Raw genomic sequence first — 72,089 nt, forward strand, 5'->3', positions numbered from 1 at the left:
TTACTCCCCACACCCTCTTTCCCTGCCCTCAGATCCACTCTTCTTCTCCATTAGTTGATTAATTTTTAATATATTAATGACTCACTTTATCAGGCATTTACTAGGTGCTTCTATTTTTGTCTTGGTATGACAAATATTCTAGTAGTTACCACTGGAAAATCTGGATATACTCAGCCAATCGATGGTAAAGAGAGACTATAGTTTGGAAAATGCTACTAACTTGTTCACTAAAACGCACATTAAATAAGGAACTACAGTTTCCCAGAGAACTTTTGTTACTTTGGCTTTGAAAAAGACCATAAATTCTTAATTCCGTGAACATAAGAGTGTATAAAAAAAAGAAATTTTGACCCTTGGTGTTCTTGTCTGAAATCATGAGGGAAGGCAATATTAAATCTGAGTTAGCACAATAACAAATTCAGCCTGACAATGTATATGGTGACTAAAAATTTTTTCAAATCAAGATGGAATAGTGGAGCTTTTCAATGTCTCATTCTCATGAGCAAATGATCATGCAAGTGGGTACACACACAAACCCACCCACAGACACTCATCACCAACATACACAAATCAATCCACTCCTTTAAGAGCTCACTATCATAAACCAGCAAGAGAGGAAAGGAAGAAGGAAGGAAGGGCATATACCCAAAGGAAATTAACTTACTATGTTGAAGCGACACCTGCATTCCCGCGTTTTTTGAGGTGCTCTACAACAACCAAGATGCAGGATCATTCAAGGTGTCCACTGACGGATAAGTAAAGAAAAATGTGTTAATGTGGGGTATATACACAATGGAATATGATTCAGCCATAAAAAAAAATGAAACCTTGCCATTTGATGCAATAAGGATGATGAACTAGAGTACATTTTGGTAAGTGAAATAAACCAGGCACAGAAAGACAAATATGGCATGTTGTCACTCATGTGTGGGAGCTAAAAATGTTGATCTCATAAAGTAGAGTAGAAAGTGGCCACTAGCAACCAGAAAGGGTAGGAGGGAGGGTAGGTAAAGAGAAGTTGGATTACAGTTACCAAAATACAATCAGATACAAGGAATCAGTTTGAGTGATCTATAGCACAGCAGGATGACTATAGTCACAATAGCTTATTGTATGACTTAGAGTAACTGGAAGAGAGAAGTTCAAAGTTTCCCAACACAGAGAAGTGCTAATCACATTGATGTGATCATTAAACACCATATATGTGTTATCATACTGTACCCCATAAATATGTACAATTATTTTTAAAATTTTCCAAAGAACCAGATAACTATGTTTAATCAATACAGCATCAGCTTTTGCAAAAAGCTGAAAACCTAACACTAGACCATTGCTCAACCTTTTGTCTATAGCATATTATAAATTCAACCACTATTGTCCACATACAGGACGATATTGAAAGGCTCAAGGCATTGCCAAAAACAGGGACAACATAATCATAACTATGTCTGGAAAATGTCTCACAGGATTTATAAAACTCAGTTATCCAATCATGTCCTCAGTCTTACAGTAAGGGTCATGGTTCTGGAAGGATTCTTTATTGCTCTTAATTTGTTCCCTTATAAACCCATGATACAAAGTTCTCACACATTCCAGTAAGCATTTAATGGATGTTCAATACCATTTACCTCTTAGTAACGGCAAATTATTCCCACCTCCATATGCATCATATGACCCTTTCAGCTCTAGGTTCTGCCTGGTGTCTTCAAGATGATGAGTCAACTCAGTTATGGTAAAAGGAGACATTATTCACAGATTACATTAGTCAAGTGTTTCTATAATAATGCAATATTGCAATACTTTCCCAAACTCAGTAGTTCACAATTACAAGCATTTATCTCTTGCTTTTGGGATGGTGAGGCAGCTACTGTTTGGCTAAAGGAGCCTGTGTGTGTTCTGCTGAGCAACTTTACTTCCTGTTACAGGGCTGTGGGACATGGCCTCCAGGCTGTGAATAGATCTACACCACAAGTCACAATTTGGGGCCCAAGCAAAAGGAACATGAGCTCTCAGAATGCAAAAGAAGCAAGCCCAATCACACAAGGATATTTCCAGCATCTGCTCATCTCACATCTGACTACATTTACATCTCCATGATCAAAGGAAGGCACACTAGCCAACCTGAGAAATCCAGGGAGTGGGGAAGAAGAAGCATGTATCACTCATGCTGAAGCCACAGCAAGTAAATGCATATATAATTCTGTTAGTGAGAAGTTAAGCATTCAATTTACCACACTTAGAAAAATAAAGTAGCACACAAATTGAAAACTCCTGCCAAAGGACAGAGTACAGCAAGCAACACTGATTCCTATATGATGACTGAATAGGTGGCTACCTATCCAACTGCTTTTCTAAAACATCCAATGGCCCTCTGCCTGCCACAGTTAAAACTTTTATTATAAATTCAATTCATTAAACCATGCTTAGAGGATCTGTTCTAGAAGATTCCAGCAAAACTTAAATTTCCTGAGAGGAGAGTAATGGAATGAGTGTCCAGAACCAGGCACCACTAGACTTGAGTCCTGGTTTCTACACTGACCAACAGGGTGACCATAAGTTGCTTAACTCTCTCAATCCTCCAGGTTTTATTTGCTAGATTGATTTTTGGTTATTTATTTCATTTATGTCTATACATTGGCAGTAGTATTGACCTCATGAAAAGGTAGTGAAGATCAAATGAGCTAATCTTAAGAACATTTGGTGCTTAATTTGTTAGTTTCTTTTCACCTCTGAGAATAGGACCCACTTACGAGATTGGCTGTTTTCTTAACAGCAGAGAAGAGAGAAGAGAGATGGTGACTATATATCCTGAATGTCCTGGCACTTTATGTATGTATGTTTATGCCTGTCATACCACGAAGCTTTATTTCTTATTTAGAAAACACCATCATTCTTAAATGGATGACCTGGTGGTTTCATATGAGAAAAAATGATGTGTTCATCACCCTCTCCATTAACACCCCCTAATCCGATTGTAACATATACTTTACTGACACGTCCTTTGCTCTGTGAAGAGGTGCCTGACCCTACTCTGCTCTTCCCTGGACCGGGTGCCCCTCCTACGTGCTTTGTAGCATGAGGTGGCTCTCCATCTTAACATTTATCATGCCTTCTTGCAATCGCACATTTATGTGGATCCCTACTACACAAACAGCTGTCTGTTGTGTTCATTCAGCAGCATATAGGAGACCCTGGTGGGCCTCTATGATTTTGTCCTGGCTGGTATCCAACCCTTCTTGTGATATCTCTTACTGACACTATTTTCATCCCTGGCTTTACCCTTAACTGAAAGCTTCACCAAGGCCCTATGCTCAAGAAAAAAAAAAAAAAATCCCCCTTTTGCTTGCAACACTTTGAGTTGGGGTTGAAACTTCCAATGGAAATAATTCTGACATGGAAACACTCGATCCTGACCAATGGCGTATCACCAGTTTGGGTGCTAAAATATGGAATTAGGTGAGTGAGTCCATGTAGGGTGGACTCTTTCTCTTCTGTCTCTAAGTGGGAAGCAAGATTGAGGTCACTAAGCTGAGGGTTACTGGCACAGGCAGGGCACTGGACCTGTTGCTCTGAGAAGCCTGGAACAGAGACCCAGGGAAGAGGGGCTTGAGGAACACTGACAAACAGTTAGTGGGGAACTTGAAGGCTGCTACCAGGAAACTTCCCCAGCCTGGTCACTTGGTCCGGGAATGGCCACACGCTTCCCTCAGGATAAAAGGCAATGATGGGAGGAGAGGATCAAATAGCTCAGCTTCTTCCTGAAGCTGATGTGTATTTTTAGGAGTGAGTGGAACTCATTAGTACCGTGACACTCCCGGTGTAGCCGAGTCATGGAGCTGTCTGTTGGCCTTTGATGCCGGCATGATACAGCTGCTCCTGCATGTTTGCTCTGAAAGTAAGATCAGACACCTAATCCTCTCCCACAAGCCATTACATGTTAGAAATGCCTGATTCTCCCCAGGCTGCCCAGAATCTTCAGACCTGTCATTTTTTTTTTTCTACTCATATCAGAGGGGATTTTCTTTCCTCTGCCTTACATTTCCACAGCTTCAGAAAACTCTACGTGATTAAGGGATTTCAAATACCAGGGATGTATTACAAAACTTATTAAGTAATTTGAGTCTATGCCTCATTTTATATTCAAAGAAGTAGGATGAGCACAAAAGAAAATGGACCTTCCCAGACCCTCTTCTAGCTATGTGGTTGCTGACAGTCTTCCAGGTGAACACCTGTGACAAAGTGGCAATGCATGATGATTAGTCACAATTGTGATAGGAAGAAGTCCCCAGACATTTGGACTTGGCACATACAAAAGTACCCTCTTTCCAACTGATTTCTGTATAAAGACAGAGGTATGAGCAAAGACGGGACAGAACTAAGTCACTGGAATCAAGAGCTGCCGACTTCTGATCTGGACCAAAGCCAGGTACCATGGCTTTCAAACCATATTCTTCAACCTCTCCCTGTCAAGTGCATGTCTGACAGGAGTTTGCTGAAGGCTTTCTGATGATCAGCTAGTTATTCTTACCACCATCAAGATTTGCTGTAAGGGTAGTGATAATTCCTTCTTGCTCTTTTTCTCATTTTTTTTTTTTTAACGAACCCAGATTTTGGATAAGGGTTTCAGCAAACAATTAAATTTTAATGAGAGTTGAGTTATGTATGACTGAATAGTCTCTCCAAGAGTTTTGTGTTTTTTTCGGAGTTTGATTGGGGTTGTAACAAGATATTTCTCAGTCCCGTAACTTGTATACGGGTGATACTATGGGCTACAACAAATTCAGTCTATATGGAATGGTCCCAATTCACTTCATCATTGGCTACCTCTTTATTCTTTTACTTTCCCACATTCCTATTGAAAACTATACTGGAGAAACTTTTTTTGGGGGGAGGGCATGGTAACTGTGGACTGAACTCAGCACACACACACACACACACACACACACACACACACTTTTTCTGAATGTTTAACTACTCTCCAGTTAGTATCACTTTTAAAATCAGCAGAGCAATGTTGTTATTTTAAGGAAGTTTTATGACAAAATGTGTATTCTCTATTTTAATGGAAAGAAAACCAAAGTGTTATCAAGTTCCCTTAATGGCCACCAGCAGCTTAGCCTGAGATGGAGAATTGGGGGGTCTGCTTCCTCAAGCCCAAGGCATCCCCCAAACCCCCAGGGAGTGCAGGCTGTCCCAGGAAGTAAACGTTTGTTCACAGCTGTTCTGTCCCTGCACTTAGGGGGGGGCGTGGTTTGGGAGGTGGCAGGGGCCCTCCACCTTCAGGTACCTGTGGTTGAACACCTAGTTAATTCAGAGTCTCCCAATTCAGCTCCTGTGGTGGCAGTTACCAGAAAGGCAAGGAAGGGGAAAGCACAGGGCCTAGCTGCTCCTCTTACCTGTGTAGAAAGAACTCAATATGTTCTCCCTCAGAGAATTTGGGAGCCCAACAGAAACAGAGATCACCTAGTCCAGTCCCCATTTCACAGGGAGAAAACAGATGGTTTAAGTAACTTTGCAGAAGTCATTTCATTCTATCTTGAACCTCAGTTTTCTCATCTGTCTAGACCCTGAATAAGATTGTTTTTTTTCTTTTTTAAGACCAATCTTCATGTACACAACATGAGGTTCATCAGCGTCCTAAGAGACACAAATGCAAAGGCCTTAAAGAACAATGTAGATCCTGGGAGATAAGCAAAGGGAAAAAAGGCATTGCTCTGGCAGAGCACAACCAAAACCTTCCTCACAATCTCTTTTGCATCCCTCTTTGAAGGCCCTGGCCTGAGTGCCATTTGTTGCAATGTTCCTTTTGCCCACCTCAAAATCCCAACTTTAGGACTGAGGGTGTGACTCAGTGGTAAAGTGCCTGCCTAGCATGCATGAGGCCCAGGTTCCATCCCTAGCACCAAATACACACACACACACACACACACACACACACACCCTAACCAGCTTTTCTCTACTCAGGCAAGTTTTTCTTCTCCACCCCAAGCTATATTTCCCGAGTCTTCTGCATTCCTAATCACATAAATTAATGTAGCCAACTCTCCCTCCACTTTTTACCCCATCAGAACAATCGTCAGTTGCTGACCAAGAAATGAAAACAAAACAAAAGATTCTTAAATATGTAAAATTCATTGTTTTTTTTTTCTTATTGTTTTGTTTGTTTTCTAACTCTTCAATCATGCAGTAGGCAGTAATGGCAGGAACTTCACAAATCTGTGTGTGAGAAACAGATAAGGTAATCTAAGTGCAGGCACAACACACCATGAATATCAGCCTCTGCATTCTACTCCACCACCCTGTCTTGTTATATATTCAACTGCCTCCGCCATTATTTTTTTCCTAGTGATGCATAGCTCTTTACAGATGTATATATGTCAGAGGCAGAGGTCATTATAACAAAAGAATTTAGATTCACCTCCAGGCATCCTGCATTTCCTACTCTGGATGCACTGCCATCTCCTCTCCAAGTTCCGCCTACCTCTCTGGCCCCTCCCTTTCAGAATCCCTATATAGCTGGGGTGCAGAAGGAAAACTTGCAAAGCTGGTTAGGGTAGCAGTGGCACATCCTTCAAAATGTCCATCTCTTTGTTTATACACAGAAATTCCCCTCTTTTCAGTCTGAGGTTAAGTTTTTATTGGAGGAGGAAAGAGACTCATATCTATAAGTACACCAGAGTTTTGAAACCACAGCTTGCAAGGGCTCAATTCAGGTGTTAGCCATGAATTTTGCTCCCAGGTACCTCTCTTAGGAGGGCAGAGAGCTTCTGTTTCCAGTCTCAGTGATAATCATTCTTCTCTTTGCTTACCCATACCTTCCTTTAGTTCTATTTATTGTGTGAATATCTTTCTCTCACGAGTCAAATCTCTTTTTTTTAAAATAGTTTTCTTTTTACATATACACAAATATGACTTTTCAAAGTGGCATAGATGTGATGATCACAACTAGGGTGGCTTCTAGTGCCATTTTTTTTTTAACACTGTAAAATTCCCTATTTTGCTTGGTTTTATTTCTCTCCCTTCTCCCTTCATGGTCATCCATGACATTCATTTTTCTGTATTTCTCTTCATGCTTACATGATTGTATGTGACCATCTGTATACATACAGACATAGAAGAAATTGCAGTTTTATTTTATAAAAATTAGTTCATATTTTACAGATTTTTCTGTATCTTGCTTTACTCATACGATATTTCATGAAAATCCCTTTCAGTTACTTGGTGTGAGACTAATTCCTTTTCATTCACTGAATGCATAATATCACATGGGATGAATATTTCCTAAATTGCTCACCATTCCTCAGTTGACAGGCATTCATTTCTGTCCCAGTGTTTGCTCAGGTAATGCCATAAAAAACACTCTTAAACATACATTCTTAAGCCTGGTGCTTTTCTTTTGAACAGTCTCTCAGAAGTGAGATTTTTCTGGATCTAGGGATATATATCTTTATTTTAATAACTATTCCTAGTTTCTTTTCCAAAAGACTATAGCAATTCCCATTTCCATCAGCAGAGTATAAGAATATTCTCTGCATGCCCACCATGAAGAGATTGTGCTCTCAGGGCTGTGGCCGTCTGGCAGGGTTTAGGCTATCTCCTTTTCTTCAATTTGTATTTCCTGGGTCTTAGTAAATTCCAGCATCTTTATTCTCTCCCGAATTGCCTCTGAATCCCCTTTGCCCATTTTTCCATTTAGTACTCATCTTCTCCCTAGAAGAGCTCTTTTCTCAGTAGCCCTCTATTCATCCCCTACGTAAGAAATAGATTTGGAAAAATATTTATAAACTATTAAAGGTTTATACAGCCTTTTTCCCAAAACAAGGGGTTTTGTTGTAGTTAACTTTATATAGTCATTGCTTCTGGATATTAAATCTTGTTTAAAAATCTCTTAACTCCCAGAACATGTATATCTATCTCTCTTAGATTTTCTTGTGGGCATTTAAAATTTGTTTTGTTATCTACATTTAATTCTTTAATCTGACATTAAGAAAAATGATCTAAGACTTGGGAATACAGGAAAAGAATGATTCTATGTCCTTTCAGTTATCCTAGGACATTATCTAGGAGGGCCATGAAAGGATTATGTCCATCTCTTTGCCCTTAGAACTAAGAAATGTTCTCTTTTTGATTTGCTATTTACTATTAATTAGAACCCATACTCTGTGATTTTTTCATTAATTTCTATGTTTTTCTCCAGTCAAGAGGCAAATTATGTCTGATAAAGAAAAGAGTTCACATTGTAGTTTTATTTCCCTGTGAGCCATTAACCAGTTTGTCTTAGTAAGCTTGTTCTAGTCTGCCCTTCCTGACCAACTAGCTGAACTTTTGCTCTTCAAATTCTTTCTAAACCAGCTTTCCCATCTGCTGGAGCCCTCATAAATGCATCTTTGATTTCTGCTCAATGCATATTCATATGAGAATCATGTTTTGAATTTTTTAAAAATCATACTTTGACACTGAAATGCATTTGCGTGTATAACACCAGGGAGGTTTAATTTGATTTTCCTCCACATGAACACTCAGTGGTGCCAGCTCCCTTCATTAATTTATCCTTTCCTTCTCTCAATAACAATGCTTACTTTTTCCATGCCTCAAAAAAAACTTGGTATATATAGTAAGCATGCACCAAATATATTTTGGGTGAATATTGCATATTCACATGTAATGTAAAAAAATAAAAACAGCATCACTCTGAGGGGAAAGTTCTATGTATCAGGATTAACTGATGATATCACATCGAAAAAGATTAGTAATGAAGACAGATGGTCTGAATAGGTTGGGAAACAAGAAACAAGTGAGCTCAGAGATTTTTCAGGACTGTCATCTTTGCAAGGCAAACCAAGACCTAACTTTATGCAGTCAGTCCTATCTCTTGATTCTACTCAATCCTATCTCTTGATTCTTCCATTTTTCTAAGCTATGAATCTGTTATTTTACCAATACTATTAGCTTGCTTGCTGGAACTTTAATTTTCTTGTTCAAAAATTTTTCCTCTATTTATGTTTGTATGCTTCCAGTTAAATCTTAAGATTTTTTTCCAATTCTAAAAAGAAAATTTGGAATTTCATTAAGAATTTGTACAGTCATCTATTAATTTTTATAAAGTTGGTATTTTGTGATTGTAAGCCTTTCTATCCTAGAACATGGTGTGTCTCTCCATTTGTTCAACTCTTGCTTCATGTGATTCAATAACGTTTTCATGATTTTCTTTATACAGATCTTGTATCTTGTTATCTTTATTACTAAGGATTTCATAGATATTGAACATGGAACATTTTTTCCATTTCCATTTTAAGGATTTTTTTTGCCAGAACAGAAAAAGACTATTGATTTTTACAGAGATTTGATATTGTTATCTTGTATACAAATTCCTTACACAATTCCCATCATTTTTAATAGTTCATTTGATTTCACACTGGTTTGATCTTTCTCTGGCCCTGGAGTGCTTTCAGAGGGAGGAGGAAAAAAAAAAAACACAAATCAACCCCTAGTTCACATGGCTTCTTTTCTCTGTAAGTATTTACTTCTATTAGCAACCTACCCTTTAACACATTTTATTTTTTCTTCTTAACGCCTTAAAACTTGCTATAAATGTGTTTATTTTTATCGATGTTTAAGTTCTACTTGAGAGAGAAAGAAGAGCCCTCCAGGAATGTCATCCACAAGGAGGCTGTCTAAATATAAAAGTCTCTAAAGATACACCAGATCTTGAAAAAATGTGATGGAGAGGGACACAAAGCAGTGGAAAAATACAAACAGCATCATACTGAGGGGAAAGGGCTATGTATCAGGATTAACTGATGATGTTGCATCAAAAAGGTTAGTAATGAAGAAAGAAGACAGAGTCTGAATAGGTTGGGAAGCAAGAAATAAGTCAGGTCAGAGAGAGATTTTCAGGACTGCCATCTTTGCAAGGCAAATCAAGACCTAACTTTATGTAGCCCAGGAGACAGTATTGGAAACCTAAGCAAAACTAAAAATCCAAGCACTCTATAGCATTGTGCCCATTTTTTAAAAAGTGGCTTGATGTAATCATGTTCAGAAGAGAACTCAGATTAGTAAATACCTTTTTTAGTCTTCTGCTTCATCTAGACAGCTCCTTTGTAATATTCCTGACTGTTAATTCTGTATTTTATTTTGTAGTCCTTTCCCCCACCCTGACTTTTAAAATAAAGTGAAAAAGGAAATATGGTTATCATCTTTTTAAAGAAATAATATACCAGTACTTGACTTTATGTAATTTAATCATAGTATTTTCTAGTCTTTAAAATCAATCACCTTCTGAATTCAAATACATGGAAAAAAGATTCACCAAGAGCACACATGCTTTTCGAATCCATTTGTTCTTCATGTTAGCAGTGTTAAAAGAGGCATTTCCAGCTAGCCTATACTTGTTTTAAATGTCATGAGTGACAGGCTTTTTCCTTAGAGGAAATATCTTCATCTGCCATCATCTGAGTCAATATTGTTGCAAGGGACATTTGATCAGACTAATAAAACACCGAATTTTTCAACTTGGAAAAACAAAAGACTAGTGAAGTATCCTGATATCATTTTTCATGAGGCCACGAGAAAAATTCTGCAGACAGAACAGCTGTATTCTCTTTTGGCTTTAGAAAAAACACATACAAAAGGATCAGCAAGTCGTTTTTACCAGGAATCCATCGGGAAGCCCAAGGTGGTCGGATTCAACTTCCCTCACCTCCCACCACCTCACTTTGCTTCTTTTTCTTGTCAGAGGACTGCACAGTCATTGCCCTGGAAGGCCAGGGCCTCTGTGGTATGGATCTAGCCTTCCCTTTACTTCCCCCACCTTCCATTATCAACCCGACTAGCAGGAGTGTTGTCTGCTCTGATCATCCCACCCCTGAGCAATTATTCCACAGGAAAGTGACTTTCAAACTTCTCTTAGAAGGGTTCACAATAAAATATTTTTTTTAATCTTAACTCAGAATATAAGCAAACTCAAAATAACTAAAAAAAAAAATTTCAAGAGATCATACTTGGACAATCTGTGACACACTTTTTCTTCTGTCTGCTTTACCTATTTCTGTTTTTAAAAGACTCACCAAATCAATCTGGATCACCCAGAATTTAATAATCGGTCTGAGACCTCAGTTTGAACAAAGCTGCTTTCATCCATGCAAGAGGAGCCATGTGAAGGGGGAGAGTCAGGTCACAGGGAAAGAGGCTCAGAGCTGCAGCAGGTGAGGATCCCTGAGGCACGGCCCAGAGCCACAGCTGAGATTCAGTGAGCATCACCCCCCACAGCCCCCACACATTCCTCAGAGTAAGAAGTGACAGTCCTGACTTGAAGAACCATTGAATTATAGTAATGACCAAGTCTCAAGATCTAAAGTCCCAGATTAAAAAAAAAAAAATCATTCAATTGTTCATTCATCATGCAGTCATTGAAAACAAGTTAATTGAGCACCTACCACGTATCTGGAAAATGGAGGCTGACAGGTCATTTTCACATGATACACCACATTCTGACCTCTTTGTACTTAGGTGTATAACTACATACTGAATCTTACCAGGTACCAGGAGGTAGACATAAATTAGGGAACAAGAAGTGTCCCCCCACTTTTGCAGGAGATTTATGTGTTCCATAGAATCATGGATTTTATTTTTAGTCAATGGTTCTTGACCAAGTTTTAATTTTTGAGCCCCAGGGACATTTGGCAGTATAAAGAAACATTTGGGGGGCATACCTGAGGCTTATTACCAGCATCTAGTAGGTAGAGGTACGGGATGCTACTAATCACCTACAGTGTACAGGACAGCAAAGAATTATCTCACCCAAAATATCAATAGTGCTGAGGCTAAGAAACCTCTGTTTAGCCCTTTTCTTTATGATCAGTGCACATTTTGTGAGATCATGAGATGAGATTCAGGTGGTTCAGTGACTATGAATAGTATTTTCTTCCTGGGGATGCTAAGTGACTTACTCCTGGTTATAAACAAATTTTTTAAATTGCAGCAGTAGGAGGTAATGGGGAGGAAAGCAAAAATTAACTGAGCACCTCTGTGCATGGAGGACAGTACCCAGGGGTGTGTGGGTCAGAGTGTGAGTACTGGTGGGCGCAGGAGAAACAGCAGGGCAGGATGTACAGGGCTTGGTTCGCCAGAAACATTTCTTACTCTGACACTGTGAACCTTATTTACAATCAAATCCACAAACTGATTAACCAAAAAAGATTTAATGGAAATCTAGTCACATTCACCATTTTCAAAAAGCAACTGAATCCTTAAATACACATTAAACTTTAAAAATTAGTCAAAGAAAATGAGTTCAAGCAGATCTAAAAGCATTTCAAGACAATAAAAGCAAGATATCAACATTCACGATACCCAACACACTTCAGTAGGTAAAAAAGTTACCTTAAATGGTAATATACAGCATTAGGTGCTGCTTTAGTCAGCTTTTCCACTGCTGTGACTGACAGAACCAACCAGAACAGTTGTAGAGGAGGAAAGTTTGTTTAGGGACTCACGGTCTCAGAGGTCTCAATCCATAGACAGTAGGCTCCACTCCTCAGGGCTGAACATCATGGCGGAAGAGCGTGGTGGAGAGAAGCAGCTCATATGATGATCAGAAGCAGAGAGAGAGACTCCACTCGCCAGATACAAAATATATACCCTATAGCCACACCCCCAATGAACCACTTCCTCGAGCCACACCCCACCTGCCTCCAGTTACCACTCAATTAATCCCACCAGGGATTAATTCACTGATTAGATTAAGGCTATAACCCCATCATTTCTCCTCCAAACCTTCTTCATTGTCTCACACGTGAGCTTTTGGGGGACCCCTCATTTAAATCAGAACAGGTGCAATGTATTAATCTCTGAACCAGGACCTTATAAGTAACTGAACTTTACATTCCTCAAGTTTTTCACATTGTGGGAAAAAATAGAGACTCCATCACTTAGTATCCCTGAATTGTCAGCAAGAAAAGGATGCTATGTTCAAAAATTGCACCCAGGGGCTGGGGCTGTAGCTCAGCAGCAGAGCGCTTGCCAAGCATGCGTGAGGCACTGGGTTCAATCCCCAGCACCACATAAAAATAAACAAATAAAATAAAGGAATTCTGTCCATCTACTATTACAAAAATTTTTTAAAAAAAACAGTTGCATTCAGAATCTATCTAGAACAACTCTTATGATCAGTCTTTCAAGGAAATTAGATTTTCAGTTTCATTTAGAAAAATAAAGTGACTTCTGATTTTTAGGCATAGCATTTTTTCTTTTTTTAATCCTTTGGGATCTAAGGAGTATTCTTGCTCTTTTAGAAGCAGTGGCTGGAGAACAGCTCTCTGGGTGGCCTTGGATTGACTCAGGTTTCCCTCTTTGCTTGTTTTCAGTCCTCAACAATGACTGTAAAATGTGCAACATTTTGTGATAATGAAGAACCAGCTGGAACAGCTTGGGCTCTGTCTCTGACCCTCCTGAAACAGGATGTCCTGTAACACATCAGCCTAGAGATTCCTATTACTCTGGAATATAAACCCCAGGGCAGGCTACTTTTCAGGGACCCTCACCTGCATGCAGTTGGGTCACACACAGAGAGACAAGATCCCATCTGGCTAGGGTAGCTTCTATGCACCTATTAGGGCCAGAGCACCATGAATCCTAAGCATCTGTTGACCCTTGCTGCCTATTTGCATGATATTAAAGCTGCTTCAGCTTCATCAAATGTGTATGTGTTCTGTTGCTCCAGATTAGTGCAAGTGATAGAAATTGGCATAACCCACAGCATAGTGGGAGAGGTGACTGGAGTTCCTTACTAGGATTGATATCAGGAATTGATATTGCACAGGAAGCCTTCTTCACAGGGGCTCAAACATTGAGTGGGAGTACAGAGGTGTTCTCAAAAGTATTCTTTCAACCTTGGATTCTACAATTCTTGAGTAGAAAGTGACATTTCTACTAAAGTAAATAATTTTCCCCTGCATTTCTTCCCTGGAAACATCTGCCTCACCCCTGAAAAATGACCCAACATTTCAACTGCATGTGTCCTTATTGAATACATCAAACTCTCCCTTAAATCCCACTATTTGGGAAGGCAAGTGTTATATTTAAATCCTGAGTACATTTCTTGGCATTAGAAATACATAATACAGTATTGTGAATATGAGGCCTGTTTATGGCATTGCTTCTCTGAGGACAAGTTTCGAGATCAGTTGACAATTACTATTCCTCATCTGGCCTCAGGGTCTCTGACAAAGCAGCACAGAGCAGAAAGCAATTATAAGAAGCAGGCAGAATGTCAGCAAAGTGGCATAATGTGGCACCTTGAGAATCACCAAGGAGAAGGATTAAGGAAAATCATCCAAAGTAATTATCCCAAAGACCAGTGGGGATGAGACAAATCTCCTACTAGTTCTCAAGATGCATCCTAATGTTACTCAACCCAGGAGGACTAAAGGAATGTTTTGCCTGAATAATTTGACAGAATAAAGAATACAGTTCAGAAAGTCTGCAATTAAATGTGCACCTGCAAGTTCGTTCCAGCCTGTTATGCTTCTATCTCACTTCCTTTCTAATGTGCCATCTCCCTCCCTCTCTCCCCTCATTCTCCCTATATGTACATATAGAAATGAATTTGTTTTCAAGTTTGTGTTCCAAAACTAATTCCATTGAATGGTATTGAGTTCTGAAGTCATTAAAAACTAAAGTCATTTAAAAAAATGTTAGACCGGGATGTAGCTCAGTGGTAAAGCATTTGCCTAACATGTGCAAGGACTTGGGTTTGATCCCCAGCACCATGAAAAAAAAATATGAAAAGATGGTATTTTAGAATGAAGTCAAGAGTCTTTCACTCGAGAGACTTCAGAGTGATGACTCCTGGTTAGGAAACACACTCCATTGCTTGCTTGCTCTTCTCTCTTAACTCCTTAGCTATACAGTATTTGAAACTTTGAGGACAGAGCCTGAATGCTCTGTCTCTTCCACACTCAATTGCTTAGCCAATCCCCAACAGATTTCCTCTGTTTTTTTCCTATCTAGTGGGTCTTGGAATTAACATATGCCCAGCTGCTAAAAATCATTGCTAGGCTTTCATGGAACTCCATAGTTAAAGATTCCACTCCAGACCATAGCACTAGAAATGTGTCTACAGAATAATCTTGCTTAGGAATTTCAAGACGGAATTAACTATCTTTCATTTTCATTGATGACTGAGACCTTGAAAATGATTGGACCTCAGTCTGAACATACCTAACTATCAGTCAGTTCCTGGTTCTTGAGATGAAGTCACCTCTCTGCATGTTCTGTAGCCCTGTTCTGCAGCATGTTTGGTGAGATTAGTCTACCCACTGCCAGTTGGATCTCCTGACTGGGTTTTTCTGGTGGTAGAACCTCGACAGCAAAATTTAAACTTTGGCCAAAATTGGCTCCTTTCCATCACCCAATGGGCTTCCTTTCTCACAATCCAAATATGTATGCTTTGACAAAGCAAGTTCGTTTTTATATTAGGCTAATAGAAACATAATTACAAAGCTAAGTGTGCAAGTGAGAAAATCATGGTGCCTATCAAAGTCAAGAAAAAAAATTGAGATTTTCAGTTCTCCCACTTCTAAGGACAACTCTATAATACTTGAGAAGTCAGCATTTCCCATTTGAGTAGACAAGACAGGGTCAAGTTGACGGATGCACAGCCCTGCAGCATTGCTCCCCAGCAATTTTTTAAGAATAGGATAGCTTCTCTGAAGAATGATTCCCAATGAAAAGCCAGAAGCTTGTCATGAGTGTTAGGGTCATTTCTTCCCATAGCCCCACTGATATCCTGAGTGAGTTTCTCACTTCACAGGCCATTTTTTTATGGCCATAATTCTTGCAGCTAGGTGAATGGCAGCCTCCCCGGAAGGCATTAATACACTGTTACTCTGTTGCACTGTGCACAGCTTGAAACACAACTAATAAATTTCCTGTAAATTTTTCTCATCCCCTTTAAGCTTTAACTTTCTCAAGATGTGTGTGGTGCTGCTGAGCTGTCAAAGAAGCTGTCCCTGGAAAGCCTCTCATTTTTCTTTTAGTGCCAGTTCTTAAAAAGTCACAAAGCAAAACAAATTACCCCCATAAAATTATAATGGTGAACAGCAAAATTCATAGCAGCCCTCCTCCGGGAACGCAGCTGCCACAATTCATGCCTGCCCACACCCGTTAAGCACCCATCTCCTCTGCACTCAAGGAGGGGTGGGCTCCAGGGAGTAGCCTCCACGACTTTGAAGGGTGGTGTGCCCACTTGGCCACTTACCCATTCCACCCCAGACCGCTTCTGCCCTCACCATACCACCAATACTGCTCCTGCCCAGGTCATCAGTGTCAACCTAGAGGTTGTATAATCCTACAGGCAAATTTTCAACTATTATTTTTTCTGACCCCTAGAGAGAATTTGCCACTCTTCATTATTCCTTTTCTCCTGTGAGAAAAATATCTTCATCACTTGGGTTCCAAAATCTCTCCCCCTGGATCCGGTTTTCCTTTCTGGCTGTTTCTATTTCTCCAGCCTCTTAGACTGTTAACCCTTCTCTCTTTTACGCTCTTTACTGTCTTTATTCAACATCCCCTCTCTCTATACACAGGTTCCACACTTCAAAATGTGCCTCTGTCTCTGTATCCCTTTCTCCTTTCCATCTGGAGAGTTCCACTTATCTTTAAATCTCAATGGAAGTAGCCTTGCTTCCAAGAGGTCCTCCCAGATCCTTGAGACCAGGATCATTATCTTTGCTCTACATGCCCAGAGCCCACTGGATGTGCCTAGGTATTAGCTAGAGATGACAGGGGTGGGAGAAGAGGGAGGGGGAAAGCGTTGGCTGTAAAGGAGCCCTTGCCCGGCAATTGGTCCAGAGGAGTCAAAACACACCATGGGATGCTGTGAGAACATAAATTCCCTCCTCCACTGTGTGAATGGGACTATGGAAGAAATCCACCTTACAAAGGTGGGCAGACTACTCAGAGACACCGAATGACACTGCCAGTCTTCTTCCACCTTCCAGAAGGAGGCCGAGCACTCTCTCTCATAGACTTACAGACACACATTACGTCCCTAAAGTCACCCCTGTGCCCACAAGCTACTCTGAGGGTCAGCTGAGCATTGTATGACCTTCAGCCAGTGGCACTGGGCCAGAAAGGGCAAAGTGATCTGGATGCACAGGTGCATGCCCTCAGTTTTTACATAACACAGGCAAACAGGCGACAGCTGCTCAAGCACCCAAGTGTCAGGTCCAAAGAGGATGGCTACCTGCCACTCCAAGGTTTTATGCCTCTTCAAATGCCCACCCCCTTTCCTAACCAAAGCCTAATCACTTGGAGCATCTTGGCCCCCGCCAATCCACTGACCCTCTCTCCGGGGTGTATCTCACTTGCTCTTGCCCTTCCCTCCTCTTGCAATAAACCTGATCTAAATGTTACCTTTGCCATGTTGTGCTTTTTGTTTCTGCACTGGAGAAATTGTCCTAATCTTAAACATTACACCCAAAGAGGAAGAAATGATCACAGTGCACCAGAGTTGACTCCCAACCTCTGGTAACTTGCCCTTTTCTAATATTCTCTAGAGTTGTAGTATTTGTACCTTTAATGCTCTCTTTTCCACTACTCTAAACTTTCTGAGGTCGGGACACTGGTCTCTCTCACTCACAGCAACGTCCCCAGTGCCTAGTACAGTGCCTGACACATAAAGGATGGCCTGTAAACAGTTCATAAATTAATTGAATTGGCTTTTATAGCCTCCTGGTGGTGAGCAGGAGTTAAATTTTTGTATTCTCTCTTTGTATTAAACACCTTACTTTTTTGTCTGTCCACATCCAGAAGTCTATCTAGGATGACTGGAGCATGACTCATCCACCTTTACCTCCCCCATCCCACATATTCCCTCAGACATTAGGTGCTTGGTAAGTTGTTGGGAGCTGCCACATAGGAGTGAGCATGGACCCTTAGCCTTGAGCCATGGAGGTGTGAGACTGGTTTCCGCTGTGCACAGAGGTAGGTGGATCTCACCTCCACTCAGCAGAGGAGTGAAGCTCTGGGAGTGGGCGTCACCCTATGTGACTGGGCTACACCCCCTGAAACCCAATCCCTTGCCTCATTTGGGTGGAACATTTATTTATTTACTTATTTTTTTTAGTTTTATTGATTTATTTTTTTAAATACATGACAGCGGAATGCATTACAATTCTTATTACACATATAGAGTACAAATTTTCATATTTTTGTACATAGAGTATGTTCATGCTGATTCATGCATTTATACATGTACTTTGTTGTTTTATTGGGGTTTTTTGCATTACAATTCTTATTACACATATATACCACAATTTTTCATATCTCTGTTTATATATAAAGTATGTTGACACCCAGTTCGAGTCTTCATACATGTACTTTGGATGATGGTGCCTATCACATTCCACCTTCCTGCTAATCCCCTGCCCCTTCCCTTTCCCTCCCTCCCCTCTTCCCTATCTAGAATTCATCTATTCCTCCCATGCTCCCTCTCCCTACCCCACTATGAGTCAGCCTCCTTAAATCAGAGAAAACATTCGGCATTTTTTTTTTTAATTTGGCTAACTTCACTTAGCATTATCTTCTCCAACACTATCCATTTATCTGCAAACGCCATGATTTTATTCTCTTTTAATGCTGAGTAAAATTCCATTGTGTATATATGCCACATTTTTTTTATCCATTCATCCACTGAAGGGCATCTAAGTTGGCCCCACAGTTTAGCTATTGTGAATTGTACTGCTATAAACAATGATGTGGATGTGTCCCTGTAGTATCCTGTTTTTAAGTCCTTTGGGTATAGTCCAAGGAGAGGGATAGCTGGGTCAAACGGTGGTTTCATTCTCAGATTTCCAAGGAATCTGCTTTCCATATTGGCTGTACCAATTTGCAGTCCCACCAGAAATGTATGAGTGTACCTTTTTCCCCACATCCTCTCCAACACTTATTGTTGTCAAAAAGATTATGCAACATGATAAAGTGGGATTCATCCCGGGATGCAAGGTTGGTTCAACATATGGAAATCAATAAATGTAATTCATCATACCAATAGACTTAAAGATAAGAATCATATGATCATCTCAATAGATGCAGAAAAAGCATTTGACAAAATACAGCATCCCTTTATGTTCAAAACACTAGAAAAACTAGGAATAACAGGAACATATCTCAACATCGTAAAGGCTATCTACAATAAGCCTCAGGCCAACATCATTCTAAACGGAGAAAAATTGAAGGCATTCCCTCTAAAAACTGGAACAAGACAGGGAAATCCTCTTTCATCACTTCTATTCAACATAGTTCTTGAAACACTGGCCAGAACAATTAGATGAAAGAAATCAAAGGGATATGTATAAGAAAAGAAGAACTCAAATTGGCACTATTTGCTGATGATATGATTCCATACCTAGAAGACCCAAAAAATTCCACCAGAAAACTTCTAGAACTAGTAAATGAATTCAGCAAAGTAGCAGGATACAAAATCAACACCCATAAATCAAAGGCATTTCTGTCCATCAGTGACAAAGCCTCTGAGAAGGAAATGGGGAAAACTACCCCATTCACAATAACCTCAAAAAAAAATAAGATACTTGGTAATCAACTTAATTAAAGAGGTGAAAGATCTATACAATAAAAACTACACAACCCTAAAGAAAGAAACCAAAGAAGACCTTAGAAAATGGAAAGATCTCCCTTATTCTTGGATAGGCAGAATTAATATTATCAAAATGACCATACTATCAAAAGCACTATACATATTTAATGCAATTCTGATCAAAATCCCAATGGCATTCTTCATACAAATAGAAAAAGCAATTATGAAATTCATCTGGAAAATAAGAGACCCAGAATAGCTAAAGCAATCCTTAGCAGGAAGAGTAAAACAGGTGGCATCGCTATACCAGACCTTAAACTACACTACAGAGCAATAGTAACAAAAACAGCATGGTATTGGCACCAAAACATACTGGTAGACCAATGAATGGTACAGAATAGAGGACACAGAGACTAACCTACACAATTTCAGTTATCTTATATTAGACAAAGGCGCCAAAAACATGCACTGGAGAAAAGATAGCCTCTTTAACAAATGGTGCTGGGAAAACTGGAAATCCATATGCAACAAAATGAAATTAAATGCCTATCTCTCACCATGCACAAAACTCAACTCAAAATGGATCAAGGACCTAGGAATTAGACCAGAGACTCTGCGTCTAATAGAAGAAAAAGTAGGGCCCTAATCTTCATCGTGAAGGATTAGGCCCCAACTTCCTTAATAAGACTCCTGTGGCACAGAATTAAAACCAAGAATCAACAAATGGGATGGAATCAAACTAAAAAGTTTCTTCTCAGCAAAAGAAACAATCTTTGAAGTGAACAGAGATCCCACATCCTAGGAGCAAATTTTTACCACTCACACATCAGATAGAGCACTAATCTCTAGAGTATATAAAGAACTCAAAAAGCTAAGCATGAAAAAACAAATAACCCAATCAACAAATGGGCCAAGGACCTGAACAGACCCTCTCAGAAGAGGATATACAATCAATCAACAGATATATGAAAAAATGCTCATCATCTCTAGCAATCAGACAAATGCAAGTCAAAACTACTCTAAGATATCATCTCACTCCAGTCAGAATGGCAGCTATTTATTTGTTTATTGAGGGTTGTCTTTCCCTCAATAAATAGAGCTTCGGGCATTCTCTCTCTCTCTCTCTCTCTCTCTCTCTCTCTCTCTCTCTCTCTCTCTCTCTCTCTCTCTCTCTCATCTGCCTCTCTTGCCTCCCTTGTGGGATCTGGGGCCAAGGAGTGGGCACTGAACCCCAAGGAAAAGGTATTTTCTCTGTCTCTATGTCATTCTTCAGTGCCAACCCAATGCACCTGGAGTGACCCTGACTGATTTAGTCGTGTGACACAGCTGTAAGTGTCATTAATTCAATGAAGGAGGCCAGCTTCCACTCCAAGGCAGCGCAGAAGAAACAGAGCACAGGCCTGACTCTGGGACCCCAATAGACCACAGTCAGCCACCTGCCACCTCAAGAGTTCAATGAGAGAGATGAGGGTGGTGATGGAATTTATTCAGTGTAGGAATAAACATTAGGGAAAACAGGGAGGTCAGAGTCCTGAGTCCTGTCTTTGAGGTACAGATAACAGCTTCAGGATTATATAGGGGAAGGACAAAGGGAGCGGGCAAGACTTCTGCATAGTCAAGCAGTCTTGGTCAAACTGTGGTCTTGATCATTATCTCAAGTCTGGTTCAACGAGGTGCTGTTGGGACTTGAGCACATCATTGCTTAAGGGAAGAAATTTGGTTCCCACCATGAGATTATTGCTCCTGTGGATGTGGGGCAATTTTGATTCCAGTCATAGCAAGTAAGCTTACAGAGCTCACTGTTCCTGGAATTTAAAATAAACTGGAAGGACTCAAAGAATAGGCCAAAAAAAGAAAATGGAGTCAGTCAGGACACTTCCTGGGTCCTCTTTCAAAGGGAGCAAAGGACAATTTCAAAGGAGCCCCTGTTAAACAGACCTGGGATTGGGTCCAATTATGCCATCCATTATCTTTATGAGTTTAGACAGGTTACCAAAACTCTCTGAGCTTCATTTTCTGCACCTGTAAAATGGGAAGAAGAAGTAGAAGAATATTTAACTAATTGGGATTATAGAATTTTTACATTTACTCTTCCCTTGGATGTTTCAATAATATTAGTTTGTGAGATAAATTGATAATAGATGACAGGAAAAAAAAGAACAAAAAGTTTTATTACATGCCTAAGGCATGGGAGTATTAGACACAGGCAAGATGACTGACCCTTACATAGAGCTAATCAAGGATATGTAGGCGTGGACTTCTCAGGAAAGGAAGGTAGCCAAGGCTGTGGGAGTTGGGGGAAGATGTGCCCTGTAAGCAAGGGTCTTCATTTACGCAGATGAATTTTCCCAGGTAACAGCCAACTGTATTCATCTCTCTCTGGGCCAACTGCCAGATCCCCCATCTCTTTTTCCTGTGGAGGGTCCCTGCTAGGCAGAAAGAAGGGAAGGCTATCAGATAGAAAAGGGTCTGCCTTCATGTGCTGTTTACTAATGCAGGTAGGTGTAAATTCTTTTTACCAAAGGACATTTTTTCAGAGCCATTCCCGTGTCTGCAGAGGTCTGCGGTTTTTCTGAATAACCAACTTGAAATACAACAAAGAAATATATTTGGAGTGAGATATTTTACACTCACACAGAATGTTGGGAAGATAAAAATAAAACATCACATGTGAAAACACAGTAATGAATTCTTTTAAACAGTGAGCATTTAATAAACAACAGCCCTCATTACTATAATGTGATTAGATCAACTGTAAAAATTCTAATTATGCCTCTGACAAACCAGGAGTTATTTAATAAAAGATAGTATGTAGATTCTAAGAAAGACTATGAGGTCATTAAAAATATCTTTAAGTAATAATAAATGCCTTTAGACAACATTGATTACATGGAAAAATGCTCACACGATAATATTAACAAAAATCAATTTATTAGATATATGTGAAGCATTTAGCATATGAAGTCACATTGTTTTTTTTTTTAATTTTTTAATATTTATTTTTTAGTTTTTGGCGGACACAACATCTTTGTTTGTATGTGGTGCTGAGGATCGAACCCGGGCCTCACACATGCCAGGCGAGCACATCTCCAGCCCCATGAAGTCACATTGTTAGAACTAAGAATATAATGACAAATAAGACAGCCTCATCCCTGGCCTCATGGAGCCACATTCTGGTGTGCATAAAGTAACAAGTGAAGTAATATCACCAACAAGATGTTTACATGGAGTTCCACATAGTAGTGTCTCAATTCTGTGAAAAGTATATGAATAAATACCTTATGGGAAGGAAATCCAACAAGATATTAGTAAGGAACGATAGGATTGTGAGTGATTTTATATCCTTTATTATATTTTTTATGATATTTACTAAAAGTAAATACTAATAGTGTTCATTGATAACCATGGTGTAGTCCTATGAATTGCCTATTTATGGGGACAGCAGACAGCACTTCTGAATTCTGTACCTGGAACCTGTTTTCTTTTCTATTTTGTCCTCATCAGTTTTCATAATAAAGTAGGAGGCAAATCAGACACACACTGCCTCGGCTTCCTGCTGTCACCACCTGTCCCCTGCCTACAGTGCCAACAATGAGCTGTCAGGCAACCAGGTCAAGGGCTGCCCTCATTTTATCTCCTCAGCTGTCCTCTGGGTCCAAGCCTTTCTTTGTCATCTCTGTCTGTGGTCATCTCTGCCTGGCCCTCTTCCTCGCTGGTCCCTCATTCTGCCAAGATCACCCTCCCCCTTGACGCACCTGGCCCCAGGGTCGACCTGTTACTCCTACCTTTCCTCCATCCTTTCGCTCAACAGCCACCACTTTTGAGAATGCTGCAGATACCTCCCTCTGCTTTCTCCCATTCACTCTTCAATGTCAGCAAATTTACTTCCACCCACACACTCACACTCACTGGCTCCTACAGCCATCATCAGGAATTTGCATGTTGTTCCAAACAATGGACACCTTGCACCTTTATTTTTGAATGCCTCTTTGCTTACTCTTCTTGCACATGTGGATCCTTTTGCCTGGAATGTTCTCCCCCAGGCTGTTTGCCCAGCTGACTTTGTTTTGCTTGACTGAATCTTCTTTTTAAAAATCCCAACTCAAATGATGGTAGGCCAAAGTCTTCCCTAATTCTCCTCTTCATACTCCCCATAAAGAGAAGCTCCCTGTTATGTACCATATGAGTCTCTTACATGGCTGATGAAAATAAGGCATTCTTTAAAAATATAAATTTATTACATGACCTGGCAGTCTCATCCCTAGGTATTTGTCCAAGAGAAATGAAGGTATATGCCACACAAAGGCCTGGACCTAAATATTTATAATCCCACCAAACTGAAAACAGCCAGTTAATCTTGATAAATACATACTAACTTGAGTACGTGCCTTCAATGGAATACTATTCAGCAACAAAAAGGAACTAATTATTGGCCCAAAGAGCAACATGGACAAATCTCCAAAGCATTATGTTGAATGAAAGAGGCCAGACACAAAAGGCTACATATTCCATGATTCCTTTTATAGGCCCAGAAAAGACAGCACTATAGGAAGATAAACAGATCAGGGTGGCCAGGACTAGGGATGAAGGAAAGTCATTGACCACAAAGGGGATAAGGGGAACATTTTAGGATGATGAAAATATTCTATATCTTGATTATGGTGGTAATTATCTGACTGTGTGCATTTGTTCCAATTCACAAAATTATACACCTAAAAAGATGAATATTACACAATGAAATCTTCCTCCATAAACCTGGCTTTTAAAAATGAACAAAAACTCAGGTCAGGTTCATCTCTATAGCAAGCCTTCCATGACATCATCCTACCCCCGACTGGGTGAAGTCATCTCCTCTTAGTTCCCATAGCCCTTGATGTCTATGTGTTCCCCTATATGTACCACATTGTATTGAAACTATCTGTTATAATGGTTCAGCTTTGCATTAATGACAATGAAATACTGAAGCAGCTAACTTTATAAAAAGAAAAGGTCCTTTGGGTATAAACTGAGGAGTGGCATAACTGGGTCAAATGGTGGTTCCATTCCACATTTTCTGAGGAATCTCCATACTGCTCTCCATAGTGGTTAACACCAATTTGCAGTCCCACCAGCAATGTATGAGTGTACATTTTTCTCAAAGGACTTAAAACCAGCATACTATAGTGACACAGCCATATGGATGTTTATAGCAGCTCAATTCACAATAACTAAACTAGGGAACCAACCTAGATGCCCTTCAACAGATGAATGGGTAAAGAAACTGTGGTATATATACACAATGGAATATTACTCAGCCTTAAAGAAGAATGAAATTATGGCATTTGCTAGTAAATAGATGGAGCTGGAGACTATCATGCTAAGTGAAATAAGCCAATCCCAAAGAAACCAAAGGCCAAAAATGTTTTCTCTGATGTGTCAATGCTAATTCACAATAAGGAGGGGGTGGCTAGGGAAGAATGGAAGTACTTTGGACTAGACAGAAGGGAGTGAAGGGAGGGGAGGGTGCATAGGGGTAGGAATAATAACAAAATGAATCAGACACTATTACCCTGTGTGCATATATGATTACAGGACTGGTGTAACTGTACATCATGCCCAACCAGAAGAGTGAGAAGTTATATTCCGTCTATGTATGATATGTCAAAATGCATTCTACTGTCTCCCATGCATAAGTAATTTGAACAAATAAAAAATAATTTTCCAGGAAGAAAAAAAGAAACAGTCTTTTAAATTCACAACTTTGGAGGTTCAAGGACCTGGTACTGACATGAACTCAGGTCTCAGCTGTGTCACATCATGTTAGAGAGCAATGGCAGGAGCACTTGCAGGAACAAGCATCAGGGAAACAGACTGCAGTCCCACAATCCCTGCTGAGGACACACCCCAGTAACCCAAGGACCTCTCACTAGACCCTACCTACCAAAGGTTTTACCACTTTGGGCATCACCCTTTGAGCCAAACCTTGATCACCATAGATCTTTGGAGGACAATTCATATCAGAAACACATCATAGCACTGCTTAAAATAAATTTTTAAATTTCTATTTTATATGTCTTGCCTTTCTGCTAAAAGTTGAGGTTATTAAAGTGAGAAACCGCATTATATTTGTCTTAATACCCTTGCACCTCATTCTCTCACCATCAACCTCCCAACACTCCCCATGACTAGCATATTGATCAGCCAATGATCAATGAAGTCTCTCCTCTGATTTACTTAGTAGGAGACCCAGTGAAGTTCCCTGATAAGTTCAGAACATTTCCTCACACATAGGCCTCATCAATATTCTCTCAGAGTTTTCTTTTCTCTCTTCCAAGCTAATATGACTACATAATTCTTAATAAAGTATTAATGGCTAGTGGTAAGTTGCATTTGTAGAAAGTACACAAAATTTTAGCATATATTTTCAATATTTTATTTTAAAGATAGAACCCTAATGATAGAAAGGTTTGAGGTGAACCAACCTCCAATCTCTGTGAGCAGATGTTTTGGGTGAAGACTAATTAATGTCTCTTGAATTTATGTAAGAAATGCTAAAAATTATATGGGAACACATTAAATTTTTAAAGTCAGGAGCAGGGAACCTGGCTACCAATCTTTTCTTAGTTAGAATCCAGACATGTAAGTGAAAGCAATTAGGAAGAATGAATCCATTTTTCTGTAAACATCTCCCTTACTCTACACTGAGGGAAGACAACCTTTCCAATTAATTCTGCCTCTTTTTTTTTTGCCCCAAACTCACCTGAGAATGTACATTTCACTTAGTTTTCAAGGAGGTATAAAAGCTGCTGAATCCTAGCAGTCAAAGCCTAGGGGTTTTTTGCCATGCCAAGTCAACAACTGGACAAAAGAACTGGACTCTCAGCTTTCAAGATGGACTGTAAGGGTCCTGCATCAGAGAGAGGGGCTAGAACTCTCTCCTGGATCCCTGTCCCCTGGTACCTAACTGGTGGCCTTGGAAGGTGTGTTGATTTTCCATCACTCTGACAAAATACCTGAGAAAAATGACTCAAAGGGGGAAAGATTTATTTTGGCTCATAGCTTAAAAGGTGAAAGTTCATGGTTTCTTTGAACCTATTGCTTTGGGACTCTTTCCAGGTGGAACACCATGGCAGTGAGCAGGTGGCAAGGCAAAGCTGCTCACACCATGGTGGACAGAGGCAGAGAGAAGGGGGATGAGAAGGGAATCAGGGACAAAAGGAGAAAAATCAACCTTCCAAGGGCATGCCCCAATGACCTATTTCCTCGAATTAGGACCCACCTCCCAATAGCCCATTGAATTTTGAATCCTCAAAATCCATTTATGAGGTCACATCCTTAAAGATCCAGTCACGTGCCAAAGGCCCCACCTCTGAACACTGCTAATCTAGGAACCAAGCCATCAACATATGAGCTTTTAAGATCCAAACATTTTGCCCCCAGACCCCAAAGACTGACCCCCATCAAACAATGCAAACAGCATTTGGCCCATTTCTAAGAATTTCCAAGTTCAATAGCTTTAACAGTGCTCAAGTATCCAAGTTCAAAGTTTCCTCTGAGATTCAAGGCAAAATCTCAGCTGTGATCCCCTGTTAAAAAAAAAAAAAAAAAAAACAAGTTACATACTTCCAAGATACAGTGACACAAGGTGAATACTCCCCTTCCAAAAAGAAAGAATAGGAAAATAGTAAAGAGGTAAGGAGGAATAGGTTCAAATCAAGACCAGAACCTAACAGGGCAAACATTAAATCCTATGGTTTCATGTTCAGCATTCCTTTCACCCAGCGGAATGATGTGAGCCCCAAGGTGGCTTAGGCAGCCCCCCCACTATTACCTCGCAAGGCCACTCTCTTGGGTGGGCTCTGCTTGCTGCCTGCAGCTTTCCTCGGTGGACATTCCACATTCTTGGCATCTCTAATTTCCTGCAGTCTCCAATGGGCTTCTACTTCACTCACAGCTTCTCACAGCACCCTATTAGGGCTGCAACCATGGTTGTGACCCTGCCACACACCTCCTGGCATCCTACATTTTCCTTTGACATCTAGTGAAAACCTGCATGATCCTGGATTCTTTTTAATGGTGCTAATCTCTTCAGCAGCCACACATGTCCTCCTTGGTGCCAACTTTATATTTTCTATTTTTCTGAACGAACTGTAAGTTTTTAAAAAATTTTTTCTGCTCTACTTTTTAGTAGAGCAAAATCAAAGCAAAATCTCAGCTGTGATCCCCTATTTATACCCACACCAGAGCCTGAACACCACCAGATGACCCTGTCCCCTTCAAACTCAGCCTCACACAAAGTATCACTATGGACAAAATATAGACAAGGGTTTTGTTTTATTTTGATTTTTTCCTCAGAATGCAACATGAATGCCCTCTAATCTGATTCCCAAGGAAGTCCCCATTTCCATCAAACATTTTATCAGCATAGTCTTGCATTCCTATCAACAAGGTATTGGGAACAAATATATCCGTCAAGGTCATGCCCCCAATGATCTATTTCCTCCCAACAGGCCCCACCTCCTAATGTTTCCACCACCTTCCAATAGTTGATTGAGCTATGAATCCATTGATGCACTAATTCATTGATGAGGTCACAGCCCTCATGATCCAATCACCTACCAAAGGATACATCTCTGAATACTGATGTATCAGGCGCCAAGTCTTTTGAGGGACAGTTAAGATTCAAATCATAATAGGAAACAGATATTTCTTAGCATTGTGGAATCAGTATGGGCACTTGGTGAAAACGATTCTAAATTCAGATCCATTCTCTTCCTCTTACCCTCTCTATCACTGTGGATCTGACATGAACTCTACAAGCCTCAGAGTTCATGTTCATTCAACATTCTTTATTTAGCAGCTAGTGTGTGTGTGTGTGTGTCTTTTAACCACCAAGGGCACAGAAACCAATGAGATAGAGTAAGTCTCTGCTCCATGACAAAATGGGGGCCAAGATTTCAATCTCAAGATTAATGGACTGATAAGTGAGGCAGATCATGGGATAGCTGTGACCCATAGTGGCATTCAATTAACATCCACTTCCTTTTCTTTTCCTTTATTCTACCCCACCACTGTTGCTGGAGACTCTGCTCCTTAAATGATGGGAGAGTCTGGAAGCCTTTGTTGGCTTGAACAAGAAATGTTAGTCCTGGCTTGGTGAGTGCTCCATTTTGATTCTCTTACATGCTTCCTTCTCATCCCTTAGATTCTGGTTGGTACATTCTTGATTTCAGAACCTGTCTTCTGCTTTTCTGTCTTCCTTTTTTCTCTGTGGTGCATACTGAGCAATTTCCTCAGGAGAATTTTCCAGTTAAATATTGTGTCCTTCAGATTCATCCGGTCTGCTGTGTAGTCAAAGCATTATGAGTCCCTTATGCTCTTGGATGGGCTCTGTGTGTGTTAAGTCTGATTCGGGAAGACCTTGGGTCCTTTCCTCACACAGGAAATAAAAAGATCTTTATAGGAGTCTGACTCAAGTTAAGTTCAGCATAAGCAAAACTCATCTGACTAGATGCTTTAGAAAAATCTTTCAGGAGTGGTTAGGTCATGAGACTCTATATTCTTGGATGAGATGTGTGGTTTCAGAAAATAGCCCTTGTCTAGCATGCATAAGGTCCTGATTCTGTCCCCAGCAACATACACATGAGTATCTTTGTTGTGCTGGGCATGGTGGTACATACCAACGATTATTGCTACTCAGGAGGCTGAGACTGAAGGATTTTAAGTTTGAGGCTAGTCTAAGCAAATTTTTCTTTTGCCTTTTATTATAACTAAAGTAGATATAATGAAGGCTGTGGAACACCCCAATGTAATCCAACTGTTTCATATTGTAGAAACCATTGGAAATGTCTACCTTGTGATGGAGCACACAGGTGGGGACAGCTACTGAACCACATCCCAGAGGCCACTGGCATGCAGGAGGAGGAGACCCAGAGAATATTCAGGCAAATCATATGTGCCATGCATTACTGCCACAAGAAAAGCATCATTCACAGAGATCTGAAGTCAGAGAACATCCTGGTAGCTGCTGGAGGAATCATCCAACTCTAAGACTTTGGCCTGGGTGGCAGGTTCATGGCTGGATGGAAGCTAGAAATGATCTGTGGCACTCTCCCATACTGTGCCCCAGAATTATACCAGTGGGAAGGATACAACAGTCCCGTGATGGGCATCTGGTCCTTCTGTACTTTACAGTCATGAGATACCTCCTATTTAATGGGACCACTTTGTGAAGCCGAAAGAACAGGTCCTACTCACAAGGTATGACATCCCTCCACACACACATTTCCGCCAAAATATGAAGCATCATCAGTCAGTTCCTGACTGTCAACTCCATCTAGACCAGGTTACTGGGCACCTGTGGATGAGCCAGGATGAGGAATATTCTAACAAGTCACTGCATAACCACCTGGACCCCTCAATAATCAGGGTCATATTTGATATGGGTTAAAGCCCACGTAATACTTGGGTGGTTTTGGTAACAGAAAATTGAATGAGGCAATGAGTACATATCTGATCCTCCAGTTCCAGAAATCCCAGGGGGCAGGCTGCACAGTACAACTTAAGCCTCTGCTTCTAGAGGGTGGGCCTGGCCCCAGCCCTTCAGATCCTTCCAGCTTCCCTCTCTGCCCTTCACTCCTTCTTTTTCTTGCCCTGTGAACACCAGCTGCCTAAAAGAGAAAAGCAGTCTGGACAGAAGAACAAGGCTGCCTGACATTCCCCTCTGTACCCTGCAAGCCAGGACCCCCACTCCCAATATAGCCCTCTAGCGTGTCCTCAAGAACACCCCTACCCAGGCCCGGGACAAGCAACAGTGGGTGGGAGGCAGACAGCAGCAAATCCTCCCAGGGTACATTGTCAGGAGACAGTTCCTTCTCCACCAAGCAACCTTATGGTGGAACCCCAACCTATATCCCTGACTACAGCAAGGGTTGTAGGGGGTAACTAGGAGGATTGTATCCTCCAAATGTGTTGCTGTATGCTGTCCAAAAAAAAAAGAAAGAGAGTGGCTGGAGTGAAAAGAGGGTCGACAAACCCTGGATTCCAAAACCCTGGATTCCAAAAAGTGGCTCCAAAGAAAGTGGAGAACTGATACACAGGCAAAACCAAGTAGAAACCATCGTACGGGATCTCACTTACTTGGAGCAGGTGCTGAAGAGCGGTGTGCGACTGTGGGGGCTTCTCCATATGGATTCCAGTCCCAAGAGCATGAAAGCCAGTCGGAGATGAGGGGACTCACTCCCACCTGGAAGAGACATCAGAGACTGTTTTACCTGGGACACTGCCCCTCGCCTTGATCTTCCCTGCCCCTTCTCTCCTGTTTCTGGGATAGCAGAGACTGTTCTTAATACATGTCTATATCTAACAAATCTTATAATAAAATTGATGCTTCAAATAAAATAAAAGTCAGGAGTTATGAGGTATTTAATTTTTTTTTATCCCTAACAACCAACTTCTAGAAAGCCCACTATTGAATAAGGAGGTGTAGTAGAACTTGGGAAGGGTAAGCACAACACAGTCACTTACATGGCCCTTCTGGTATCATTAGATTCCTTTTGTACCTGAATTAGAAACCTAAACTGAACCTTCTATCTTTATGTTTTTTTCTGAGAACACTTCAATAAAGGGGGTGGGGAAATATTTCAAGGAAGTCATGAAAGAATGGCATGCTGCTATTATTTCCATTCAGCCCATTGAAGAAAACCGACTTCCACATAGAAGTGACCTTTTTCAAAGAGCTACCCATTATTCAAGGCCCTGTGACTTAATGCCAAGGTTGCCACCTAGTAATCAGGCCTTCTATGAGAAGCCAAGAAAAGAAGTGGGGGTTTTACAACAATTCCTGAGACTCCACTTGTTTTCCATCGCACTCCTCCTCCTTAAGGATGATATGCTGGAGCCAATCAACCAACCAACCTGGAGGCTCTGGAGGGCTCACCTTTTCGTCTGCTTGTCATGCACCATGCTCAGGGCAGCCAGAGAGAAACACAACCAGATGGGATTGTGAAAAGGATGCCAATTGCCTAGTTTTGCCCCATGTGAGCATCAGAATTATGGGTGTGACAGTGAACCAGGGACTACTCTGTCCAAGTACGTCCGCGGGGAAAAGGCCAAGTATTTTTATACAATTCTAAAGTCTATATTCCTGAAAAGTTATTTTTTAAAACTTTTTAGTAGGATATTTATGAAGAAAAAATAATATACATAAGCAAAGATGGGACATATTAGCAGATAGCATCTGCTATGATTAGAACAACAGAGTTGCCAATAAACATCCTCTATCATCTAGTCTGAAGAGGAGTCTTTCCACTCACAAATAAGGTATTTCCCTTTTCCCTTTTCCCCCCTCTTTCCTTCTTCTTCTTCTTTTTTTTTTTTTTTAGTACTGACGATTGAAACTAGGGCTTCTTCATACATACTAGGTAAGAGCTCTACCACTGAGTTACATCTCCAGTCCCCTTTTTAAAAAGAATTTTGTTCTTCATTTTGAAACAGGATCTTGCTAAATTGCTGAGGCTGGCTTTGAACTTGCAATCCTCCTGCCTCAGCCTCCCAAGTAGCTAGGGTTATAGTTATGCACCAGTGAACCTCTTAGAACACACCAAACTTCCTGTCTTATGATTTATAAAACATCTTCTGTATGTTCCCATTTGATTTTCATTCCCATAATTAGATGTAGGAAGAATTTGCATCTATATTTTACATAAGAGAAACTAAAACTCAAAGAAATTGGACCAATATCACAGCTACTTTCCACTTGCCTTCCATAAAAAAAAAAAAATTGACTTAAATCAGAAATCCAACTGCCCTGTACGTAGCAAAGGCCATGCCAGGGCCATCCCAGCCTTGCCTCAGTGACTTCAGGTTCCTGACTTCTCAACATTTAGTTCCTGGGTCCTTTTTATGTGTTTCCATCTGAACTCCAATTCCTTGAACTCCTCAAAACCTTGTCAATCACCCACACCCCCAATGTATTTTTTTTTCTATTCTGACACAGTGATCCTGTCCCTTTAACCTCAGCCTCAGAATAAATAATCACAAAGTTTAGGGCATCCCTGAGGGATAGGTTCGTTTGTAGAGAAATGGACTGGGTTCTGGACCCCTTAGAGTGTGAACCACATTCTTCTCTAAATGCCAACTCTTTCCACACCATAGCCCCTTTTCTACACACCACCATCTATATCTTCTACTACTCAGGTATGGAGCAATGTTGATCAACTCAATATTAGCTATGATCTGCCTTGAATATAAGTTATTGGACCCCTAGTAATCTCTTCTATCCCCATAGTGCTTATGAAAAAACTGTACTCTCCAGTAAGAGATGAAGCAGGTGAATTCTGAATATTTTTCCTTTAGCAACCAGTTTAAATTCACTTAATACTGTGAAAGCAAGAATAGAAAAAAAAGCAGGCTAAGAATAAAACTTGCCTAGAATTAATGTTTGCAGATTTGATGCTATTTTTGTCACGGAATTAGCATATATTCTGTCCCATCCAAAATACTTTCTCTTTCTCCTTTCTGTCCTTTTCCAAAACTCCCCGAATTGGCTAGAATATAGGACAGAATTTCCTGCAACACATAGACCTCATCCATCTGTCTCTAATTTCACAAAATGACAAACTGAAATGGCCTTGAGAGCCAAAAATTCTATTTCATTCTTCTTTCTGATATTCTAGTTAGGCCAGTGGATTTTCTTTTCTTTCAGTATAAGTTCAGCATTTGAGACAGAGTGGAATAAAGAACAAGCAGTTCATTGCTAAGCTGCTGATGAGAATTTGCAAGAGGCTGGACCACTAAGACCCAGGCAAACAGCAATCAGCCCAGGAATGAGGTTAGCATATTTATAACATCATGAAAACTACTACATCCCCCCCCCCGACAAAATATAAATTGAAAGATTTCACCTGATACCTCAAGAATCCCTCTAACCAGGGGAAGAATATCTTAAATGGGCCTCTCCCCTGCTGAGTTTATTCTGCAATGGTACTCAATTAGTTAGTGTCTCAGGACATGGACTTTTTGATGGAATCCAGTCTCTTGAATGAGATGATTTCTGTATTCTTTTTGTTCAAAAAAGAACAAAAAGAATGAACAATGGATTTTGTTCAAAGTCCGTTGAAATATACTAAGGTGGTATGAGTAGTGTGTGTGTGTGCATGTGTGTGTGTGTAATTCCAAAATATGAATGAGCACCAAATAGCATTTTCAATTGCTTTGCATTTGACCAAATTATTCCTTTGAAGAGATGAGTTCTGACAAAAGATAATAGTAGAATGATACTCAGGGAATAGGTATACAGAATTAGTAATACCCTTAAGAAGTAGTCATGCCCCCCAAAAAAACAGCCGAATATATTTAATTTGAAGGCAGAAATTCTGAACGTCAATCTGCGACTTAAATTGAGGTGAGCTGAACCTTAGCTTCACCCACTTGCAGACATGGCAAGCCATCAGCAGTACCTTCTTTAGAGAAGGTACAATCATAAGTACTTGAGGAATAACTGAGCTACAGCACTCAATAAAAAGAACATATTTAAAAGTTAGGCAAAGTTCACTTGGCTATAGGTGGCCAGTTGTCTAAGTTTGGGCTCCCTCAAGGGCACAAGTGGGACTTGAGTACTGGTGGTTCATTTGGAATGTGACTCTGGAAAACATGAGTGAGAGATTTGGGTGATTCACAAAAGGAGGGAAGGCCAAAGCACAGATTCATTATCAAGGTCATCAATGTGCACTCCTGCCTCAGTTCTTTCATGTTTCCTGAGAAAGGTACAGAATGCTTCCAGAATGGGCAGCCTGACAAATATCAGAGTGTCCATCTACCTTCTGTAGCCCCCATTTGCTAAATTTGGCCCCAGTGGCTTAACACTCTTGCTCTGGCTACAGCCAGCTAGTGCTGAACTTATAGAAGGATTTGAAGCAATAAGAGGAAAATACAATAAAGCTTGAGGTGGGTTCCATCAGTCCATAGCAATCAAAAGCTTATATGGGGATGCCCACCATAGCCAAGGCTAAAACCAGGAGTTGTCTCAGGGGCTCTGGTGTGGGCACTAGTGTTTCCTACATCAATCTAATACTCTGACGCCATATTCCTTTGCTTATGGTATCCTCAGAAGTGATAAACAATACCTGAACATCACTCTCCTTATAAACTATTCAGCCTTGGGCTATCTCTCCTTGAGGGGTCAAATCCCTTCCCTTCCTGGCATTGGCACGCACTGCTGCTGTTTTTAGAATGTCCCTCTGCCACTTTTCCCTAACTTCTATTTTGCTATCTGGTCTCAGCTTCAAAGTCATTTGCCCCAGAAAGCTTTCCCTGACCCCTGAGATAGGTCAGTTGCCCAAGCTATGAGCTTCCAATAAACATCATGAAGCTCCTTTGTGCTATTTACATTTTATAATAATTGTTTTTAAAACTATCTGTTCCTCTAAGCCCACATACACTCTTGCACAACCAGACATATACAATTCAATCTACCAATTCTGTGAAGTCAAGAAATTAGCTCTTTTGTGGACAGATATATCCCCCAAACCTTGCATAATGCCTGGCACAAAAATTAATCAATAAATTTTTGTTCAGAGGACTGAATCAATGAATTAACAAATAGGTGAAGAGGGTGAACACACTCAAATCTGCCTGAAAGTCTGCTTTGGTTATGGGGTCCCAGTTCCTTGGTACCGTTATGTTGCCTTGGGAGTAATTATTCTAGTACTTTCTCCTCAAGGTCTCACACCAGGGTCTTTCTTAGAAGGAAAAAGTGTAAGTCAGTTGCTACAGAGTTATTCTTGGGATTTCTCTCTTTTCTGCATCTCCATGCTATTCCCAGCTGACCATGTTCCAAGGGTCATTTTGTTTGTTTTATTGTGTGGATAACATACATAGGGATAAGCAATACTATTAGTTTTAATCTTGGTCTTTCAGACCCGGTTTTATATCTTAGCCTCTAATGAGAGCACTTTCTTGCTCCTAAAGCCTGGGATGACTGCTGTCATTTTCAAACTGCCATGTTCTCCTCACTTCTCATTCTCTTGACCTTTCCACTCTCAAAGGATGGCAACCCTACACAAGAGTGGAGAGAAGAGGACAATGGAAATCTATCAACAAGTAGTGTGTTCCTGCCACAAACAGTCAAGACAATGGTCCTCGGGGGAACAATCAGGGTCAGAGCTCCTCTAACTCAACTCCCATATGACCTAATAAGTAACAAGAAGAGGAAAAAGCATCTCAGGAATGAAGAAGTCCCCCTATATATACATGCAGAGAGGAAGCACAGTGTCCTAGCGGAAGAGAATGCCCCAGATTACAGATTCCCCCAAATTAACATAAGGCTACGAGAGCCCTAAAAAATGGTCAAGATACTGCAATGGGGGAACCCAGAGCCGTTTCAAAAAGCCAGCAAGTCTGAATGAGGTAAGAGGATCCAAGTTCACAACTGATGCCTGGGAGGAACAAATCCCAATCCAATCCAAGTCCTGGAGTTCACTCAGACCATACTATCCCACACTTCTCCCTACCACCTTTTCTCCCCGAAGACTCTTCCCACTCTCCACCCTCTTCCTCCCTTCTTACCACCTGTGTGTGGCCAAGTTTACTTATCTGCCTTTCTTCTAGGAAGCCCTCCCTGAACCCCACAGACAAGATGAGGTCCACCTTCCCTATTGTCACTGACCCTACAGGTACCACATCACCCACCTCACCTGCCACCCTAGAGGTAGGAAACATTATTTATCTTTATATCCTCAAGGTCTCAGACAGTTCCTCTCCTATAATAGGTCCCCCAATCAAACTAAACAAATGAGCTGAATGAATGGATGAGCTTACAAGAATTATTTAGGATCAGATCATCAAGAGATGGTAGAAGCCATTTATCAGAACAGATGCAAAACCAGAGCCAGACCATCAGTGGATATAATATGAGACTGGATCCCAAATGCCTGGACAATTATCCACACTCAAACTCTGCTACTGGAAGTCAAGATTGGTATAAGGTTTTGAGAATAAACTGAATTCTTAGATAAAAGTCCCACAGCTTCAACCCTGGGTCACAGACAGAAGCCAAGCAGACTAATGGTATATTTTCCGTGGGAAATTTCTGGGCCTTTCTGGGAATAAATTATTCTTTCATTTCTCTGGTTTTGCAATGATTGAGAAAATTAGGAAGTGACAAATGAATAGAAAAAAAAGTAAAGTGGCATTTGGAGGAATCAAATCCGTAAAATATCACTGACTTGATGAACTCTCTCAACCTGATTTTTCCCTCCTCCCTCAATTTTTCCCTCATCTCCTCAGCCTTCTCTCACTTTGCCAAATGAGGCAAAATCTTCCCTGCCTCAGGGCCTTTGAGCATGCTATTTTCTCTGCCCTGAATTAACTTCTACCTGTCCTTGAGTTTAAATTCTTTATCCTCTGTGGGTTTCTGTCTAAATGTTTACCTTTGGTAAAGCCTTTGTTGCCTACCCTGTTCCCCATCATAACCCGTTAGTCTCAATGTCTTTTTTTTTTCTTTCATCATAATATTTATACAGCTTGTAAATGTTTCATTTATTTGTCTATTTACTAGTGGTGATTAGCAGGATGATCTCCCTTCCTGAAGATTTCACAGGACCTAGACACCATGCCTGAAAAGAGGTCATCATTGTTGGTTCTATTGTTTGTGTCACTATTATTTTCAAAAGAATTTCTTCAGCATTCAAAAAAAAATGAATCCATATACCAAAGTCTGGGCTCTGGCATGAGTTTCTCCATTTTCTACATATTTTGTGTATCTTATGTCAGAAGCACCTGTTCATACTTGCAGGACGATCTCAGCATTCAGTCACATGTATTAAAGGATGCCAGGCAGGTCTGCATTAGCCTTGTGAATAAATCCCTCCTAATAAAAGAAAATGAGATTTAATGATTAAAGGGTTTAGAAATAATCAAGAGAGGGTTAAAAATAAAACTAGCAGAGGCCAAGTAGACCAAAGAATAGCTACTGACATAACTTTCAAAATAATGTCCCAGATTATAACTTCACATGAAAAAAAAATAAAATAATTGCTTTCCAGGTCACATTAAAAAGCATGAGTTCTGGGAGAACTTAAGCAGAAACTAAACTTTGATAGACCTGTAGAGTCTAGAGCTTTCCCAGAAACCACTTTTCCTAATCATACTGAGTGTTCCCTAGTCTGACTTTTCATCCTTCTGGTGACAGGTACTATCTGTTCTTTATTTTCCAAACCAGGCCTATTAAGTTAATTAAAAACAAAAAACATGCCCCAAGGAAAGTTTTAAAATGAGTTTTTGTGGTTTGCAAAGAGTTGATAAAGTCCCTGCTCAGGTTCTAGGCAATTTAAACCTTAGCCTTTTTATTTGTTGTTTTTTTTTTTTCATGTTTGTCTCATCACAGCAGTCAAGTTACATCCCAACTCCTTTAAGCTGGATTTCAAAACTAATGAGTTATAAACTAAATTTCCCCTTCCTATATAGAATGCTAGCAGCTTTGTCTTCAAGTCATCTTCAGAAGGCTTTAAAATGAATGCTACTTTCAAAGAACAAAACTTTTCTATCCATTCCCATTATTCAACCCACTCCCTACAATCTTTAAGGTTGGATTCAAGCCCTGCCATCCCATAGAAGTCTACAGTTTTTCCAGACCACCACAAACATCCTGAGCTTTATGAAGCTGAGCCCACAGCTCAAGTTTTTATTGTTCTCTAATTGTATAAGATAAAGAAGAACAAAGTGGTGGGTCAAAAGAGAAGCAGAAGAGAAGAGATATTACATAATGCCAAGTACTATGTTTTGCAAAGTATTGCATAGGCAACCTCACCTAATCTTCACCAAAACCCTGTAAATAAGAAGTATTCTTCACCATTTTCCAGATGAGGAAACTGAGATTCATGAGAGGTTATCACACTTTCCAGTTTGCTAGTCCAGAAGCAGTAAAAACAGAATTTGAACAAAGGTCTCTGATAACACAAATTATGCTCTTTCCTCTATACTGCAGAATCAGTTCTATCACCTTTACAACTTTACTGCCAGGCACAGGTCATATAAAAAAATTGACCAGGAATATGGAGGATATGAAAACCATAGCATGTTTCAAGAATATAAGTTGATATCAGGAATCTATCAGATGCAAAGCAAGCCCACGGAGCTTAAAAACAGGAAATGGAAGTTTACATCAAGGTGAAAAGGAGAGCTATTTAAACTGCATTCATCATTGTGGCAGAGATGCTTCTGATAATGTGAATGCAATAATCAGGTGAAATTTCCAAAACAGAAAAGACCATTAAGCCTCCCTTTGCAAGATCTCTACTTACCAAACCACATCTGTAATGTTTATGGCAGTTTGTCACTAAGAGAAGAGTCCTGTAGAAGATTCTTCTACAGGAAGAGCACAAAGATATTCATATGCAAGGGATTATAGTTAAGTCTTCAAATAATGTAAAGAGTAACTTTTGTGGACAAGATATTTGGAAATTTTCTGTACAACACTAGAAAACAACCAGAATTAAAGAAGGAATGGTGTTAGTGAGGTTCAGATTCATATTTGTCTCCTGCAGGAAGATAGTGCAAATCACCCAACAATGGAAAAAGCACTCTGGACATTGGCGATTCCACTCTTGACATGTTCATCAAGCCTAGAAGAATATTTTTCAAATATGTGATAGAGAATTAATACCAGGAATTAAAATTGGGCTGATCACTCTCACCACTTCTATTCAATATAGTTCTTGAAACTCTAGCCAGAGCAATCAGGAAAAAGAAGAAAATTAAAGGGAAAAGAAGTCAAATTATTACTGTTTGCAGATGAGATGATTCTATACTTAGAAGATCTAAAAAAATTCCACAAAAAAACTACTAGAACAAATAACTACAGCAAAGTTGCATGGTACTACACAAACATACAAGAATCGATAGTACCAACAATGAGTCTGCTGAGAAAGAAATAAGGAAAACAATCCCATTCACAATAGCCTCAAAATAAAATAAAATACCTAGGAATAAATCTAACAAATGAGATTAAAGACTTCTAAAATGAAAACTATAGAACATTGAAGAAATAAATTGAGAAAGATCTCAGTAGATGGAATGACCTCCCATGTTCATGGATATGCAGAATTCATGTTCTTAAAATAACCATAATACCCAAAACAATATACAGAATCAAAGCAATCCCCATAAAAATACCAGTGAAATTGTTCACAGAAATAGAAAAAAATTCTAAAATTCCTTTGGAAGAATAAAAGAATAGCCAAAGGAATTCTAATTCCCACCAAAAAAAAAAAAAAGTGCTGGAGGCATCCAATACATCACTTTAAATTATACTGCAGAGAGCTTTAGTAATGAAAACTGCTTGGTACTACAATAAACATAAACACATAAGGCAGCCGGCAAGGGTACATAATAGAAGACAGAGATAAATTCAATCATCTGATCCTTGACAAAGGTGAGAAAACAAACATTGGAGAAAAGGGGGTCCTTTTTAACAAATGGTACTGAGACAACTGGTTTTCTTTCTGTAGGAGAATGAGACTAGACCCTTATCTCACACTCTGAACAAAAATCAACAAAATGGATCAAAGACTTAGAAATTGGACCAAAAACTATGCGCTTCCTAGAAAAAAATGTAGATTACCACTCCAGCATATAGGCAACAACTTTCTTAACAGGACCCTTAAAGCTCAAGAGATAACACTAGAAGTTAATATATGGGACAGCATCAAGTTTAAAAGCTTCTGCACAGTAAAGGAAACAATTAGAAATGTGAAGAGAGAGCCTACAGAATAGGAGAAAGTCTTTCTAGCTACTCTTCTGACAGAGGGTTAATATCTAATATATAAAAAACTCCAAAAACTTGACACCAAAATTTTTTTAAAAACCCAATTAATAAACAGGCAAATGAATTAAACACTTCTCAAAAGAATAAATACAAATGTATTTTTAAAATTTCCAACATCATTAGCAATTGGTGAAATGCAAAACAAAACTACAGTGAGATTTTATCTTATACCAGTCAGAATGGCAGTCACCAAGAATACAAATAATAATAAATGCTGGAAAGGATGTGAAGGAAAAGGAACACTTTTTACACTGTGGGTGGGAATATAAATTAGTACAACCACTATTGAAATCAGTATGGAGTTCCTCAAAAGACTAGGTATGGAACCACCATTAGACTGAGCTAAAGCACTCCTCAGTATTTATGCTAAAGAATTAAAGTCATCATACTATACTGATACATGCACATCCATGTTTATTGCAGCACAGTTCACAATACCCAAACTATGGAACCAGGTGTTCATCAATGAATGAATGGATAAAGAAAATATTGTATACATACACAGTGGAGTTATATTCAGCCATAAAGAAAATGGGATTGTGGCATTTACAGAAAAATGGATGGAACTTGAGAACATTATGTTAAGCAAAATAAGCCAAACTCAGATGGTAAAGGATTGCATGTTTTCTCTCATATGTGGAAGCTAGTGAGGAGAAAGGAAAAGCAAGGTGGGGACGTCTCATGAAAATTGAAAGGAAATCATAGAATACAGGAAAGGAACCAGGGGAAAAGAGGGTTGAAGAGAAAAGGGTAATACTGTGGAATGATATTGGTCAAATTACATTGTAATATTGTGGGCATGTACAAATATGTGAAAAATCACACCACTATGTACAATTATAATTCAATAAAAATATGGACAGAAAGACAAAAACTTTAGAACACTGAGGAAAGAAATTGAAGATGAAAAGACTGCCCATGTTCATGGATAGGCAGAACTAATATTATCAAAATGATCATATTACCAAAATATTATACAGATTCAATGAAATCTCTATCAAAATACCAATAACATTCTTCACAGACTGGGAAAAAAATAGTCTAAAATTCATGTGAAAGAATAAAAGAACCAGCCAAAGCAATCCTGAGCAAGAAGAGTGATGCAGGAGATACCACAATACCTGATCTAAAATTATACTACAGAACTGTAGTAACAAACACAACATGATTCTGGCACCAAAACAGACATGAAGACCAATGGACTAGAATAGAAAACCAAGAGAAAAACCCATGTAGTTACAGTCATCTGATACTTGGCAAAGATATCAAAAATATATATTAAAGAAAAGATATCTTTTTTAAAATATGGTGCAGAGAAAACTAGTTATCCATATGCAAAAGAATGAAACTAGATCCCTATCTCTCACCTTAAATAAAAGTAAAATCAAAGTGGATCAAAGACCTAGAAATTAGATGAGAAACTTTGCAACTGCTAGAAGAAAACATGGGGTCAATGCTCCAAAATATTGGCACAGATACTGACTTCCTTAACAAAACCCCCATTGTTAGAGAAATAAAACCAAGAATCAATAAGTGAGATAGCATCAAATTAAAAAGCTTTTGCACAACAAAGGAAATGATAAAGAGTGTGAAAAGGGAGCCTACAGAATGGGAGAAAATCTTTGCCAGCTTCTCTTCTGACAGGGGATTAATACCCAGAATATATAAAGAACTTTAAAAAAAAAATAATAACCCAATTAGTAAATCAGTAAAAGAACTAAACAGAAATCTCTCAAAAGAAGAAATACAAAGAGCCAACAAATATATGAAAAGTGTTCAACATCCTTGGCAATCAGGGAAATGCAAGTCAAAACTACAGTGAGTTTTTCTCACACCAGTTAGAATGGCAATTATCAAAAATACAAATAATAATAATTTATGGCAAGAATGTGGAGAGAAAGGTACTCATACATTGTTGGTGGGACTGAAAAATTAGTACAACTACTTTGAAAAGCAGTATGGAGTTTCCTCAAAAGACTAGGATGAAACAACCATACTACCCAGCTATCCCACACCTTAGTCTTTGTCCAAAAGAACTAAAATCAGCATATTGTAGTGATAAAGGCATGTCAATGTTTAGAGCAGCACCATTCACAATAGCCAAGATATGACCAGCCAGGTGCCTTTCAACAAATAAATGGATAAAGAAAATGTGGTGTGTATATATACAATGGGACTTTACTCAGTCATAAACAAGAATGAAATTATGTCATTTGCTGATAGATTGATAGAATTAGAGGACATCACGCTAAGTGAAATAAGTCAGACTCAGAAAGTCAAGGGTCAAATATTCTGTCTCGAATATGGAATATCAAACAAAGTAATGGAAAAATAAGAGTACATATCTCATGAAAATAGAAGAAATATCAGTAGAATCGAGAAAGGAGATTGAAGAAGAGGGAGAAGGGATGAGAAAAGAAAGGAAATTATCAAATTTAATTTAACAAAATTACACTATGTACATGTATGAAGATAGCACAGTGAATTTCACCTTTAGGTATATCTACAATGCACAAATTAAAAAAAAAACAATAATAAATAAGGAGAAGGAAGACTGGAAGATAAAGAAAGGGAAACAGGGGGAGAGAAGGGGAAAGGGAAATAGGAAGCACTGGGGGCTGAAATGGAGCAAATTATATTCCATGCTCATATGACTATGTCAAAATGAAACCCACTATCATGTATAACTATAAAGCACTAATAAAAGCATTTTTTTAAAATTGGGCTGAAACATTTTAAGATCCTGTTCAACTGTGATTTTATGAGTCAACTTGCATTTAATACAGCCTTCTTTCATTACAAGGAAATCTGTATTAGTGTTCACTTGCTGCCATAATGAATTCCCACAAACTTAAAACATTGCCAATTTGTTATCCTATAATCCTGTAGAAGTCTGGTTACCGGTGTCAACAGGACGATGCTCCTTTCTGGAGCTTTGCAGGAGAAGCCATTCCTTGCCTTTTCCAGCTTCTTGACTCATGGATCCCTCCTCCATCTTCAAAGCTACCAATGGTGGGTCAAGACCTTTTCATCTCACATGACTCCTCATCTACTTATCTTTCACTTTAAAGGACCACTGTGTTTATAATGGGCCTGCCCACAATGTCCAGGAGAGTCTGCCAGTGTAAAAATCAACTGGTTAGCAATCTTAATTCCACTTGCAACCTTAATTACCCTTTCCCACATAATATAATGTATTCACAATTCGGGAATTAGGATGTGGATTTCTTTATTCTAAAACACCACCAGAACTTTACCCCAGTTCAGTATGGTAAGCAAGTAGGCAGTACATGCTGTGACTCTTTGCCTTCCATAAAGATCAAAAGAAGTTGATAGAAGTATACCAGGCCTCCATGGGTTACTTGAGATTCAATATTTACCTAATACAAGCCAACCAAATAAAAAATGGCTGAAATTTTTTTCTGTTACACACACACACACACACACACACACACAGGATATGAGATCAGACAACCTGATTGTGAGTCCCACCACTTATCAGTGAGTGGTATAGTTATGGGAAGGTCATTCATTCTCTCAAAGTCTTAGTACTATCTTCTGTAAAGTAGAATTATTAATAAATTCCTACTTCAAAAAAATTAAATATAGTCATATGTATGAGGATCACCATTTCTAAAGATACTATAAGAAATCCTCCCATCTACATGCTATTGCTATGAAACTTTACGGCTCCTCTCATTTGTTTACTTTCCCTTTGAATCTGGGCTGATCCTGTGGGTTGCTTTGTCCAATGAAATGAGGCAGAAGAAAAGTATAGCTTCTAAGGTTAATCTATAAGAATCCATGTAACTTCCATTTTTGCTCTTTTGGAAAATTCCTTCTTAGAAGCCAATCCATCAAGATGTAAAGAAGCTCCAACCAGAGTACAGAATAAGAAGGTGCATACAGACAGGCCATGGATATTAAACCAACCTTAGTGGAGCACCCAGCTGCATGCAGCTGAGCCTCTGTCCTCAGCTACATTACATCATAGAACAGAAGATCAGCCCAGCTAAGCCCAGTTTACAGGCAAACATGAAAAATAATAAAACACTGTTGTTTTGTTGGGTTTTAAAAGTATTTTAATTAGTACATAATAATTTTACATATTTATGGAGTAGAGTGTGATATTTTAATCCTTATATACAATGTGTAATGATCAACTCAGGGTAATTAGCATTTTCCCACCTCAAACAGTTACTATTTCCTTACGTTGAGAGTAAGGATTCTCTCATCTAGCTATTTTGAAATATAAAGAAAATTATTGGGAGGAGGGAAGATGGCGGCGAGGGGAGTGCATTACCCCCGTGTGCTGCTTCACTGTGTGGGAGTGTGACAAGTCAGGACGGCTGAAGGATATCTTGTTGGGAATTTCCAGCAATAGTGGGGTGCGCCGGAACCTGGAGGAAGGATTTCCATCGCATGAGGATCGGCTACGGGGACTCAAACGCGAGAGGTTTGTCGCACGGAGGGTAAAACTGCTTATTCAGCGAATCGCCCCGCGGCTGGAGTCTGCAAGGCGCGCTGGGATAGAGACGCAGGGTTACAGCGCTGCAGTTTCTGCCAGACGCGCAAGCACCGCACTCAGGGCTGAATTCTGGGTTCGAGACGGGGAAGGAAGCGGTCCATCTCGGTTCTCCACACCGGTCAGACCACAGAGGAGGCCAGCAGCCACCATGTTGGTAAACTGACGTCACCACACCTGTTTTTGACTGACCGCAGCTCATTCAGCCATAGAACAGGTAATTTCAGGCTGCAATTCGCCTGCGGCTTGCAGACAGATTGCTAGGGTTCAGCGCCTGGGGGCTTCTTAAAATCTGATCTTATCGGAGTGAACACGGAGCGCGGGGCAGCCGAGTCCCGGCTCCCGGAGCCGTCCCGGAACCGCCCTGGCTCCGGGCTGCGGAGCCTGCGGAGGCTGCTTCTTGGACCCTGCTAATATCAGAGCAAACACGAAACACCAAGAGGCCGAGTTCCGGCTCCCGGAACTGAGCCCGCGGGGACTGCTTCTTGGAGCTTACACTTATAGGAGCTTACACCGAGCACAGAGCGGCCGAGTTCCGGCTCCCGGAACCGTCCCGGAACCGCCCTGGCTCAGGGCTGCGGAGCCCGCGGAGGCTGCTTCTTGGACCCTGCTACTATCAGAGCATACACCAAACACTAGGCGGCCGAATTCCGGCTCCCGGAACTGAGCCCGCGGGGGCTGCTTCTTGGAGCCTACACTTATAGGAGCTTACACCGAGCACGGAGCGGCCGAGTTCCGGCTCCCGGAACTTCCCTGGACCGGGGCTGGGAGCCCGCGGAAACTGTGTCTCGGTCCGGGTCCTGCTGAGGGCAGGTCAGGACTCACCCATTGCTTGGGTTGCCTGGCAAGGGGAACGAAATGCTGCCATTCGCATAGGATACCAACATGGCAGAGATCTGATGTCAGCAGAAAGCGGTGGAGGAGAGATCTTCATCAATACCAGCGGTGACATAAGCAGTTGGTCTCCTGGTAAGGGGGGTGAGGCTCAGTCACCCGAGTCTCCTCAATTTGTCCTCGAGCCAGAGGGAAGGAGCCGGGCCGCCGCCAGCCCCCGGAGCAGGCCCAGCGGCTCGCCAGCGTGGTGACCGCGTGACCCCAATTGGAGAGGGGGCGGAGCGGAGCCGCCACCCAAACCCGCCAGGTGGGCAGACCCACGACCCAGTAGTACATGGGCGTGGTAGGAGGGGCAGGGCAGAGCCGCCCTTCGCGCTTGCAAGGTAAACAGACCTGTGACAGCCTGGCGGGTCAGGCCCAGTGGCCTGCCAGTGTGGTACACACGTCACCCCAACTCGAGTAGGGGCAGAGCAGATCCTTATCCCACGCCCGGATCAGGCCCTGCCGGTGTGGTGGTCACGTGACCCCAATTGGAGTGGGGGTGGAGCGGAACCGCCACCCGTGCCCGCAGGGTGAGCAGACCAGTGATCAACCTGCAGATCAGGCCCAGGGGTCCGCAGGCGTGGTAGGAGGGGCAGGGCAGATCCGCCGCCCGCGCCTTCAAGGTAGGCAGACCTACAACAGACCTGCGGATCAGGCCCAGGAGCCTGCCGGCGGGGTACAAATACCACCCTAATTGGAGTAGTGACAGAGCAGAGTCGCCTCCCTTGCCAGGAACAGACCCAGCATCCTGCAGGCGGGGTAGTCACGACACCCCAATTGGAGTAGGGGCAAAGCAGAGCCTCCACTCGTGCCCGAAAGGTGGGCAGATCTGCGACCGACCAGCAGGACAGGCCCAGTGGCCTGCTGGTACGACAGACACGTCACCCCAATTGGAGTAGGGGCAGAACAGAGCCGCCACCAGCTCCCAGAACAGGCCCAGTGACCTGCCGGCGTGGTAGCCACGACACCCCAATTGGAATAAGGAGAGAGCAGAGCCGCCGCCCGCACCTGCAGGAAAGATACGCAAGCAGTATGAAAAGACAAGGAAAGAAAGGACCACAAGCAATGCAGGTCAACGCAACTTTAGAAGAGGTAACAGCTGCAGCAGATGGAATGTCAGATAAAGAATTCAGGATATACATGCTTCAGATGATCTGGAGTATCAAGGAAGACATTAAACAGCAAAATCAGACAATGAAAGATCACTTCGACAACGAATTACGCAAACAAATCCAGGAAGCAAAGGATCAACTATACAGGGAGATAGAGGTTATAAAAAACAAGCAATCAGAAATCCTAGAAATGCAGGAAGCAATAAACCAACTTAAAAACTCAATGGAGAATACTACCAACAGAGTAGAACACTTAGAAGATAGAACATCAGACAATGAAGACAAAGTATTTCAACTGGAAAAGAACATAGACAGCTCAGCAAGACTGTTAAGAAACCATGAGCAGAACATCCAAGAAATATGGGATAACATTAAGAGACCAAACTTAAGAGTCATTGGGATACAGGAAGGTACAGAGCTCCAAACCAAAGGAATGAGCAGTCTATTTAATGAAATAATACAAGAAAACTTCCCAGACTTGAAGAATGAGACAGAATCCCAAATCCTAGAAGCCTACAGGACGCCGAATGTGCAAAATCATAAGAGATCCACACCTAGACACATTATAATGAAGATGCCCAACATACAGAATAAGGAGAGAATTTTAAAAGCTACAAGAGAAAGGAAGCAGATTACATTTAGGGGCAAGCCAATCAGGATAACAGCTGATCTTTCAACACAGACTCTGAAAGCTAGAAGATCCTGGAATAACATATTTCAAACACTGAAAGATAATGGGTTCCAACCAAGAATTGTGTATCCAGCGAAATTAAGCTTCAGGATGGAGAATGAAATTAAAACCTTCCACGATAAACAAAAGTTTAAAGAATTCGCAGCTAGAAAACCATCTCTTCAAAACATCCTAGCCAAAGTATTACAGGAAGAGGAAATGGAAAATAACAATGAAAACCAACAGTGGGAGGTAGGACAGTAAAGGGGGGGGGAAACAATCAAAGAGGAAAACAAACAATGTTTAGTAACAGAAATAAACAAATATGGCTGGAAGAACAACCCATATCTCAATAATAACCCTAAATGTTAATGGCTTAAACTCACCAATTAAGAGACACAGGCTAGTAGAATGGATCACAAAACAAGACCCAACAATATGCTGCCTACAGGAGACGCATTTGATAGGAAAAGACATACATAGGCTGAAGGTGAAAGGTTGGGAAAAATCATATCACTCATATGGACTTCGGAAACAAGCAGGCGTGTCCATACTCATATCAAATAAAATAGATTTCAAGCCAAAGTTAATCAAAAGAGATAAAGAGGGACACTACATACTGCTTAAGGGAACCATACACCAACAAGACATAACAATCATAAATATTTATGCCCCAAACAATGGTGCAGCTATGTTCGTCAAACAAACTCTTCTCAAGTTCAAGAGTCTAATAGACCACCACACCATAATCATGGGAGACTTCAACACACCTCTCTCGCCACTGGACAGATCTTCCAAACAAAAGTTGAATAAGGAAACTATAGAACTCAATAACACTATTAATAACCTAGACCTAATTGACATATATAGAGTATACCACCCAACATCAAGCAGTTACACTTTTTTCTCAGCAGCACATGGATCCTTCTCAAAAATAGATCATATATTATGTCACAGGGCAACTCTTAGACAATATAAAGGAGTAGAGATATTACCATGCATCTTATCTGATCATAATGGAATGAAACTGAAAATCAACGATAAAAGAAGGAAGGAAAAAGCATACATCAATTGGAGAATGAACAATAGGTTACTGAATGATCAATGGGTTATAGAAGACATCAAGGAGGAAATTAAAAAATTCTTAGAGATAAATGAAAACACAGACACAACATATCGGAATCTATGGGACACATTGAAAGCAGTTCTAAGAGGAAAATTCATTGCTTGGAGTTCATTCCTTAAAAAAAGAAAAAACCAACAAATAAATGATCTCATACTTCATCTCAAAATCCTTGAAAAAGAAGAGCAAAACAACAGCAAAAGAAGTAGAAGGCAAGAAATAATTAAAATCAGAGCTGAAATTAATGAAATCGAAACAAAAGAAACAATTGAAAAAATTGACAAAACTAAAAGTTGGTTCTTTGAAAAAATAAACAAAATCGACAGACCCTTAGCGATGCTAGTGAAGAGAAGAAGAGAGAGAACTCAAATTACTAGCATACGGGATGAAAAAGGCAATATCACAACAGACACTTCAGAAATACAGAAGATAATCAAAAACTATTTTGAATCCTTATACTCCAATAAATTAGAAGATAGTGAAGGCATAGATAAATTTCTTAAGTCATATGATCTGCCCAGATTGAGTCAGGAGGATATAGAAAACCTAAACAGACCAATATCAATTGAGGAGATAGAAGAAACCATCAAAAGACTACCAACTAAGAAAAGCCCAGGTCCCGATGGGTATACAGCAGAATTTTACAAAACCTTTAAAGAAGAACTAATACCAATACTTTTCAAGCTACTTCAGGAAATAGAAAAGGAGGGAGAACTTCCAAATTCATTCTATGAGGCCAACATCACCCTGATACCTAAACCAGACAAAGACACTTCAAAGAAAGAAAACTACAGACCAATATCTCTAATGAACCTAGATGCAAAAATCCTCAATAAAATTCTGGCGAATCGGATACAAAAACATATAAAAAAAATTGTACACCATGATCAAGTAGGATTCATCCCTGGGATGCAAGGCTGGTTCAATATACGGAAATCAATAAATGTTATTCACCACATCAATAGACTTAAAAATAAGAACCATATGATCATCTCGATAGATGCGGAAAAAGCATTTGACAAAGTACAGCATCCCTTTATGTTCAAAACTCTAGAAAAACTAGGGATAACAGGAACATACCTCAATATTGTAAAAGCAATCTATGCTAAGCCTCAGGCTAGCATTATTCTGAATGGAGAAAAACTGAAGGCATTCCCTCTAAAATCTGGAACAAGACAGGGATGCCCTCTCTCTCCACTTCTCTTCAACATAGTTCTCGAAACACTGGCCAGAGCAATTAGACAGACGAAAGAAATTAAAGGCATAAAAATAGGAAAAGAAGAAATTAAATTATCACTATTTGCAGATGATATGATTCTATATCTAGCAGACCCAAAAGGCTCTACAAAGAAACTATTAGAGCTAATAAATGAATTCAGCAAAGTGGCAGGATTTAAAATCAACACGCATAAATCAAAGGCATTCCTGTATATCAGCGACAAATCCTCTGAAATGGAAAAGAGGGCAACCACTCCATTCAAAATATCTTCAAAAAAAATAAAATACTTGGGAATCAACCTAACAAAAGAGGTGAAAGACTTATACAATGAAAACTACAGAACCCTAAAGAGAGAAATAGAAGAAGATCTTAGAAGATGGAAAAATATACCCTGTTCATGGATAGGCAGAACTAACATCATCAAAATGGCGATATTACCAAAAGTTCTCTATAGGTTTAATGCAATGCCAATCAAAATCCCAATGGCATTTCTTGTAGAAATAGAGAAAGCAATCATGAAATTCATATGGAAAAATAAAAGACCCAGAATAGCAAAAACAATGCTAAGCAAGAAGTGTGAATCAGGCGGTATAGCGATACCAGACTTCAAACTATACTACAGAGCAATAGTAACAAAAACAGCATGGTACTGGTACCAAAACAGGCGTGTGGACCAATGGTACAGAATAGAGGACACAGAAACCAATCCACAAAACTACAACTATCTTATATTTGATAAAGGGGCTAAAAGCATGCAATGGAGGAAGGATAGCATCTTCAACAAATGGTGCTGGGAAAACTGGAAATCCATATGCAACAAAATGAAACTGAATCCCTTTCTCTCGCCATGCACAAAAGTGAATTCAAAATGGATCAAGGAACTTGATATCAAATCAGAGACGCGCCGTCTGATAGAAGAAAAAGTTGGCTACGATCTACAGTCAGTGGGGTCGGGCTCCAAATTCCTCAATAGGACACCCATAGCACAAAAGTTAATAACTAGAATCAACAAATGGGACTTACTCAAACTAAGAAGTTTTTTCTCAGCAAAAGAAACAATAAGAGAGGTAAATAGGGAGCCTACATCCTGGGAACAAATCTTTACTCCTCACACTTCAGATAGAGCCCTAATATCCAGAGTATACAAAGAACTCAAAAAATTAGACAATAAGAGAACAAACAACCCAATCAACAAATGGGCCAAGGACCTGAACAGACACTTCACAGAGGAGGACATACAGTCAATCAACAAGTACATGAAAAAATGCTCAACATCTCTAGCTGTCAGAGAAATGCAAATCAAAACCACCCTAAGATACCATCTCACTCCAGTAAGATTGGCAGCCATTAGGAAGTCAAACAACAACAAGTGCTGGCGAGGATGTGGGGAAAAGGGTACACTTGTACATTGCTGGTGGGACTGCAGATTGGTGCAGCCAATTTGGAAAGCAGTATGGAGAGTTCTTGGAAAGCTGGGAATGGAGCCACCATTTGACCCAGCTATTCCCCTTCTTGGTCTATTCCCTAAAGACCTAAAAAGAGCATGCTACAGGGACACTGCTACATCGATGTTCATAGCAGCACAGTTCACAATAGCAAGACTGTGGAACCAACCTAGATGCCCTTCAATAGACGAATGGATAAAAAAAATGTGGCATTTATACACAATGGAGTATTACTCTGCATTAAAAAATGACAAAATCATAGAATTTACAGGGAAATGGATGGCATTAGAGCAGATTATGCTAAGTGAAGCTAGCCAATCCCTAAAAAACAAATGCCAAATGTCTTCTTTGATATAAGGAAAGTAACTAAGAACAGAGTAGGGACGAAGAACAGGAGAAGAAGATTAACATTTAACAGGGATGAGAGGTGGGAGGGAAAGGGAGAGAGAAGGTAAATTGCACGGTAATGGAAGGAGACCCTCAGGGTTATACAGTGGAGGGGGTAGAGAGAGAGGAGGGGAGGGGAGGGGAGAGGTGGGGAGGGGGGAGGGTGGATGATGGGAAAGGCAGCGGAGCACAACAGACACTAGTATGGCAATTTGTAAATCATTGGATGTGTAACTGATGTGAATCTGCAATCTGTGTATGGGGTGAAGGTGGGAGTTCATAACCCACTAGAATCAAAGTGTGGAATATGATATGTCAAGAAATTTGTAATGTTTTGAACAACCCCCAATAAAAAATTAAAAAAAAAAAAAAAAAAAAAAAAAAAAAAAACATAAAAAGGGCCGTGATGTAGCTCAGTGGTAACACACCCAAGTTAAATCTCCAATGCCGCAAAAAGAAAAAAAAGGAAAAATCCCACACACAAAAATAACTTAGTTGAAAAGTCTATTATTAAGTATATTTTCTCTATTCTAATTTTCAAAGAGAACTACAGAAATTCTATGCAGACAATACTGAGAAATAAGAAAGTTTCAAAACTGAATCGAAAGATGATCCCTTCCTTTAAAACCACCAATATTTAAACTTTTAAATGATCTGAAAACAGCCAGAATTTTGAGAATTATGTTATTTGGACCTGAATCGTTATTTGAACACTACATCATATTCAATCACAAGAATAGGATCCTAAAAAGTTATACTCCATGGGTATGTATAATATGTCAAAATATACTTTATTGTCATGTATAGCTAAAAATAACAAGTTTTTTTTTTTTTTAAATATGTCATTGTCATAAAAACTATTAAAATAGAGTAAAGGGACTGGGGTTGTGGCTCAGCAGTAGAGTTCTCACCTAAAACATGCAAGGCCCTGGATTCAATCCTCACCACCACATAAAAATAAATAAAGGTATTATGTCCAACTACAACTAAAAACTAATAAAACAAACAAATAGAAAAAAACAGAGGAAAGCAAAATATGAGTATAGGAATGGAGTCTTATTAAGGGTAACTAGCCAAACCAAATTAAACTAATAAAAAATTGATAAAAAGGAAAGGATTATTTAGGTAAATGATCTATGGTAACAAGGGCTATTCATAATGACTAGATATATTGACTTATAATAATAATTTGGTTGATTTCTCAAACTATGTCCTGCCTTTTAAAGATACCTAAAAAAAAAAAAAAAAAAAATTCTACTAAAGTCAGTCCTTTAAATGTGGGTTCCACACCTGCAGATTTAATGATGGACTAAAAACATTCAGTGTTAAAAAAAAAAAAAGTGTATAGACATTTTTCTTTGTCATTATTCCCTAAGCAATACAGTATAACAACTACTTTTGCGTGTGTGTGGTGCTGGGGATTGAACCCAGGGACTTAACGAATGCCAGGCAAGTGCTCTACCAATGGGTTATACCTCAGACCCAGTATAACAACTATTAACACAGCATTTACAGTATACAGACATCACAAGTAATCTAAAGATGACTTTAAAACATTCAGAAGAATATGCATAGGTTACACACAAAGATACCATTTTATATAAGGGATTTGAGTATTCAGAGATTTTCTAGCCTAAACAGAAACAACAAAAAAAAAAAAAAAAAAAAAAAAAAAAAGAAAATTATTGGTGACTATATCTACCCTAAAGTTCTGTAAAGCATTAGAAAGTACTCCTTCTAAATGTAATTTTATAACACAAATCAATATCTCCCTGTTCCTCTTCCCCATTACCCTTTCCTGTCCCTGGTAACCACAGTGCTACTCTTTAAATCTTCTATGAGATCAACCAGCATAAGTGAGAACAAAGCGTTCTTGTTTTAAGCACTAAGTTTTCTGGTGCTTTATAACAGAATTGGCAACTGAGACAACATGTAGATAGTGTTTCTGTGGTTCTTGTTCATTTTAAGCAGAGCAATTCCTCATCTGTGGGACAGCATCCTGTTTTGCAGTATAATCAGAATTATTGGTCCTTACCTGCTATATCCGATGAGCATTTCTCTAGTCACTGAGAGACTCAAAGACGTTATCCTGCAATCTAAATACCTGTTGTCAATCAGTGCCAAGAGGAGCAATCACCTCTGGGAGTGTGAATACTTTAGACATCAAATTCACTAATCATAAGGCAGGAATTGCATTCTTCCTGTGTATCCTGATCATTGAGGTTGAAAAACCTTCCCTTGGAACTACATGCTACTTTCAAAGTAATGAGTTGCATTAGGTCACACAAAAAATTGAGTTTGCAATGCATAAAAAATTACATGACACCATTTAATAGCAAATAATGTGAACAAACAATTCATAATAGCTAAGCTATGGAACCAAACTAGGTGCCCTTCAACATATTAATGGATAAAGAAAATGTAGTATATACACACAATGGAATATTATTCAGCCATAAAGTAGAACGAAATTATGGCATTTGGAGGTAAGTGGATGTAATTGGAAAATATCATGCTAAGTGAAATAAGCCAATCTCAAAAAATCAAAGGCTGAATATTCTCTCTGACATGTGGATGCTAACACACAATGGGGAGAGGAGGGAAGAATAGAAGTACATTGGATTAGACAGAGGGGAATGAAAAGAAGGAAGGGGAAATAGGAATAGAAAAGACAGTTGATTTTTTATGTTCACATATGAATACACAACCACATCATGTACACCGCAAAAATGGGATCCTAATTAGAATAAATTTTGTCCCGTGTATGTATAATATGTCAAAATTCTCTACTGTGATGAATATCTAAAAAGAACAAATATGCAGTTACTAGAACCAAAATAGTTAATGACAGGAAAGATTTTCATGATATAACAAGTAATTAAAGAGAAATTAGAAAGTACCTTATTCATGTTTGAAATTGCATACACTCATATTTAGATAAAATGTAAAGGTATATGTAAAATATTCAGGGTAATGATCTACAGGTGGCAAAATCATAGAAGGTATATTTTGTTTCTTATAAGCAAATTTTAAAGAATTTACAGTCAATACTCATTACTCTTGAGTAATTGTTGAAGCAAATAATTAAAAATAAATTATAAATTATGTAAGCAGATGAGATAAATCTATACAGATTTGGCCTTGAAATGTCTCCAAAGACAACTCTCATCTACTACCAAGTTAAGTGTATGTTGAAAGCATTAGCATTCTTTCTTTAATTTGTCCCCTGTATGTAGTTTTTGAAGATCTGTGGAACATTAATTTTAGCTGCATGATCTTCCTTGTCTTTTTATCTTGATGGACCTTTGTAATAGCAGCTCCTTCATTTAACCCATTGACAACAAGAGAAGAGTATTGTGGAAATGAGACTTCTTTCAGATAAATATCACTTTCCAATAAAAATGTAAATAAAATTTCACTACAATGATTGCTAATTTATATACATATATATATGCATATGTGTATATATATATATATATATATATATATATATATATATATATATATATATAATAGGAAGCAGAGGCCTTGAGAAATGATCTCCTATGAGAGTTTCCATTCATCATGAATATCTCTATTCTTTGTAAACACTAGGAAGGATCCAAACTTTATCTGTAAATTTCACCCCAGAGAGATTCCAGAGCACTTCTATTTTCTTTTCTGGGGAGCTTCAAATTGCCAAAGTCAGCTTCAAGGGCAAGTTGTCATTCTAAAGCATTAATGCTCTCCTGTCTTAATAAAATATAAAATATTCTTTCTATAATACCAAAACCCCCTGTTCTTATTTCCATTAGTTTATAATCTCATATCCCTGCAGAAGTGTTAGTTGAGATGGGGATGATAATTTTTTGAGCATAGCTCTGTCCATTTGGCTCTGAATAAAAGCTGCTAGTTTTTGAGACTGCATACACCATCCAAAGAAGACAATGCCAAGTTAGAATTTGGAACTTAGCTTTCAAAAATAGCAAAGTTATACTTTAAATTCTTTTATTTTACTTTCAAGATTGTACAAATTCTTTAGTGATCTTAAGAAAGTTTGAAGAAATAAGCAATTAGATTATTAGAAAAAAATATGAACTATCATGTAAGAATATAATGACATCTGTGTTTCTTATACAGCTATCTATATATAGCACTACATGTACAAGTAGTACAAATGAAAGAAGCAAAATGTAGTTCTCAGTTTTGAAAACTAAATGCTATATAAGAAGAAAGGAAAGACAGAAAAACCTAAATACCCAAACTGTTAAAATTCAAACTTAAAATATATTCCTTAGAAAAAAATATACTCATTAGAATTCAAGAAGTAACAATATGCTATTTCTTATCCTAGTCTATTTTAGAAAAGTCTTCTCTTTGGTAAATGAATACTATGTTTATACTGCTAGCATATTTTAATAGTCAGCATTTGAAGTCCATGTAACATTTATTTTAATAAAATTTGATATTTTAAAAATAAGAAAAAAAAGTTCTTCACTTTACAAAAGGATTCACAACTAGGTTTCATTATGTATGAAGACCCTTTGGGAAATTTGAGTATGATTATACTTATTAAAATTTAATGCATACACAAATTTTTATAAGTCGATCTTTTGTGTAAATTGAGATACATCTCCCTTGCAAGAGCTATATTCATTTTCAATTCCTCAAATGCTAATCTCTCAAATCCTTCTTTTTCTTCCCATCCTATATCCTGTTATTATTCTTCAGTGACCTCTCCCACAGGTCTCCTACAATAAAACCATAACTCTTTTCCCTCATGTCATCCAAATAAATACCAAAGGGCAGGCACTTGCTCAATTAGATAATAGGGGGCCATCAGCCAATCGAGCAAACTAGACAATTCAGATTTCAAAATAGCTCAAAGGACATGAAACATTTGACATCCCATGATATTTACCTTTTTGGGCTTCAAAATGAACATTGTATCCACAATGATCTTTCCCTTTTTAAAATTTGAACTCTTCCATCTACTGTGCGACATAAACAGCACTGGGGAAATTGAGCAGCTTGAGTGGACAAAATGTAAATCTCTTGACCCACCAAAAGGAGGAAAAGAGGTCAACTTACATTAACTAATCCCTGTTCTTAAATAATTCCAAGTCTCCACAGCTCTCAAATGATAAAGATAAAATTTCAACTTTACCTTAATTTGAAGTCAAAATTATCACTACTCTCTCTTTATTTTTCTCTGAGTTTTTAACCAGAATCATAAACAGACCTCAAACAAGCAAATGTTCTTATCTGAACTGAATCCCCATGAGATTATTGTTTTGTTTTTAGTTTTCCACCAAGTTCATTTCCATTTCTTTTATCACAAAATGGGCTTTGATTTGAATTAAAATATGAAGAGAGTAGAAAAGGAAAGGTCATCAGAGAAGCTGAAAGAGATCTGAAGCAAACAGGAAGAAGCAAAAAGTAAATTGGAGCTTGATGCAGATGAAATTACACAGGAGAGGAAGAAGAGAAGGGAATAATGGATAAAATGGGAAGATCTGGAGGACATAAGTACAAAGAAGATCTGGAGACTTCCTCCCATTGGTGACAGACTGGCACTTTGATCCTGCTGTCTTGCCGAAGGAAGATATCTGGACAAACTTAAAAATATATTTTATTTAAAATATATTTATAATAGAGCTAAAAAGAGTATAGAATTACTAGGACAGGTTCTATAACATAACAAAAATCCATAGATGAGAGTCTAGCATATTGCCAGAGGACTGTTGTCCAATATGGAAGAGGCAGCTGAGAAATTGAGCAATGCTTCAGATATCTTTAAAGGACCAAAGAGACAAAATGTGCAGTATCTTTGGTAAAGATATTCATAAAATTTCATTGAGAGACATTAGGGGAAATCTAATATATATAATGAGCTATACCATGTTCATGGATTATGAGACTCATTTCCTAACTGATGCTCCAAGATACTAATAAACCAATGGAAAAACTAGACATAGGCTTATTTATAAATAGATACTTGGTATATTATAGGAGATGAGAGAAAATAATTGAGGTAATTGAAAATCTACGTGAAAAAAAAATGGAGCTTAACTTCCAACCTTACACTCCATCACTACCTGCACTACCCACCACCATACACACTCTTGCTTTTATGTATTTGAACTCATGACATAAGATTATTGATAGAAGAGAACAATTTTTAAAATAAAACAACACATTGTCCTCTGGAGTAGAATGAAAAAAAAAATGATGTATATTTTATATAATGAAATACTGTAATTCAGTGGAAAAAATGTTACATACAACATGGACAAATCTCAGAAACATTAAGTTCAAAAATCACAAAATTGAGGGGTCTGGTGATATAACTCAGTGGGAGATCACTTACCTAGGATGCACACAGCCCTGGGTTTAATCCTCAGTACTAAAAAAAAATTTTCAAAATTGAAAATATCAAAACTAAAAACATGTTGTTAAGGGATACAAGCATACCTGTGTCATACAACTATAAGGGGCACATGAGAAAAAGACTTTACAATAATGATGTATTGTTTTTCTTTAGTTGGGTAGTAAGCAATCAATGTTTTTGTATTCTGATTACTTATGTCCTTAAATTTTTATAAGCATTCTTTTGTGTATATACCCAAAAATTCATAGAAATGTAACACGTACATTGACCTGATGATGAAGATCAAGTTTGAACTCGTCATATGAAGTCATCATCACAGAATGAACTTTTTGAGACAAGAAAAAATTTGAAATTTTCCCCATAAAACAATTGAGTCATAACTTCATTCATGTTATTTAAAATATTACTTCTCGAATGTTTAAAGTTGGTATTACGATGCAGGTATAATAATATTTCAACTCCATTAATTACCAGATTGCCCCTATGACTAATGTACCACATATTTACAATATCAGAAAGCCCCTCAATTTAAACTGAAGTTAGCAGAGGCACGCATTTTTTGCCAACTCTAGTCATAATAGGTTACTGCTGGTAGTGATGTTGTCCTTCTAGTGTAAGAGAAAATGGATTAGAGTCAAGTCTTTTCTCCTCTACAACTTCTGTACTTAAGGCTTTGGTCAACAGTGATAATACAATTTCACTAAATCAACCCCAAAACAGAATTTCTGTATGTTGCTTAGAGGGGTTGCTTTCTGAACACTTCATAAACAGAAGAAATTCTTTGCTTACACTTATATTTTTAATGCTATGCATGAAATTACTATTTTAATTTGCTCTCAAACCTGAATCTAGAAATGTGGCATTAGAGCAATATTTACTTTCAAGATAACAAAATAGTCTCTGAATTTCTATTTGCACCCTAGCTTTCACTGGATGCACAGCAATTTCAGCATTTTCCCTGGAAGAGAATAAGAAATTAATCTTTATAGCAGGTATCACACAAGAAATACTTGTACTCTGAAGAATATTAATGACAGTACTTCTTCAGCAAGTTCCAGCAAATGAATTATTTTATCTTCAAGAAATGCAATGATTTTAAGTCCTGCCTGTTGGTATTATTTGTGTTCAGGTAGACTTTTAGTCATGTAATAGCTACTTCTCTGTCCTATTTGAACATGTTTCTTGTGTGGATATTTGACTAAGCAATTTTAAAACGTTTTGGATGTCATGGTGTTAGACTTGAACAGAAGAAGAATGAATGTCCCATTACCTTACAGCCAGTAATCTGAAGATAGTACCTTGTGCTGTAATTTTTTTTTCTGAACACACAAGTGAAGTGTATGAACACAGTATCATATCTTCTAAGTCTTAAATCATCCATATCATTCACCATATTTTTCTATATCCAGGAAAATACATGATATTTTATTGATTTTCATTTCTAAGAATATTTCTTTAATCAGATTTGTTTTGAAAAACGGTTGTTAAATAATTATGGTAAATCTGTACAATTAAAATATGACAGACATTATCATATTATTGAGTTTTAGAAGTAGATTACAGAATTTAATAAGAAAAAATAATTATATGAGATTTTTAAGTCTGGATGATTATACAGCAAATCTTTAATAATGATACATCAAGGGAATGAAATTCTTGGTAGGAATAAAAAAGAGCTTCTCTTCCACTTGTGCAAGTTTATATTATCTTAAAACTTTACAACAAATAATTATTACCCTGCTACATAAATGTCTTTAAATAAATTTAATTAAAAGATGGAGTGATTTTATATTGATGAAGAGCCCAACTCAGTATTCCGTAAAATTTCCTTATTTTGAGCAAAAACATTTACTAGACCAAGAGAAATTGACATATGTATAATGTTAATGGAATAAATTTTACTTAAGATTCTTCAGCTTCAACATTAAAATGATAGAGCATTAAAATGATAGAAAGGATAAAAATTCTTTCATTAGTAAGTCTTATTTAAGTGCTGGTAATTAATTCTCCCTTTATATAGAAAACAGAAAATTTTCAATACCCATGAAAACAATAAAGAAAATTTGTCAGCTAGGACATTACAAAGTTTTCATAAATTCTAAAAACAGAAACTATACAAGTCACCTTATCTGTATACAATATAATACATTAACTATTTTGAAACTGAAAGAAAAAAAATTCAACCATTTCAAAATTGAACGTCATTCCCCTAAGTGACTGTTGGGTCAGAGAAGAAAATAAACTCTTTCATAATATTTAATACTAAATAATAATCATACTACTACATCCTAAGATGTCTGAATGAAACCAAAGCTGTTATCTGAGGAAGATTTATATAGCTAAATTTTTGTGTTTTTACAGGAAAAAAAATACTAAAAATAATAGAAAGAATTCATTAAAGTAGAAATTAATGAATTAGTACAATGGTAGAGTTGACCAACAATTGCAAGAGCTATTTCTTTGAAAATACAAATTACATAGAAAATAAAACTGTATTTTCCAATACTACATGAGATGTTTCCAGCACTCCAAGTTTTAAACTAGTTTAAGGACAGAGTAATAGCTCAGTGGTAGAGAAATTACCTACCCTGCTCTGGATTCAATGCCTAGCACCACAAATAATAATAATAATTAATCAAATAAACTACCATTTAATAATTTCCTTAAAAAAGAATTCATGGAAGACTTATGAAAATGCTACATTATTTCTAAATATCAGGTACCAAATGAAAAATAATCCTAGCTCCTTGCATCAATACTGTGGTTGCCCCACTCCCTATTAAGGTGAGTGGATCTGTTATTTCCTGCCACATAAACAATATTTATATTTTCCAAAGACCTTCAGGTATGAACCTCTGCCCCAACTCAAATGGATACTGACCTGGAAACAGACTAAAGTACTAAGCTGTGTGATTTAACCTGCTCCTGGGGAGTTCTAGTCTCTCCTCCTAACCCTGTGAGGCAAACTCCCCCTTTCAAACACCCAATGACGTCTTCCAGATATTTTCATTTGTTAAAAGGCTCAAGCATCCTGTGAGGTCCAGATGACCCAGAGGTGGCTCCTCAGTCCTGTTGTATACCTACTGCTGTGAGAGCAGCCCAAGCACCACACAGCCTGCCACCTGTCCCAATTGTCTTCCCTCCACTCAGATGAGGTCATGGGCAGATCATGTTCCAGTGCCCAAGCTGATGTCCAAACAAAATGAAGAGCCAGCCTCCTGCACTCATGGGTATCTCCTAATCTTTAAGAATGAGTCTTATATTACTGTCCCCACCCTGGGCTTCTGGTAGAAGTTATTAAAGGCTCTTGTCACAAACACTGCATTGTCCAAAAGACTCGGTTCTCAGATGACTCTCCTTCTCCCAGGTCCTCTTCTCATATAGGTTGAGGTGGGCCACTGGGATGGTAGGTGGTATTATCAGGGCCAGTTATGCCCTATCTTAGGATATCTTGTTCAGAGGGAGCCCTTTTTATGATATTCCTGCTTTGGACTTTGACCAACATCCTAAACCAAACAGAAAAGTCCCATTTAGCATCCTGTTCCAAATATATGATAACTTCTGCATGACTCATCTCCTTAAGAAATGTTGCTCACGATTTTGCTTTGCAAGGTCAGGGAGAAAGACTAAATCAAGGCTTGGGAAACCTTGAGCAGTGAAAAGTAACTAAGCCCAGTCTCCCTGTTTCTTCAGGGTGAAAAGCCTTACCAAATCCTGTAATCTGTCAGCCTGCACAATCCCTGCAACCTTAGCCTCTGCCTGGTGGTATCCCCAAAAGAGAAGAGACGTGAGCCCCACAAATCTTTGCTAAAGTGTGTTCTTTAATAAGACATGACCCCATCCTGTCATTGCCACCTTTGGAGAGGAGGCTATCAGAAGGCACTTGCCACTGAACTAGGCAGAAATGCTAGAGTTAGGAAAGAAACAGACCCTGCCAGGGGGTCTGACCATCCCAAACCCAGCTTTCCTGTTCCCTAAGGGGCCATTCTGTCCCTCCCCCAGGAAGCTCTTCTCATGAGCACTTCCTGCTGACCCAAGAAAACTGACAACTCCGCTTCAGATAAGTTTTGTCATACCTTTTTCTCATCACCTCACCCAGGTCCTTCTTCCAGCAAGTGGCCCCCAGAGAAAAGAGCACCTCAGGGAAAGGTAGGAGAGGATTGCAGAGAACACAGAGCACCCAAAGAAATTCTCATGGGAAGATTCTGACTGCTTCTCACAAGAGGAAGAAAGGAACCCGGCTGGGGTTAAACCAAAGCCCTGCCCCCAGCCAGGGGGCAGCTGATGCTGAGAGATCTGGAGAGAATCAGAATCAGCAGGGAGGGATGGCAGCTTCTCAAGTTGCCTCAAGAATGTGAGAAGTTGGGCTGGGGTTGTGGCACTGGGTTCAATCCTCAGCACCACATAAAAAAATAAATGAACAGAATTAAGTTGTTGTGTCTATCTACAACTAAAAATATTTTTAAAAAAAGGAATGTGAAAAGTCTTACTTGTAACTGAGTCACCTGCACTGCAAATGTCCAGCTTGGGTTCACTATTATTTAATTCTATTTATGACTTTCTCCCTAACCTGACAAAGGAAAAATCATGTATGATTACAAAGTGAATGCTGGTTCAGTATTTAAAGTCCTTAGAAGGAAATAAAATAACTTCTTTGGTTGCTATTATCTATTTTCCTCAGGACATGAGGGTACTATAAATAGCAACAGCTAAAGAACTTCTGGAAAAGTGGGTGAGTATTTTTTTTGATTTATTTGTTTGGTTGGTTTTTCTCTTTTATAAGCTACTTCTGTAGATAAGTGAGAAGTTACAAATGACCCATGAGGGATGGAGACATAGCTCAGTGTAAGGTTGCATGTGCAAGACCCTGGGTTCAATAGCCAGGACCACCAAAAAAAAAAAAAAAAAAAAAGCCCATGTGATATTGTGATATCATATAATATACTTTAATATTTACTAACTATAGAAGATATTTCATACTATAATTTATGACACAAGAATATTTCTAATCTTGCATTACAACTGTTCAACTTAATCGCCTAGCCCATTATTGAAATTGATGGTGGCCTTAAAAAGCTCCGCCCATGCCCTAATACTCAGATCCCTTAACTGTGACATCACTTGAAAAGGGGTCTTTGAGATATAATTAAGTTAAGCATCTTTAGATGACATCATCCTAGATTATGCAGGAGTGCCCTAAGTCCCATAACATGTGCTCTTTTGAGAGACAGAAGAGAAGATATACAAACACAGAGGACAAAGCCATGTAAAAACAGAGGCAGAGATAGTAGTGATGCAGCCACAAACCAAGGACCACCTGGAGCCACCAGAAGCTGGGAGAGGTAAAAGTGGATTCTCCCCTAGAGCCCTCAGCAGGAGCACAACCTTGGTTTCAGTTGTGTGGCCTCCAGAGTGTGAGGAAACAAACTTCTGCTATTTCAAGCCAGTTTGTAGTAATTTGTTATAGCAGCCAAAAGAAACTAGTATACCCTCTTATGACATCAACAATATATTTACAAACAACAATAAGTGTTGGCGAGGATGTTGGGGGAAAGGCGCACTCATACATTTTGGTGGGACTGCAAATTGGTGCAGCCAATATGTAAAGCAGTATGGAGATTCCTTGAAAAACTGAGAATGAAACCACCATTTGATCCAGATGTCCCTCCCCTTGGTCTATACCCAAAGGACTTAAAAACAGCCTACTACAGTGATGCATCCACATCAGTGTTTATAGCAACACAATTCACAATAGCTAAACTGTGGAGCCAATCTAGATGCTCTTCAGTACATAAATGGATAGGGAAACTTTGGTATATATACACAATGGAACATTACTCAGCATTAAAAGATAATAAAATCATGGCATTTGCAGGTAAATGGATGAAATTGGAGAATATGAAGTTAGCCAATCCCAAAAAATCAAAAGCTAAATGTTTTCTTTGATATGAGGATGCAGACACGTAATGGTGATTGGGTGGGGGGAGAGCATGGGAGGAATGGAGGCACTTTAGATAGGGCAAAGAGGAGGAAGGGAAAGGGAGGGGACAAGAGGGTAGGAATGATGGTGGAATCAGTTAGACACCATTACCCTAAGTATATGTATAAGACACGAATGGTGTGAAAATACTCTGTGTACAATCAGTGTCTTGAAAAATTGTGCTCTATAATATGAAATGAATGATGGCATTCTGCCAACATGTATAACAAATCAGAATAAATAAAAATAATTATATTTAACCTAAAATTGGATCATGAAGATGTGTGGGTAAGCTGAGCACATACATGTCTTACCCCAACTCCTAGAAATGACATAAAATTTTTTGTTTTGTCCATTATAGAGATACTCTCAGGCAACTATAAACTGAGAAATACCAGCACATAAAAAACAAGTGAAATTGGATTTAAAATGAAAAAGGAAACCTAAACCTGTATATCAGAGGACTTGTGCAAAAGATAGCAGCTGTTTCAAGGGTGCTCCATGTCTAAGGCAGTGGATGAGGAGGGCCCCCAATGATGAACTTCTGAGTGATTTATCAGGACACCAACCAAGGGCCATCCAGGAGATCCGTCCTTCTTCCCCACTGCAGGTAGTGAACTCGTGGGATCATCAGCCCCCAACAGGGGCAGTGCATGTGAGCACTTGGGCAAGACCTAGGCTGGAAGGCAAAGTCTCCCCACTGGAAAATGGACCCTGGACAGTGCACCTGCCCCTCCCTGAAGTCCCCAGAGGCATTTTGTGGTCAGCAGATGCAGCATTCACAGACATATTAACAGGAACCCCATATTCAGAAACTAGCATACCAACTAAAAGAGGAGGAGTTCCCATAATCAAAAATCACCAAAATTGAAGAAAAGCAAATACCATGAATGCAGCATCACCACAAACTGAGAAACTTGTCTGTAAGTGTGGCAGATTTTGCTATTGCCTACCCAAAATCCATTCTGCCTCTCTTTCCCTTTCACACCTTCAATAATTGATTGATTCAATGGAATTCCATTCCTCGAGGATGCAGATCTGGCCAGGGAGATAGAAAAGGAAGTCTGTGGAGTATTTCTGGGTGTGTTTTCCTTTCCTAATTTCAGCAAGTGTGAATTGTCTCCTAATATTCCTACTTCTCATCAGGGGTCCATTTTAGAACCCCTGATTTTAACTGGGCCTATGGCTGCCTACGAGAGAAAATAAAAGTTGATATGACCCAATACAGCCTTCCTAATGGCCAGGTATAGCCACCTGGCTAAGTTCTGAGCACTGGAGTATAGTTAGATGTGTGGTGTGCAACAAGAAGGCATGCAGGAAAGAGTTGTCCCTCTACCAACTCGAAGCAGCACAGCAATGGAGACACGTCCCTCTTAGGGTAGGATTTAAAATGAAAAAGGAAGTCCAGGCCTTAGACTTGAAACCCAGTACCAGACCCACTAAGTGAAAACTAGTGTTGGGCAGAGCCCCATGGTCCCTATCCTCAGATGAGAGTCAGCTGACTGAGCCTGTGGACCCGCATTAGCCAGGCAGCCAAAGGCCTGCTCCCACCACCCTCCCACAGTCTGGGACCGCTTAACAAGGAGCAAGATTCTACCTGCTGGGGAGAAGGCAGGAGAGTGAGCACAAGATTTTGTGTTGGAGCTCAGTACCGGGCCTGCTGCAGTGAGACTCAGTACCAGGCAGAGCCAAAGGTTCCAAACTCAGACAGAGCCCCAGACCTTCCCCAATACCAGCAAAGACCTGTGCCCCGGGAACAGAACAGATTCCTATTTCAGCTTTCCTCATTACAGCCACAGGTGGGTCATGCCCCTGAGATCACACATCCCTGCTACTATGAGATTCGAGTGGGGTGCAGCTGAGTGTCAGACTGGCAGCCACAGTCTCCTTACCACCTGTCTCTCAACCTCCAGCAGTACTGCAAGGAGCAAGACTCCACCTGCTAGGGTAGAAGGACAGAAATGTGAACATAGGACTTTGACTTAGAACTCAGTGCCAGACCAGTGAGCTCTATCACTGGTAAGATATTAATGACCCTGTTCTCAGGCCAGTGCCCATAGATGAAGGCTCTGGATCAATGTGGCTCAGACAAGGCAGAGAACTGCATTCCTGGTCAATCAGGCTTCTCTTTTGACTGGCATAACCTGTGGCTGGTGGCAGAGTCAGGCCATGTGTCCGCTTCAGCAGCAGGCAGCCCAGAGCCCTTGGGCCTCCATCTTCCCCTGTGCTGCATGGTCTTGGTGGGCTGTGGGCTTTGGCTCTGATTCAGTGTTAAAGCATAAGAAGCCATGTGATTGTCCACCCCATTCTCCCTCATCCCCAGGCAGCACAACAGACAAAGAGTAATTATCTGCTTCAGGGAGGAAATGGGAGGGAAGCACCAAGCCCTGCATAGAATCCTGAGGCCAGTCCCTCCATGGTGAGGCTGAGAGCTGACCACAGGTCAATGACTGTGACAAGAGGTCTAGGCCTGCCCTGGCCCATGCTGGTGAGCAGGGCAGGAGAGTGAGCACAGGATTTTGTGTTGGAGCTCATGATGAAAGCTTGTGAGACAGACTACCCTTTTAGGCAATTCCTCAGTACATTCTGAACAACACAACAGTTGCAGATTTGGGAGAAACCTGAGCTTCAGTCACACTCTAGTGCTGAAACCGCAACAACACACAGGCAGCCATACTGCAGCAAACCTGGCCCTAGGGCGCCCTCTAGTGCTCAAACACTGAAAGTGACCTTAGTGTGGAAAATAACAAGGCAGCCTAGAATTTCTGGAAGGATAGGTTCAAACAAAGCCAGATTATGAAGATTGGATTAAATACCTAGTCCTCCAATGTATAGAAAATGTTATGAACCCACAAACTTCAAGAACTTTCAGAGAATCATGACCTTAACCTAGAAACTAAATAAGGTCCCAGAAACAAACCAATATAAGCAAACTCTCAGAGAATTGGAAACAGCTGTTTTAAGGAAACCCATCTAGCTTTAAGATAACATAGAGAAACAATTCAGTACTTGTCAGGGAAACTTAACAGAGAGATTAAAGTAATTTTTAAGATCAAACAGAAATCCTTGAAGATAAAAAGTACAAAAGGGGAGATTCAAAATGTGCCGGAAGGCATTAATAGCAAAATAGATCAAACAGAAAAAAAAAAACTTACTGAGCTTAAAGACAGGCTATTAAAAAAAAAAAAAAAAAAAAAAACCTGAAATCAGACTTTTCATCAGAAACCTTGCAGACTAGAAAGGGGTGAGGCAAAATTGTCAGTGTTAAGGTGGTGGGGACGAGGGAGACAAAACAAAACCTGCCAAACAAAAATACTATACCCAGCAAAGCTATCCTTTGGAAATGATGAAAAGATAGAATATTCCCAGGGGAAAAAAACTGAGAAATTTATCACCACCAGACCTGTCCTAAAAGAATTTCGAAATGAATTCTTCAAACTGAAAGAAATATATGCTAACAAATCAGAAGATATAAGATTCATAAAAACTCCAAATGTTTTACTTGTAAATATGATGTGTAGCCATTCATATCTCTGGTATGATAACTATAAAACATAATAAACAAAAATAATAATTACATTAATATTTTAAGATATAGGTAATATAGGAAGATGTTAAGTGATACATCAAAAATTGAAAATATAGAAAGAAATAAAGTACAAGTGTAGCGATTTCTTATTAGAACTTTTTTATCTTTCCTTCCTTTTTATTTCCCTATCTCTATAATTAATTTTAAGTTGCTAATATTTTAAAATAACTAGTTATCATCAAAGACTTTTTATAAACCTCATAATAACCACGAATCTATAATAGACATCAAAAAATAAGCAAGGAATCAAAGCACATGGCTAGAGAAAAATCATTTCTCCACAAAGGAAGAATACAAGACAGAAGGAAAGAAAGGAACAACAATAAAACTAGAAAACAGGTAACAAAATGGCAATAAGATCATACCTATTGATAACTACCTTAAACATAAATGGACTGAATTCTCCAGTTAAAAGACATAGCATTAATGAATGGATTTAAGAAATCGTACCCACTATATGCTGCTTACAAGAAAGTCATTTCACCTCTACAGACATGCGTACACTGAAAGTGAAGAATTGGAACAATATTCCATGCAAATGGAATTCAAAATAAAGCAGGAATCACTTGATAAAATAGACTTTAAATCAAAATCAGTAAAAAGAAGCAAGGAAGGTCATTGTGGACTAATAAACAAGTCAATTCAACAAGAAGAAATACATACACATGCACCCAATATGGGAGCAGCTAAATATATAAAGCAAACATTAATTGACCTAAAGGAGGGAATAGATTCCTATACAATAATCATAGGGAACTTTAACACCATACTTTTAGCAATGCAAACATCACCAAAATAGAAAATCAACAAATAGCAAAGTTAACTGCACCCTAGACCAAATGGACCTGATAGACACTATAGAATATTCCACCCAACAGTTGCAGAATGCACATCCTTCTCAACAGCACATGGGACTATTCCAAGATAGCTTATATCATAAGCCATAAAACAAGTCTCCACAAATTCTAAAAAAAAAAAAAATGAAATCACATCAAGTATCTTTTCCAACCTATAATATGGAAATATTACAGGACAATAAAACTAGAAATTAATAACAAAAAACTGTGAAAACTAAATACAAGGGGGAAATACATGGAAATTGAGCAAATAACTCATAAACAACAAATAGATCAGGAAATTTAAAATTTTCTTGAAGTAAATTAAGAGGAAAATATAACATACTAAAACCTATAGAATACAGAAAAGGAATAATAAGACAATTTTATAGTAATCCATACCTACATCATAAAAGCAGAAAGACCTCAAGGTTGTTTAACCTACTCCTGTGCATAAGAAACTAGGGAATAAAGCAAACTCAGAATTAGTAGCAGGGGAGAAATAATAAAGACCAGAGCAGAAGTAAATGAAACGGAATTTTAAAAATACAAAAATATCAACAAAAGGAAGAGATGGTTCTTTAAAAGACAGACAAAATTGACAAATCCTTAGCTAGGTTAGGAAAAAAAGAAGACATAAATAATAAAATCAGATTAAAAAGGAGACATTATGACAGATACCACAGAAATATATATGATCATTAGAGGTTATTATGAACGACTATACACCAACATGTGTAACCTAGAAGAAACAAATTCCCAGATACATACACCTTACCAAGATTGAATCATATAGAAATAGAAAACCTGAGCCAACCAAGAATGAAAAACAAGACTGAATCAATAAAAAAGGTTATTCACCATGATCAACTGGAATTCATCCCAGGGATACAAGGACAATTCAACATATACAAATCAATAAGTTTGTATGTCATACTAACAAAGGACAGAAACCATATAACCATCTTGATAGGGACAGGAAAATCATTAAATAAAATTCAACATCACTTTACTCAATATCACTACTAAATTCTTCTAAAGAAGGAGGAGGAGAAAGAAATGGAGAAGAACAATCACATTGCATTAGGGGCCAGCATGACCTCATCTTAATGAGTTACATCTGCAACAACCCTATCTCCAAGCAAAGTCAGCCCATTTCTGCCCCAAGGTCACCGGATGTTAAGACTTCAACATATATATTTGGAAAAGATGAAATTCAACCAATACAGCTTCTAAAGACAAGGAAGAAGGATAAGAGAAGGCCCAATACTCATGTCACAGAAGTTCTAAAAAGTAAGAGTAGACAGAATTGGAGTATGGAAATATTTTTTAAATAAATAGTGGTAGAAAATTTCTCTGAGCCAAAAAAAAAAAAAGATGTGAATCCATAAATAGAAATAATCTACTAAAGACTGAGCAAAATGAATGAAAAAAAAAGTACCCTCTACAAATGAAGTCAGGATAAAATTTGATAACAGAAATGAAGACTAAAATTTTTAAAGCACTTGAAATTTTTAAAATGACACTTGAAAAATAACAAAAATTAGATCATTGTCAGACTTGGTAATAACACTACTGGCGACAACAACATTGAAGCCAGGTGCTAAAAGTTTTAATGAAGAATTATTTTGAATTATCACTCAAGTGAGAAGAAACATTAGAAGTGGTATCAGTTAGCAGTTAAGTAACTATTGATCCAACAGCATCTCCTGGAGTGGAAACTAATAAGCAATCTTGTCCTCTTACTAGGGTTTGGCTCAGAAATGAATACGTGACTCATTCCAGCCAAAACACAAGGAAAAGTTTGTTGGGACTCTAGAAAAGTCCCCTCCTTATTCTCCTTATTTAACATAATTCTTGAAACTCTAGCCAGAGCAATCAGAATTGGATCCCCTCATGTGAACCTGAAAAATATGGTCTATTGCTCAGCAGTCACCCCATAGCTACAGAAGGAATCAGATTAAAGATGAAACACACCCATGGCTTTCTCTCACCTGGGACTCTGTAGAATGAAGGCCTGCTGAAATTGACATGTGTGGTTATTTTGTCATTTCTCCCCAAAAATGATATACAGCTGGATACTATGCTAGCTGCATAAGAGAAAAGTTGATTAATTACATCCAGTGGAGGCCTTATGCCACCTCAGCTTACTTCCCAGTGGAAGGTAAAAAGAGCAAGTCTATAGACCAAAACCAGCCTACCACCAGCTCATTGAGACCCTAGCCTCACTTGTTTACATATTACCTTTGGTTACTTTCACACTACAAAAGCAAAGTTAAAAAGTTGTCTCAGAGACCATATAGCCCCCCAAACCTAAAATATTTACAATCCAACCACTTATGGGAAAAGTCTGTCAATCCTACTCTAGAGAAACCCCAGCCAGGAAGGTCTATGAAGAGTATTGACTTTGTCTACCTTGGTGTTTGCCCCATCATGAGTAGATACGGGAAAGGTCAGCAGCCTAAGGAGTTTTGCTGAGATGGCACTTTGGTCACTTCTGTCTGAGACCAACAGATGACCTCAGGCTACTTTATTCACTTGTAACCCTATAGCACAGTTGTTATAAGGACTGAGTCAATCATTGAAAAACGCTTAGTATGATACTTAACATATTGTGAGCGCTCAGTATATGCTAGTTCTTTTTCCTCATCTGATACCAATGGCCAGTCACTTAGCTCACTGGGCTCAGCTGTACAGTTCTTCTGATATTGGCCAGATTCGCACAGGCAGCTGCAAACAGGTGCAGGTCAAATTTAGACTGCTCTGCTTCTACAGGTTGCCCATTCCAGGATGGTCCCATCCACAAGTCTGGCACTTCATGTTTGCACCAGGGCAATGAGGCCTTGTGGCATTTAGTGTCTATTCCCCACCAGGCAGCCTGGCTTTTTCATGTGGTGATTAGAGACTAAAATAAAGAAGGCTTTTAAGGTCCAGGCTTGAAACTGGAACAGCATCACTTCTACTGTATTTTATTAGTCAAACAGATCACAAGACCAACTCATATGGATCCTGGGGGAAATAGATTTCACTTCCTGTCAGGAGGATCTGCAGTGTCTCATTTCATGGAGGTGAGTGGCGGCACACATATCGAAAAGATGAATAATTGCAATCATTTATTTGCATAATCTACAACAGTAAGTTATAATATGTTAACCTAATTTAAATATCAAACATTTAAATATTTAACTACATGCAAATACTATGTAAAATGACTTTGTTTTTTTCTTCCTTTTGAAATTCAAAACTTTATTTGAATGGAAGGCTTTTAAAAAGGAAAATTAAAGCCAGCACAGTGGTACACACTGATAATCCCTGCAACACAAGAGGCTGAGGATTGCAAGTTCAAGGCCAGCCTGGGCAACACAGTGAGACCCTGACACAGAATAAAGAATTAAAAAGAGTTGGGGATATAGTAGTAAAGCATTTCTGAGTTCAAAGCCCAATAGTTAAAAAAAGAAAGAAGGGAATTATTTTGCTTTTTTGAATTATTTGTGGAAGATCAACTGAGCACATATAATAACAATATTCAGCATCATCGACTTGTAAAATTCAGC

This window comes from Marmota monax, unplaced genomic scaffold (genome assembly GCF_021218885.2).
Source record: "Marmota monax isolate L192 unplaced genomic scaffold, Marmota_monax_Labrador192_F-V1.1 WCK01_AAM20220418_F8-fsc00112, whole genome shotgun sequence".
NCBI classification, from domain to species: domain Eukaryota; kingdom Metazoa; phylum Chordata; class Mammalia; order Rodentia; family Sciuridae; genus Marmota; species Marmota monax.